The sequence below is a fragment of the Theropithecus gelada genome, chromosome 6 (assembly GCF_003255815.1).
Source record: "Theropithecus gelada isolate Dixy chromosome 6, Tgel_1.0, whole genome shotgun sequence".
Taxonomy (NCBI): Eukaryota; Metazoa; Chordata; class Mammalia; order Primates; family Cercopithecidae; genus Theropithecus; species Theropithecus gelada.
In genome coordinates, this window is record NC_037673.1 from 29,155,222 (window position 1) to 29,227,310 (window position 72,089).

The window sequence follows — 72,089 nt, forward strand, 5'->3', positions numbered from 1 at the left end:
TATCATACCTGGCCTGAATTTGAGTATCTGCAACATCTCTGTATCAGTTACAATTGTGTTGAGGTGTAGGGAACTGGTATCTGACAACAGTAGTGTAAAGTAATTAGGGGCTCATTTCCACCATGTGATTATAAGTTTGTTTTCCAAGATTGGTGTGGCCACTGAAAGAAGTATTCAAAGAATACAATCCAGTGATAGTGACACAAGATGCAAGAAAGAACCGTTTACCCTGTATCTTGAACTGTATGTCCCAGCATGTCCTCCATCACTGACCTTATAGAAAATAAATAAATAAATAAATAAATAAATAAATAAATAAATAAATAAAGTCTCTATTTACTAAGCCTTTTAATTTTTATGACATTTAACTTCCACCTTCTTGAATGTAGGTATCTTAGTAGGAAAACTATATTGTTTTGCTTTCCTATTAAATTGGTGCAATTAAAATCATGTCACCAGTTACAAATATAATTAACATGTGTATGAGCAGTATGTCAAAATAATAAAGGTCACTGGATTGTATGTTGTGACAGAGGACCAGAGAGTCAACACTGGGAAGAGTGAAGGCAATAAATTTGTGCTGTAATCTTTGCTAAGCAATTTGAAACTGCTTTTCAGCCTACCAACTAAGGTAGATAAAGAAGAACACGGACTAAATGGGTAGATGCTTACCAAAAGCCAGGACTAGTGTTGATCTGTTCCTGCAAAAGTACAAAAATGACACTTAGCTGTGATTGGGACTACCCCATGCTTGAGTTTGTGCTATTCCACTATCATCTGCCATGATCGCCCTGTTTGCGCATAGGACATACTGCTGACTGGAGATATGATCGTGGCCACACTGCTTGCTTCTTCAAATCTTTGTTGGGTGCAATAATTTCTGCAATTCCTCATTAAATAGGGCATTACACCTGATTACTGACTTGGCTGGAAGGAAAATTTAGGAGCTTTTGCTTGACCTTTCCTACCATAGGAGCCCTTAATCCCCAAGGTAGCAGAATCAACATAAATTTTATTTCAGGTTCTAAATACACCATTGCAGTTATATATTTGCGAACTAGGAAAATAACAAAGCAGTGGTTTCGGGAATCCATGAGACTCGTTAGGAAATGAATTTTAATCCCCGCTCTGTTTATCACCTGAACTTCATGAACCCTAATTCTAATGAGAGACTGCTGATGGCTCGTTGAGTTCCATGGTTTCAATTGCAGCTGAGATGTATAGTATGTATAGATGAAAGGCAACCTATAACACGCAAAGGTTCCCATCTCTTGATACATACATTTTGTGCAATCTCCTATCTTAAGTTTGCTTTCTTAAGGCTCTTAAATGAGCCTCTTTACTCATTTCTTACGAACAGAATATGGCAAAAGTGATGTGATTAACGTTTGTGATTAGGTAACAAATAATTTGTGACTTACATCTTAGATGCCTGCTCATACCCTCTTGCTTGGTCACTATAAAGTAATTAAATTACCATATTTTTCAGTTGCCCTGTGTAAAGGCCTGCATAAAAAGAACTTAGATAAGTTTCTGAAACAGTCAGTAAGGAACTGAATTCCACAGTACAAAAGCCCACACAACGTAAAATCCTGTCAACAACCACGGGAGAAATGGCTTTTGTATTTCTCTGACTGCTTGCATGGTGTTTCATTAAATATTTAACAACCAGAACTGTGCATATAGTTCCAGAATGAATCATAGTTGATATTTTTATTTATATTTTGGTTATACCAACAAATAAGACAAAAATAAAACAATAAGGATACATGTGAGATCTTCTTGCATTCATTACTATCATTTTTGCTAAATTTGACAATAGTTTTAAAATATTCAAATAGTTCCTCAAGTATTTTTGTGCTCCCTACAATTTAAAAAGTATCAAGATACTTTAAGCAAATCGAGAAGTGATTTGTACCATTTGTGGTGTTCTCTCACTGTGGCTGATTTCAAGCTACCAATTTCATTGATCACAGAGTTGAAAAGTTGTATTTAGTAGCACAATACTTTTTAGTATTTCTTCATCACCTGAACAATAGATATATCAATAATCTGTAAAGCTTAGATAAGATCAAAATGTAATAAATTGTTGGAAAATATGAGTTTTGGATATTTGGTTTTTTTGAGGTTAATATTATTTGGATGTAAGTTTATATAATTAAACTTTTAATAATGCTTTAGTTTTACAATTGTCTCACATAATTTCTGAAATTTTATATTGCTGTCAATCCACAGAGGCAAATGAACCTTCAGCCAAAATTTAGTTCTGATGTCAAGACTGATGATGTCATACATACCAAGAGGGTATGAAAAAGTTTATTACACACATAATGAGGCTTTCTGGGAAGAGTAGGGCAGGTTCCCAAGCAGGCATAAAACAGGCTTAAGAGAACAGGGAAAGTAGATTGGTTTGGCTGGCTTTTTTGTTGTTACGGGCTTGGGATGGGGTGAGAATTCCCTTACACAGTCCAAGGATTACGTTGCTTGAATTTCTTTCCAGTGCCAATGAAGACAGCATCCAAAAGTTTTTCTCAGCTTACCCAGATGTGGAACAGAAAAGGAAGGGTAGTTGGTGAGGCCTGAAAGCTGTCAGCAATGACACATCAAAATAATGTCAGACTCCTGAAAATCGGTTTTCATGGTCTATTATGAGCCAGCTCCAGGACACCATAGCTTGTGTATGAATTGGCAAGATTATGCAGATAGTCCAAAATGAAAGATATGTTTTGAATCTGTCCAATTATCATTAAAACTTTGGCTCTACAGGCTGAATTTCAAGCTAATTAATCAACTACTTAAGGTTCAATTAATTTTATTCCTTTTTTGCAACCAAATTTCACAATTTTTTTAAGAGTCTAAGTTTTCTATTCTGGGGTAAGAAAATTTTCTAGCAGTGTCAGGATAATGATTCAACAAAAGTTTTCAGATTCATATTCCCTAAGCTTAGATTAGCATTTAAAAAATAAAATAAAACAACTTCTTTGTTTGCCTTCAAAGCTATCGATTTATTTAATTGTTTTAAGCATGGAAATTGGCTCATGTATAGTAAATTAAAGTGTAAATTAAACTTGAACCTGAAAATGCAAATGTTCAACTTCTTATGTGAGAGAGATTTATTTTTAAATTTTATGTTGTTGACCCAGTTCAACTTACATACATATTATTCAGATATATTTTCCATTATATATTGATTATGCCCAACTTATTTTAACTTGATTTGCATGTTACAGAAATAATATATTTAGTCAACCAAATAGTTTATTAGAGTACAGGTTAGATTAATATTATTTTTTAAAGGGCAATATATCACATTAAATATAAAAGGTTTGAATTATGGTAATTAAATTATGACAACTACATTAATTGCAACTTATATTAATATGGCACTTATTATACAGAAAAATAAAGAACAAGGAGCCACAATAAATTAATTCACAGAAGGAGTTATCTTTTAATTAAGACAATATTTATTGAAATTCTAGAGAAACGATGAAAAAATAGAATTTAGAATAGTTAAAAACATGAAAGGATTTTTTTTCTTAGAGATCAATGTTTTAGCATGCGGTGTTTAATATCTATCTTCCCAAATTAAATTAATGCAATCTTTTTCTGTGTGTATAAGAAGGAGTCTCACTCTTGCACAGACTGGAGTGCAGTGGTGTGCTCTTGGCTCACTGCAACCTCTACCTCCCGGGTTCAAGTGATCCTCCTACCTCACCCACCCTAGTAGCTGTGACTACAAGCACTTGCCACCATATCTGGCTAATTATTGTATTTTTAGTAGAAACAGGTTTTCACCATGTTGGCCAGGCTGGTCTCGAACTGCTGATCTAAGATGATCTTCCCACTTCGGCCTCCCAAAGTATTGGGATTACAGAGGTGAGCCACCACGCCTGGGCCCAGTCATTGTCTTTTAAAATTAAACTCAGAAAAGAATTAGAGACATATGGGAGACAAGAGATTGGGGGATAAGTGAAAGCACATAAGCATTCCCAATATTTAATAAGTATTAAAAAATTCTTAATTTCAGAAATACATTTTATTGCCTTCTTCCCCTACCTCTAAAACATATGCTTATTTGACTGTTAGTAACAATATTTGCAAAAGTGTTAGCATATTCATTTATTTCTCTGTTAATAAATTATCTCAAACATTGCCTTCAAAATAATATCTATTTTCATAATCGACTGTATTCTAGGGTATCATCCACATGTACTTAAATCCACTTGCTAATTATAATCTTGTTTACTTTTCCTTTGTAAATTAGGTTAATTTTTTTTTCCTATCATTGTTAACTATGAACTAATAACATTCTGTTAGTTAATTAAAGTCATATTATTGGTTGAATGCCATTGCAGGCCATAAATTACCAGAAATGTAATTTTTATATAAATATATATGTGTATATATATCTCGCTCTCTTAAAACAGTAGTGTTCATTGATACTACCTACATTCACAACAGCAATAATGCATACTTATGATATATCTGCTGATCATTAGTACACAATTGGATTTATGATCAGAAAGCTGTCTAATAATTTACTTTACATATTACTTTTCAGTATAATGCCAGAAAAAAATTACCCAATATTAACTAAAGATATGCATCATTATGCATGAATTCCATACATAGATAATAAATACGTAAGATTTAAACCTTATCAAATTTGTCAACTTAAAGTTAATTTTCTTTTCTTTTTTTGCTTTTTATGCACATTAGAATACTTGAATGCTTTTATGAAAATGCATGAAACATATAAAAATATTACTTTAGCAAGTAGGCCCATAAAATATAATATATGGAACAATTTTGTGTAACATAACCTCAAGCATCTATAAACCAATGATATTTACTTGGAGGTAATTGGGAATTGTAACAATTTAAATAAATTCTGTCACTGTTCCAAGGCTTTATGCAAGAAGAGAAATTTTTACTTCTGTGGCAAATCATCTTCCTTGCTGCCAATAAAATTATCAAGTGTGAAGAGTAACTAGATTATATTTGAATATGTTAAAAATATTCAGATAGACAAAATTAAATTGTATGTTTGCATATGTCTAAATTATTGTTAAGAAATTCAGTATATAAATTCCAAAGAGTGAGAAAGTTTCTCCTGTGAGACAGAAAAAAAAAAAAAAACCTCTTGAAATTTACCTCATTTAAATTCCACTAGATTAAAGGATGGTTTAAAATCAAACATGTATAAATATGTAATCAACTCTCTTTTAACTCCCCATGTTCCTCACATATTTTCAAGTGATTTAATCAATACTTGGCTAGATGACAGATGTTAGCATCAATGAACCATATGATGTTATTAGTATCTGCAAATAGACAACAGAATAATAACAATTCCATACCGAGCACCAATTTCTTAAATTCTAACTTTATAGTTGCTGACTTTGAAGAGGAGTTATTAAAGGCAACATTTTGGTTAAAAACTCACTATACAAAATGATTTTTTAAAATACAGCATTCATATTTTTAAAAAGGAAAATGTTTATGAGCAGTCATGATACAAAATATGGAGGATTTAATTATTCCTGGGTATAATCATATTGGTACTAAAGTAATGTACCCCAATAATCTGAAATCTAATATAAATATGTCATGAATGCCTTGGCACTTCCTTAAAACACCTAGGAAAAAGTTTCAACATGACAAACATTTTTTAGAGCTGTGTGTCAGAAATAGAAGATCTGATGTTAGCATGGCAACTTGGTTAAGAAATCACAACCCTGAGTATATTATTAGGACATAAGTACATATAAGGAGTTTATTCTCTCACTTATTGTTCCTGCCGAAGCAGTAATCACTGGAGCCCAAATAGAAAAATTGTTTTTGGAAAAGATTTCCTCGTGTATGTGACCTAATTTGTAAGTATGAACTGTTCAATAAAGGACAGTATGTGATTTATTTTTCCCCGTAAGCAAACTGTCCCTTAAATTTTTCATAAATCTCACATTTCCACAAATGTAAGTTCATGTCCGAGAGCACAATCGTCATTCTAAACATTGTCACAAATCAAATTTAATAAATCACATTTTTCTTTTCTACCCAACTAGAAGAATTGAAGACACGAATAACTTGATTTTCTTTCCAGTGAACTTTGAAAGTGAAGTGGAGAGGAAAAAAAAATGTTCTTTACTCTTTTTTTGGAGTTGAAATATCTCCTAAGAAGAGCTTATACTCCATCTCTCCACATGAATCTTATATTTCATCTAAATTCTCTTGAAAAGTAATTTACAATTATTTTGTCTTTAAGACACTATAATAGGTATGGAATGTCTTAAGATTTATAGTCTCTACATGAAAGACTTAACATATCCAGAGAGTCAATATTGCCAGATGCCAAGAGTAGTTGAGACCCAAAGACCTGACCTAACCTAACATAATTCATGGGAAAGCTGAATTATGTAGTTAAAAGGGCAGATATAATCACTTTAACATTTGGAGATAGTAATTTCTAGTTTTTTTTTTTTTTTTAAACTATAATTTCACTTTTAAACAATAGAATCTGATTTATTAGATTTCTCAATATCCCTTGAAGAGAGATTTTTTGTTTTCCTCTATTCAAATACTAAGGAATGTACAATCACAATGAGCTTGTTCTTATCAAAATTTAATTCACTTGCTTTTATAAAAGGATAATCCCACCATGTCCCTTTCTTTTAATGTGGTTTAGGACATGCTAACCCCAAAATAACACTTTGGCTTTTAGGAAAACAGCAGAAGCAGGAAGGTCATGTTCTGACCTTCTCTTGCACTTCTCTCCTGAAGAAAGTCATAAAAGAATTCTAGGCCCTTCCTCCAAAGTAGGTCATTAAGACTTTCATTCTAGACGTACTCTTTCTATACATGGGGAGAAAGAACATCCTTATTCTCGAAGACACTATGATGTCTCTATGTCCTTCTATGCCCTCATTAAAATGACAGAACTAGGCCAGGTGTGGTGTCTCACGCCTGCAATCTCCGTACTTTGGGAGGCCGAGGCAGGTGGATCACGAGATCAGGAGATCGAGATCATCCTGGCCAACATGGTGAAATCCCGTCTCTATTAAAAATACCAAAATTAGCCAAGCATGGTGGTGCACTCCTGTAATCCCAGCTACCCAGGAGGCTGAGGCAGGAGAATCACTTGAACCCAGGAGGTGGAGGTTGTGTGAGCCGAGATTATGCCACTGCACTCCAGCCTGGGCGACAAGAGCAACCCTCCGTCTCAACAAAAAAAAAAAAAGAAAAAAAAAAATAGAATGAAATCCTTTAGTGGTTAAGAAGGTTTAACCCATTTCTTGGAGAGAGAAAGATAAAATGTCATCCTGTTGATGGTTAAATGAGAAGCAAGTCAGCAGCAGCAAAGAATATGTATGTGGGGTTTGCAACTTACAAAAAAGCGTGTTGGCAATCCAGGCGAATTCTAAACTCACAGGCAGGACTGATATGGGATCGGAACAGTGGAGCTAAATAAAAGGTCATATACACAGCAATTGCATCCCTCATTTTCCCAAATGCTCTCCCCTAACAAATCTTAACCCTAACTCAAAGTGAATTAGGGTACACGACTCCTATCGCCAGAATCAAAGAAAAAATTAAAATGAGACTATTCTCTAAAAAAAATAAAATAAATGACTCTTTGGAACTTAGAATTTTAGGGTACAATATATTATATCAACAGACTGTTATTTATTTCTTGGCATTCCCTCAAAATGGGTTTATTCCCTCAAAATGGGTATATTGGTCTTTCCTGAAAGGTTATAAACCTTTTCAAATTACAATTTTATATGGTTTGTTGTTTTTTTTCTAAGCTCAAAATCTTTTCTTCTGTTTTATTTTTTAATTTTCTTCCTTTTTTTTGTTGTTAATCTTGCTGATTTGCTTTCTGATGTATATATTAAGCATACATCATTTTCTAACATCAGTTCCAGAGTCTAAACATTTTATCTCTATATCCTTATTGTTTAAACGTAGAATTGCTTCTCAGATTTACCCTCTACATTACTACATTTTTTAGTGTTGCAAATTTTCTTCTATATTGTTTTTAACATTATTTTAATTTTGCTTTTTCTTTTGCTTTTATGCAATTTGTTGTCTTCTTATTCATTTCTACTGTATCTTCTTTTGTTTTCTTTTTATTTCAACATATCCTATATTCCTTAATTATTACTAATATTTCATGGAAATCTTCTTTACAAAGTTTCTTTCACCCTAGGTTTTACAAAGTACATTTTCGAGGTTCAAATCTTCTGAATTTTCTAATACTGTATTAAATTTATCTACAACATTCGAATTGTTTTTCCTCCTTTCTTCTATACCCCTTCATGCCTTCATTCCTTGCTTCCTTTTTTTTTTTTTTCCTCATTTTCTTCCTTCCTTCCCTCCTTCCTTTTTGCTTTAATTTGCCCTAACATGAAAATGCTCTGTCTTGATCAGAGTGTTAAGGAACAAGGGAGTGCAGGTTATTCTAGGTCCTTAGTAGTAGGTCAATTACTTCCTTGATTCCTGTAGCAAGAGATCAGTGATTGCACCACATTTTGTCAAATTTGTATGTGATATATTCACATATGATCACATCTTGAGATGTGCTTGAGATGAAGCACATACAAATTAGTGCCCCAACTGCCCTCTGCTAACAGGACCATTGATGTCAATATCCAGAGCTTATGGGCATTACATATCTCAAGATGTAGCCTCAATTATCAAAAACTTTTTACTCTCTGCCGGGTGGTTTTCTGAAAATTTTAATAATAGCATCACTTATTTGTTGGTAAAGACATTGGCTGAATGAAAAAGAAGTAAAGCATTGTATTACTCTTTTTTCACATTGCTATAAAGAATTACCTGAGACCGGAGAATTGATAAAGAAAAGAGGTTTAATCGGTTCACAGTTCCACACGCCCTACAGGAAGCATGGCTGGGGAGGCCTCAGGAAATTTTCAATCATGGAGGAAGGTGAAGGGGAAGCAAGAACATCTTAGATGGCAAGAGCAGGAGGAAGAGACAGAAGGGGAAGGTGCTACACGCTTTTAAACAACCAGATCTCATGGTAGCTCACGCACTCTCAGGAGAACAGTGAGGGGATCTCCCACCAGGTCCTTTCTCTAACTTTGGAGATGACAATTCAACCTGAGATTGGGGCGGGGACACAGATCCAAACTGTATCAAACATGATGAAGGATAAATGGTCTACTTCTCTACGGGCAGATGATTAAGAATAGACCGATAGTCGTGTTTATTAATTTCATCAATTTATGCAGGTCTTAAAATTTCATGTGAGTTTAAACATTTGCTGTTAGAATGTTTTAATAGTTTGCATGAGTATTTATTTGTAAGATGTAACCAAATCTATACCAGGAGTTTGTTGTTTAGTGCTATTTTAAAACATATTCTTTGAATATAATTTTAATTGGGAAATGCCTCTGCCAAAATGACCAAATACTTAAATGCTTTAGCTAACACATTATCTTCTTAAGCTATGTATGTTTCAGTCTAAGCAAAACTTTAGAACATTGCTTAATGGTGAGAGTTTTGGAACTCTTGGCATATTATTCCCTCCAAACCCATACAATAAGAGACTTGAACAAACTTTAGCACAGTTTCTAACAGCTTAAAGTCATGTACCCAGGATGACCTTAGTCCCCTTTTAAATGCTTGGCTAATACAGTGTTATGTTGCCAAGAAAATTTACTTTTCGTTTCAGCCAAAACCTGCTGATAGGCGGATAGGTCCCCAAACTCCTATTCAAAGTAGTTTCTTTAGTAACTTTGCAATTATAAGTCCTTTGCCTTTTAAGATGAAAATCTACCACCCAGAGCTGCTTCTTCCATGACTTGTGAACTTATTTCAAGTAAGTTTGCATTTCAAATAAATGCAAACATTTAGAGAGAAAACTCTCCTTCTCCAGTTCCTGTGGGAGAAGAGGGCCTAATTTCAGTGGGGTCCATGCTCACTCTTGCACCACTGCCTCATGGGATAAAAATATAGAAGTTTGTTTGTCCTCTGACAAGCACCATTTAGCAAACCCAAAGGACCTATTCACATGTCCACCAAACCCCCTTGGTATCCCCAGTTGTTTTCCCCTAGTACTCACACTCCAACCTTTAAAAATTATCCTGCCTATAGTTATGGTAAATTTGAATTCGTGTCACTCTGGATTCCCTTTCTTATTAGAATCGGTATTACTAAATACAATCTGTCCTTAAGGATTTCACTACTGTCCAGCTTTGTTTATCATTGACAGTGAACAAAAATTTAATTATAACCAAATAAGTTATCTTGGTAAAGTGACCCCCTTATGAGATATATCTGTATATATCTCATGAAAAAGGGTCAAGAGGCAGGAGGACTGATATTTTGTCTGTTTCTCCTTTACTTAAGAACTATATTAATGACTTTCCTTACCCAAAACTTTTCCTTAAATATGTTAATGTTTGCTTGTCTCAATTTCAGAAATGCAAATGAAGCTTAACTTCTATTTAGGGGACACAAACCAAAATATCTTCTTCATTCAAGAGCCATGAATTTATAATTTAGTACTTAGGTTGAAAAATTAAAGATAGATTGACTCATTTTCTTGTGATTTACTTAATTCAATTATCAGAGTTCTAAGGTATACCAGTATGTTCTTTTTGATTCACTGTTAGTGATTTGAACATCTGAATGATAGAAGTTGAAATATTAAGTATAATTTTCGTTGTTTCTTCTTCATCCTTAATACAGCCAAAAAAAAAAAAAAAATGTATTGCACAACTTTATACATTTGTCAACCTAAAGGAAGAAACTGAGGCAAAATTATCACAAGTATAGAGTTTATTTGGGTCATGCTTGAGGAATGTTACCTGGGAGAATAGATTCAAATTGCCCAGAATATAATGATACACTCCAATTAGTCAAGATTTTAGCAAAATAATAAAAACTCAAAAACAATGGTCAGGGCTAATAACAGATATACTATAATTTTCTTCTGAAACGTATTTTTTCTCTCTCCAGTTCCCCATTTCTACCAAAGATAAACCTTAGTAACACCAATTACTTGCAAAATAAGTTTTAGTAATATACTTGGCCTGATTATTCACATGACATTCAACAAGAATTGTCATTGACCACATAGACTCTTTTAAGTTGGCTTTGATGGAATTTTCATATGGAATTTTGGATTAGACTTTTAAAAGCCTCAAGGCTGGTAAGTGACAGTCACTATTAGACTGTTCCTATGATACTTGAACAAATCAGGTGAATTCTTTTCTCAATGTCCCCCAAATATCTTAGGTTCCTGGGCCTGTCCAAAAGTGACATTCTTTACTTCCTACAAGGTCACAAACCTTGAAAGGGATGTGTACAGGCAAGATACCAGGCCAGTCTTTCCAAGAGACTTTTTATTTGCTCTATAAAGTCAACCTCAATTCCTTAAAGCAGACTACTGCTATTGGAAATTTGTCATTCAAGTCAAAGCTTTGGTAAAACAGCCAGTGTTTTTAATTGCGTCTTGTTATAGAAAACTTATTCTTATAGAACTCATGTTTGCCATAAAATAAGATCCTCATGAATAGTTTCCAAACTTTGAAGAAATCAGAGAGAAAGGCAAGTATTTTAATTTTTCCTGCAAAGGTATATTTTACACAATTTCTATATGCTACAAACAGCTCAAAAAGTTTTCTTTAGAAAACAAAATGTTCAAAGAATCAGCAATGTGTCAAACAAAAAGTCAAAAAAAATATTTCAGTCGTCTATCATTTCAGTTTGATGTAATTAATTGTTGTTTTGCTTGATGTTAGGTTAGCAATCTTCATGAACACGTAAAGTTTAGTAGAGTTTGGAAAGTTTTGACTTAGTCCAGTAATAAAACCTCCCAAGTCATCAGAAACCTCTATTCAAGAGTACTTGTCAGCCGGGCGTGGTGGTTCATGCGTGTAATCCCAGCACTTTGGGAGGCCTTGGGTGGATCACCTGAGATCAGGAGTTTGAGACCAGCCTGATTAACATGGAGAACCTCGTCTCTACTAAAAATACAAAATTAGCTGGGCGTAGTGGCACATGCTTGTAATCTCAGCTCCTGGGGAGGCTGAGGCAGGTGAATCATTAGAACCCGGGAAGCGGAGGTTGCAGAGAGACGAGATCATGCCCTTGCACTCCAGCCTGGGTGATAGAGTAAGACACCATCAAAAAAGAAAGGAAGAAAGGAAGAAAGGAAGAAAGGAAGGAAGGAAGGAAGGAAGGAAGGAAGGAAGGAAGGATTACTTATTTCTCAGGATATTCCCTGAATGTTCTTGAAGTAAAAGCAAATTTTGCACTGTAGTCAATTATAAACCAATTTTTGATAAGTCTCAAAGTAAAAATAATAATTATCTGTGAAATAGAAGGCTTAGAGGGGCAATGTTAAAAATGCAAATGACATGAAAATTTGGTTATTTCTGTATACATACAACAGCCTAAAATAATAATCATAATTGTTACTGATAATTCATATTAAGACATATGAAAATTTTAGGAATCTGATGCTATTTTGGAATCCATATTAGTAACACATTTATAGAAACACAACTCAAAAAAGTTAAACACCATTTCTATTTGATGATAAGCTCCTCTATGATTTTAACATAACAAATGAGGAAAGTATCTCAAATATTTTATTAAAGTTTCTTTTTTTTCCTTTTTCCTGTTTCTTTTCTTTTTTTTTTTTTTTTTTTTTTTTTTTTTTTTTTTTTTTTTTTATAGAGATGAGTTTTCCCTCTGTTGCCCAGGCTAGTCTCAAATTCTTGAGCTCAAGCAATCATCCCACCTCCACCTCTTAAAGTATTGACAGGTGTGTGTCACTGTGCCCAAACCAAATTTTAAAGTTTTAAAACACTTAATCAATATAGTATCACATGTTACTGTAAAATAATCATCAATGATTTAGACAAAATGATAATGTAAAGATTTCAGATAGCAAATCTTTTACTCTTTGGTTGAGAGGAAAGTCAGCTGTCCACATAATCAAATAACCTAATAAAGACAGCATGAGACTAACATAATCTGTCTTCCCTCTTTTATTTTTATTTTTTTACAGATTACTCAAAAGATGAACTCAAGTCTTTTATTATGTCTTATTATCATGATACAAAAATCTTGTTTAAAAGAAAACCAAACTTAACCTTTTCATCACTATATTAATGATAAAGCTAATTCGAATGAATAAAAGCTTACAAACAAATCAATCTAATCTCAAACAGTGTTGACAACGGACAATAAGGTTTCCATAAGTTTTTCAGAATCTCTAACATTTTCTATTAAAGAGCAGATCAATGTTTTTAGAAAATTCTGTTATTCCTACACAGGGACCCAGACTGTGGCCTAGCATTAGTGTCCCTTGATATTGATGCTCAATTTTTAGAGAAACTAATCTCATTTTACCCAACTTGATCACACACAAGATTTCTTCCACATGATTAATCTTCTACAAACCATCTTCAAGTTACTCAGACCTTCAGTTTTGTCTGGTAATGCTTTTTTATATTGGCACTCTACCTTAGGGCAAAAATTTAGTTTCTTTTCCTCCTTATCCGTTTGACAACACAAAGTTCCTTGTCATGAAAAAGAAAAAAAAATACTGTCTCTTTTCAGCTTTGTTTAGATCTTACTTTCTTTATAGCTCTGCATATAACATTGTTTCTCTTATACAATTTTTATTACATACATTAACTGCAATTTTAACTCTTAGTAACCCTAATTTTCAGTGAAAAAAACTAGGAAGTAAGTGATTTTGAATGGTTTTATACCAGTATTTATAGGTAAAAACATTACCTATTTCCTAGAAATATGTTTTCTCAATTTTTGTTTATGAACAGATCTAAATTTTTATCTAACTTTTTTATACCATATACATCATGTCTCAATATATTTAAAAAATCACAATTTTATCAAGCATCTTCTTGGACTGCAGCAGAATAAAATTAGAAATAAATACTGACAGGAACTGGTGAAACTCCACAAGTACATGGAAACTAAACAACCTTATTTTAAATGATTCTTGGGTAAACAACAAAATTAAGGCAGAAATAAAAAGAAAAAAAAAACAATTTATTGTGAAATATAACATACCCAAATCTGGGGGATACAGCAAAAGCAATGCTAAGAGAGAAGTTATAGCATTAAATGCCTACATTAAAAAAAGAGAAAGATCACAAATTAACAATGTTACACCTCAAGGATATATAAACAAAATAATTAGAAAAAAAGAATAAACCACACCCAAAGCTAGCAGAAGAAAAGACATAGCAAAAATCAGAGCAGAATTAGATGAGGTTGAGACTAAAAAAAAGATACAAAGAATCTATGAAATAAAAAGGTGCTTTATTGAAAGGATAAACAAAATTGATAGACTCCTACCTAGTTTAACTGAGAAAAAAGAGAGACAATTCAAATAAGCACAATCAACAATGATAAAGGTGACATTATAGTTGATACCACAGAATTACAAAAGATCCTCATAAGTTATTATGACCATCTCTATGTGCACAAACCAGAAAATGTAGAGGAAATGGTTAAGTTCTTAGAAACATGCAACTTTCAAGATTGAAACAGGAAGAAATAGAAAATCCTGAACAGATCAATCATAAGTAATGAAATTGAATTAGTAACAGAAAATCTTTCAACAAAGTAAGTCCAAGACTAGAGAGATTCACAGTTGAATTGTATCAAACCTACAGATTAAAGCTGGTTTCAATCTTATTGAAATTATTGGAAGAAATTGAGAAGGACTGATTTCTAACTCATTCTATGAAACCAGTATCACCCTGATATCAAAATCAGGCAAGGACATAACAACAACAACAATTTGGGCCTGTATTGCTAATGAACTAAGATGCAAAAATCCTCAGCAAAATGCTAGCAAACCAAATCCAAATTTGCATCCAAAAGATAATTCGCCATGATCAATAGGCTTTATATTCTAAGCATGCAAAGAATGATTGAACATTTAAAATCAGTAAATATAATCCACTGCATAAGAAGAATTAAAAATGAAAAGCATATGATCATTTTAATAGACACAAAAAGCACTTGATAAAATCCAACATCCCTTTATGATAAAACTTTCAAAAAAATAGGCATCGAAGGACCATACCTGAAAGTAATGAGAACCATATAAGAAAAACCCATAGCCAATATTGTGCAGAAATGATAAAAAGTTGAAAGCATTTCCTCTAAGAACTAGGAAAAAACAGGGAAGTCTACTGTCACCACTCCTATTCAACATAATACTGGAAGTCCTAGGAGAGCAATCAGGCAAGAGAAATAAAAGGCATCCAAATAGAAAAAGAAGAAATCAAACTATCTATCTTTGCTGACAATCCTAAAAACTCTGACAAAAGGCTCCTAGAATTAATAAATGACTTCAGCAAAATTTTAGGACACAAAGTCAATGCACAGAAGTCAGTAGCATTTTCAGACATCAACAAATTCAGGCTGATAGTGAAATCAAGAACACAATCCCACTCACAATAGCCATTTTTTAAAAAAAAAAAAAAAACCTAGGAATACATTTAACCAAGGAGATGAAATGTCTTTAGGAGGAAAACTACAAAACACTGATGAAAGAAAGTATGGATGACAAAAACAAATAGAAAAAACTGTCCATGTTCATAGATTGGAAGAATGAATATCATTGAAATGACCATACTCCTGAAAGCAATCTCAAGACTCAACAAAATTCCTATGAAATTACTAGTATCCTTCATCACAGAATTAGAAAAAACACTACTAAAGATCACATGGAACCAAAAAAGAGCCCAAATAGCCAAAGCAATCCTAAGCAAAAAGACATAGCAGGAGGCATCACATTACCTGACTTCAAATTATACTACAAGACTACTGTGGCTAAAACAACATGGTGCTAATACAAAAATAGACACACAGAATAATGAAACAGAACAGAGAATCTAGAAATAAAGCCACATACCTACCACCAACTGATCATTAGCAAAGTCAACAAAATTTAACAATGGGAAAGAACACCCCAGTTAATAAACAGTGCTGGATAATTGGCTAGCCATAAGCAGAAGAATGAAACTGGACCCCTATCTCTCACCACATACAAAAATTAACTCAAGACAAATTAAATAAAACATAATACCTGAAACTATGAAGTCTTAGATAAAAACCTAGGAAAAGCTCTTCTGGACATTGGCTAAGGCAAGTAATTTATGAGTAAGACCCTCAAAACAAATACAACAAAACCAAAAATAGACAAAAGAGACTTAATTAAACTAAAAGACTCTACAGAGCTAAAGAAAAAAACAGAGTAAAGAGACAATCTATGGAGTGGGAGAAGATTATACCAATTATGTCTCCAAAAAAGACTAATATCCAGAATCTACAAATAACTGAAACAAAACTCAACAAGAAAAAAATGGATAACTCCATTAAAAAAAGGGCAAAGGGCATGAAAAGATATTTCTCAAAAGAAAACAAACAAATGACCAACAAACATGAAAAAATGCTCAAAATCACTAATCACCAGAGAAATGAAAATTAAAACCACAAGGATATATCATTTTATACCAGTTAGAATGACTATAATCAAAAAGTCAAAACAACAACGTTGGCATGAAATTAGAAAAAATTAAAGGAATCCTTATGCATTCTTCTTGGGACTATAAATTAGTAAAACCTCTGTGGAAAACAGTATGGAGATTTCTCAAAAAACTAAAAATAGAACTGCCATTCAACCTAGCAATCTCACTACTGGGCATCTTCCCAAAGGAAGGGATATCATTATATTGAAAAGATACCTGCGCTCGTATGTTTATTACAGCAATATTCACAACAGCAAAGTCATGCAATCAACCTAAGTGTTCATCACCTGTGGACTAAATAAAGAATACGTGGTATATAACCACCATGGAATAAAATGCACCCATAAAAAGAATGAAATTATGTCCTCTGCAGCAGCATGAAAGGAGCTGTAAGTCATTATCGTAGGTGAAATACATCAGACAGGAAGTCAAATACCACATGTTTTTACCACTCAATGAAAGATAAAAAATGGGTATACATGGACTTAAGGATGGAAATAATAGACACTGGGGACTTGAAAATGAAGCAGGTTGGGAGGGAGGGTGAGAGTATAAAAGTTACCCATTGGGTACAATGTTCACTATTTGGATGATGGGTATAGTAGAAGCTCTAATCTCACCATTACACAATTTATCTATATGAGATACCTGCACATGTACCTCCTAAGTCTAAAATTTTAAAACAAAGGAAAAGAAAATAAAACAAGGGAAGAGCTGCCCACCTCATATCCCTCTAAAAAAAAAAGACCTGTAAAAGTGACCTAGGGTATGGGGGAGGCAGTGTTGGCTGAGAAACACTTCCTGCAATGTCAAATAAGGAAAATTAGAAACCCGAAAGAAAGGTCCTGGAAGCAGCATCTGCCATAAATAGGAAACCCCACCCTTTGCCTTTTCAATTTTCTGAGTTCTTTTCAAGTGATTGCTAATTCATCGATTATTAGAACATTGTGCAAGCTCAGAGAAACATCTTTGTGAAGAACTTCTAATGGTGTCAAAAAATAGTAAATGTAATATGAAGCAAAAAAAGAAAGATCAGAAGAGGGCTTTTCTAAGTTCTTTACCAAGAATTTACATTAAAGTAACAAATTATTAATTTACTAAACATCTGTTTTTTTAAATCATAAAGTCTAGGAACATGGAGATAATTGATGAGGCTACTGGTCAGGAACAAAATGACGTTAAACAATTGCCCTTAGGCATGAAGTGGGATGAATGAGGTCTCATACTCATGTCTCTCTGGGCCTGCATACCTCACAGAGCTCAGACTTCTCTGAGTTATTTTTCTTTTCAACAAAAACAACGGAATAGCTGTCTGCCTCAAAATCAATTGATCAGACACATATATACACATGAACAAACATATACACACGACTTCTCTTTTCCTCCTTTTTCTTTATTGTATGTCAAGTTTATTAAAATGTTATTGTTTGAAATGCATTTCCTTAGTTATTACAGGTATTCATCTTAAAAATATAATGCTTGTATTAAAAATAACTCATCTAATAAAGATATAAATGTGGGAAACGTATTTGGGAAATAGAAAGCTAATCAGAAATAGAAAAAGGTATATAATAAAATGTGATGAAAACAAGGTTTCACTTTTTCTTAGGGTGGGATATGGGGATAGAGGATGGGAAGAAATTGTATCTTCTTATATAAGTCTTAACTATTATTAAAATAATAGTTATGTCACTATAACAAGACATGTTACATAGCCTAAAATGTATTAAACAAAGAAATGGACAAGTTCTCTATTGATTCTATATCTTAAATTGCAATAAAAAAGTTCAAAGAAACTATCTTTTAAGTCACAATTTTAATTTATATTTACATGTAAGTCACAATTTATAGTTACTTTTTTTAATATAAAAATTTATATTTTTTATATTTAAATTTTTATATTTATATTTTATATTTATATTTTTAAATATAAAAATTATCTTCTGTTACGAGTAAATGGGAAACATTTTATCACCATTTTTAGGAAATGGCTTTTTTGAATTGTATATGAACTACATTTGCATCTAGTACCAGGTATATGAGAAAAGGATATGGATAAAAATTATTACTATACATGTTTAGATGTTTCTTTATTAGATGAGTTTATAGAAATGTACTTGGGAATTATCTAACTTACCCAGTTGTTAGAGTAGCTGAAAATTCTAATTTTTGAAGTTTTATAAGGCATTAAATAAAGAAACCAGATATAATACTAGAGTAATAATTCAAACAAATCACAGCTTCATTTAGAATTTTATTCCTTTTAGTATTTTAATGGTTTTATTACAATGTTTTGAAAATGTACAGGTGATAATTTTCCTTCTATTCCTTATAATGAATAGTAAATAATGGAGAAACTCACAATCTTTAATCTTTACTCACTTTGGTCAACTTTATTAGCATATTTGATATTTTCATCATTTTTATTGTGTTATGAAAATGTATTAATAAATTATATGAATTGGTTTCCAATAAGAAATATGTATATTAATAGCAATAGCAAAGAAGTGTATAACAACAACAAAGATAAATGAAAATAACATACATTTGTATTTTAAAAATGTATACCTACGCTAAAACAACTCTTTTTTTCATTCTTTCTAACACACACTCCAACAAAATAACCTGAGTGCTTACTGCTATATGTAGTCATGAAATACTTTTTTAAAGTTACCTTCAAGAATATCTTTTGCCCGCCATGTTTTTCAACCATCTTAAGTTACTATTCAGCAAATAGAGACTGCTTGGAAAAAGATACACATGATGGGTAACAGTTATGATTGGAGTCTTGTTATTGTAGGAATGATAAGGCTGTGGAAGAAAGCTATACCTAGGGGCTAAAGCTATAAACAAAGACCATATATTATTTTGATCTTTAGAGGTGAGTTTCTATTCTAGCACAACCTGTGGAAAAGTAGTATTAGGAGTTAAAACTGAGCTCTGAAAAATGTTGGCTCCACCCATAAAAGTTATTTTAGCATAGCTTATGTAGTTAGGTCTCAGTTTAAATTAATTTCAATGCAGAAAAAGAAAAAAAAATAGTTACATTTATTTCAGCCTCACCTAAATGATTCAGAGGAATTTAACCTTCAAAATGATTGACTGTGACCTAGTTTTAAAGAAGAGTGGATAGCTGAAGATGCTTTTGAAGTAAAATTATCTAGTCTAAAGTTCTCCAATGTAGCTGCAATGGACAGAGCTAGGTAAATCTCTGGAGAGGATGGATTAAAATGTTGTTGCACTTGCATTTTAAGAATATTACCAAAAGGAGCTGTCATTTGTGGGGACAGGTTGGTGAGTGTCGTGACTCAGTTTAATGTTCGGCACCTAGAGAAGATTTTAAGCATGTTGACATGTCTTCTACTGGAGGAAACCACACTGGAAATAAAAATATCACTTAGTATAGTCAATCTGCCTAGATCCTCTCTGGATGGCTCCTGAATTGTTTTTTAGGACAAAGCCCCTTGACATCCTTTTGACCTTTCCATTTTAGACAGTGAAGAATACATGGGATTTAGAATTTAACTTTTTATCGTTGCCTAGTATGACATTTTTTCTTTCTCAGAGAACACGTCAGTCCCTTGAAAAAGGTGAGTGAAATAAGAACTGCTATGGTTTTTATATGGTCCATTTGTTCCCAGCGTAAGCCATGTTGAAATCTCATCCCCCATGTGGCAGTGTTGGGAGGTGAGGCCTGGAGGAAGTCGTTTTGGTCATGGAGGTGGATCCCTCATGAATAGCTTGGTACTGATCCTGTGGAGTAGGAGAGTCCGAAATCTCACAAGAAAAGAGTGGTTCTCACAAAAATTGATGATTTCATTTGACAGCAGGTTGTTATAAAGTGAGGGTTCCCTCTGTTCTGTTTGGTTATCTCACTTCACACTGGTCAGCTTCCCCTTTGACCTTCCTTGTTATGCTATGACACAGCAGGAGAGCCCTCCCCAGAAGCCACAGCCATGCTCTTGATCTTTTCAACCAGCAGAACGATAGGCTAAAAATCATGTTTACTCTATAAATTACCCAGTTTCAGGTTTTCTGCTATAGCAACACAAAACACACTAAGACAATAAGAAAACATACTCTTTTTTTTCTCTCTCTCTCTTTGCTTTAGAAAATAGCACAACATTTGGGCCAGGCTCGGTGGCTCACACCTATAATCCCAGCACTTTGGGAGGCTGAGGAGGGTGGATCACCAGGTCAAGAGATCGAGACCACCCTGGCCAACGTGGCGAAACTTCGTCTCTACTAAAAATAAAAAAAATAAAAAAATTAGCTAGGCGTGGTGGCTTGTACCTGTAGTCCCAGCTACTCAGGAGGCTGAGGCAGGAGAATCGCTTCAACCCAGAAGGTGGAGGTTGCAGTGAGCCGAAATCCCACCATTGCACTCCAACCTGGGCAACAGAGTGAGACTCTGTCTCAAAAAAAAAAGAAAAGAAAAGGAAAGGAAAATAATACAATATTTTTACCATCTTCCTGAAAACAGAAAACCATCGAAGGTATTGCAAAGAGGATAGCAGGCGTGTTGCATGTGAAATAAAGAATTGGGTGAGGTGGCTAGATTGGACTAGAACTCCAAAGAGGCTAAGTCTTTTCTCTTGCCTGACTCCCAGGATTTAAATCCAAGATTCAGAAGAAAGAGTGTTACTCAGGAAGCATATGCTTTCAGGAAAGTTTGAGACCTGCTGCTGTCTATCTTGATGCCTTTTCTACAGGGCCAGCCTCGGCCACAATATATCCGCCAGTTGTCATTCGTCTTACTCAGTGCACACCATCCTCCATCACCAAAGGATCTGATTCAGAACAGATCCCCTGTCTATGCTTTGCAAATTAAAAGAACACAGTGTTTGTTCCAACATTTTCAAAGCTCTTGGTTAGCCGATATTGTCTGTGACCTTTTAAGACTTTGATATTCCTCTCAGAAGTTTAAATCTATTTTCTCTGAGCTGTAAATTTATTTTCAGATGTTGCACAACAACAACAATATATCAAAACAATACCAGTCTGTAAAATAAAACAAAATAGGACAGACCGAAGTGAACAAAATAAAACAAACCAAACATATTAAAAATCTCCACAAAATCCACTAGTTCTTGAAGACAGATCCATTGTCTACATACAATTGATCATAGACTGAAGTCATTTGCCTGATAATTGGAACAGATATACCAATGATCAGTCTAAAAGGAGGGTCAGAAAGACCTGGAACAAGAGGTACAGGATCTACGAGTGCAATTCTATTATCATCCCTCCTCTCTTGTGCCACCTTCACATTTTATCAAATTTTCTTCCAGTTTTGTGATTGCCCTTCTGTTAATTAACCTTGAAATAGATTTTAGCCTTTATAGGTATTTAAAATTCATCTGGATTTTATTTCGGATAAGTTAAGGTTAAGGTATACCTTAAAATGGAAATCAATAATGACAGCAATAGTAAGATTTTAAATAAAGGTCACACATAACTGTACAGTTAAAATTACGAAAATATCAACTGGTTTTGAGTATGCATAAATCATTAATACCACAGAATTAACCACGCATGTATGGAACAGCATGTTTTATTAAAACACTTAATTATTTAATGTTTTAAATAAAACACTGTTTCATTGTCACATTCTGCAAATCCTAAATCCGATTGCCATTATTGCAGTTTGCAGATAATAGCAGTAACTGACAAAGCTAAAAATCAGAAGTCTCAAAAATCAGAAGTTAACTGTCATAGACTAATTTGATGACAATGAAGAGAAAAATATGCTCAGATGGAATTTAGATCAATGTACATAAATATGATTTTGTACACAGACTTTTAAAATAAAGTGTTTTGAAGATCATCTTTGTGTACATATTAGTGTACCTATATGTTCAAACATATTTAGTGTACTAGAAGGTACATACAGCAAGTCTTAAGTCTTAAGGATTAGTAGAGAAAAAGAAAAGTACACCTTGGTATTAATTTTTTTTTCTCTTGAGACAGAGTCTCACTCTGTTGCCTAGGCTGGAGTGCAGTGGCGTGCTCTTGGCTCACTGCATCCTCCGCCTCCTGGGTTCAAGTGACTCTCCTGCCTCCCCTCCCAAGTAGCTGGCAATACAGGTGTGCACCACTGCACTTGGCTAATTTTTGTATTTTTGGTAGACATGGGGTTTCACTATATTGGCCAGGCTGGTCTCAAACTCCTGGCCTCAAGTGATCCACCTGCCTCAGCCTATCAAAGTGTTGGGATTACAGGCGTGAGCCACTGAGCCCAGCCAGTATTAATTCTTAATGGGACAATAATAATCAACTTAAAAATTAATGTTACATTACCACAGCAAGAGTACACATCTTGGGAGTATCTTGCTATTTTTAGATTTAGATCATGATAACTGAAAGTCCTGACTTGATCACTATGCAATTTGTACATGTAACAAAATTACACTTGTACCCCATAAATTTATACAAATAGAAAATAACACATATTAACATCATTATATCTTATTTATATTCTTAATTATTTTATTAATTTAATAAAATGAGAACTCTTCATCTCTTGATGCAAATGTATTAGATTTTATTTTTTGTTGTACTTTCTTTTTTTCTTTATACTGGTAGGATTGTGTAATAAGTTTAACTAGTCAGATTTCTCTCTCCAACAATTGCCTATACACATCTTGTGCCAAACTTTTACTGTATTTACATGTTCTTTTTTTTTGACTTGAAGTCTTTATTATCCAGTAGGTATTGTTTAAAAATATTATTTATAAGATTTGTTAAAGGTAGTAATACAGACTTTTTTAAATTGGGTCCTTGTGATGAGTATATGGACCACTGGAATCATGTCTTCCAGTGGACCAGTGGATGACAGAAACATAACTGCAACTCCAACAAGGACAAGTGGAGATTTGAAAACAAGGAACAGGGTTGTGGGGGTGTGGTCAGTGGATGGAAAATTACTAAGAGTAAACATCAAGGACAAGAGGTCCTGGCTAAACTGACTTGACAAGATTATTGCCCAAGGTAGATTAGGGTGAGTAGATATGGAAGGTGGTCAGATACCAACGAGTACTTCCCTAAACTGACTTAGCAGAACTCTTACTCAAACTGGAATCTCCAAGGACAAGTAGGAAGCTCAAGCTCAGATCAACTTAAGCAGAGGACTCAGAGCAGGTTGCCTAAAGTTTTGGTCAAAAAAGAGGGTCTTTCTCAGTATCCGTCTCTCGCAGATCTTAGACATCACTAATAGAGTCTCTCAGTCTGTGACAAGTATGTTTAATTTCTCTATACGTATTTATACAATTTGAAACAATTAATCCTCTTTTACTGATTTATAATGCCATTTTGGTGATAGAACAGTATTAAAACAATAATAAAAATGATGAAATTTAAATGTACACGCAGTTTTTTGGTAACATTTAAAAATGGTATCCAACTAAGTATATTGATGTGCATAAGAGAAAATTGGAATGATTTCCATTTAGTGTGGGACTATAAACTTGATCAGCCATTCTAGATACCATTCTAGTAGTTTTTATTGAAATTAACTATGTAAATATTCTATATCCAGGAAATGGACTCAAGTACTTATTTCTGAATTTATAATGAAAAGTTTCATAAGGGAACAGACAGGTGGATATTTATTGCAACACATTAGTTGTAGCATTTGAGGTATTTATCAATAAGAAAATAAATAAGGATGATATGTACATATGATGGATTACTATAGACCATTCAAAATTAATATACTACATTTAAATACAGGAAAAAAAATATACGTTTGAAAACACAGACTTAAATCAAAAGGAAAGTATGACCTACAGCATAATGTTATTACACCTGATTAAATAATGTGTGGATAATTTTATGTACTTTTTCTAGGATTCAAACATGTCTAAAGATATGTATTAAAAATAAAAAAATAGTAATTGTGGAAATGTTAGAATGTGAATGAGGGTTAGGTGGAACTAGCAAACTACAATTTTAAAAAGAGGAAAACTTGTAAATGGCATCATATTAACTAACACATTAGTTAATGTGATACCAATGTACCAAGAAATCTTTGCACCAGGATTTATTTATAACTACATCCCTTCTTCACTCTTGCAAAAATATAATAATAATAAAGATTGGAAAAACCTAAATAGAATCTGGAACAGTATGAATAGAATAGAAAAAAATAGTTATAATAAATAATAAAACTATATTTAGTATTACTAATGAGATATAAATGTGTGATTAATCCAGGAGAGAGAGAGAAGATAAAATATATTTTTGGTAAAAATTAAAAGTCTCAAAAACATTTTTGGCAATATTAATATTTATAATAAATCACTACACAAAGCTACTTCACTTGAACACACTAATTTAATTCAAATACCTGCAAAACTCTAGTGGTTAGCTAAAAAATACAATAGTCTTCCAATTATTATTATTATTATTTTGACTATATTACCTGAGATAATTCTACTTCTTTGTGGAAAAAGAACAAAACAATAGCAACAACAAAACCCAGAAGAACAAATTCATCTCCTTGGGGATATTGTTTTTCCTTCTACCTTTCAATGTTTTCTGAAAAATTGGAAATAATAATGAGTAAACAAGCGTCTATTCAGAATAAAATTTTCTTTCCTCTGTTCATACTATTGTTCAAATAAAATCACTTATTCTTAGTAAATAAGAAATTACTGCCCTTGACATCATTCTCATTATTATTACAGGATAATCATTTTTTTAAATTTTTGAAAAACATGTAATTTATATATATGCATTGCATTAGTCAACATTCTCCAAAGAACAAAACCAATAGGACTTACATCAATATATGAGGGGATTTATTATGGGAATTGGCTCTTGTGATTATGGAGACTTGACAAATCCAGTGATAAGTTGTCTGAAAACTGAAGAACCAGTAAAAGTGGAAGTATAATTCAGTTTTAGTTCAAAGACCTGGGAACAAGGACCCTGATGATGTCAGTCCTGATCGAAGAGTAAAGGCCTAAGAATAAGGAGCAATAATGGTGTACATTCCAGAGTCCAAAGAGCTGAGAATGTGGAGCTCTGAGGTCTGAGGATTAAAGAAAATGGATGTTCTAGCTACAGAAGTGATAGTAATTTTTTTCCATCTTTTGTTGCATTTGGACCCTCAGCTGGTTGAATGATGCCACCCATATTGGTAAGGGCTATCTGCTTTGCTCAGTCTGCCAATTTAAATGCTTATTTCTTCCAGGAACACCCTCAAAGCCATCCCAAGCGATAACGTTTTACCAGCTGTGTGGGCATCGCTTAGTCCACTCAAGTTGACAGGTAAAATTAGTCATGACATACAGTAAAATCATTCAGCAAATAGAAACTGTTCTTGTTATGAGTAATACAGTGTTTCTGTCTTCCAATGATAATTCTGAAATAATTAACTATTTGAATACCTACCATAATTATTTCTAATGAAAATATATCACCTCAATCTTGCTCCATACTAAGGATAGAAATCGTCTTACTCAGTTTGGGCTGCTAGAAATGAATACTATACACTTAACAACTTATAAGCAATGGAAATTTATGGTTCATAGTTCTGGAGGCTGGGAAATCCAAGATCAAGGTACCTACACATTCAGTATCTGGTGAGGGCTCGCTTCCTGGTTGATAGACTGCCCCCATCTTGTCTCTGGCCTCACATGGCCATGTGGGCAGAAGAACTCTCTGGAGTATCTGTTCAAATGACATTAATGTCATTCACAAGGGCTCCATTCTCCTAACCTAATCACCTACCAAAAGTGTCACCGTTATAAAAACAGTATGTGGTTTTGATATATGAGTTTTTGGGGGTGTATAAACATTATGTCTACAGCACATGTTGTATTGCTTTTTGAAGGAGAAGAACTTCCTTCAACCACTGTTATAAAATAGTATTTGATTTTAAAAATTAGCTCTTGCTGTGTACTTAGCCATGTTAATTAATTAATTTAACAAAACAATGCTTTTATAAGAAACATAAATATGCTGAAATGATTTTTGAAAACAACACAGAATTACGCTTTTACGCTGTCTGTACTATCAAAATAAGAAGCAAAATCTACACTTGCACACAATTTTTTAGTATATAAATTTTGTGGGTTCAAATTACCATTTTAACAGTGTTTTCAAGACTTCAGTGAAAATTGAAAGAAAAATGTTTATATTTCAAGATGAATTTAATTATAAAATCGAGTTACTTCCTACAACCTTTAATTGGAAGTGATTTCCAATGTAACGACATGATAAAAAGCAAATATTAGAACAACAACCTAATAGAAGTCTATAAACATGCTCAATTAAAAGCATATACTTCTTGATCGATACCAACATTTCACAGTAGTTATCTCCATGAGGACAGATTTTCATAGAAAAAATAAGAAAAATCTAATCACAGATCAACATTAATAAATGAATACTTGCAATAGAGTTTTATGATATGGAACACAAATTTTCAGTTTCAAGGAAGCAAAAAGAAAGAATGTACTAGGCCTTTCTTTCATTGCTATAAGTATATATCTGAGACTGGGTAATTTATAAAGAAAACATATGTAATTGGCTCCCAGTTCTGCAGGCTGTCTAGGAAGCATGATGCTGGCATCTTTTTGGCTTCTAGGGAGGCCTCAGGGAACTTACATACATGGCAGAAGGCAATCCTGTGGGGACAGGCATTTTACTTGGTGAAAGCAGGAGGAAGAGAGACAGAGAAGGTGCCAAACCCTTTTAAACAACCAGATATCGCAAGAACTCACTCACTATCATGAGGACAGCACCAAAAGAATGGTATTAAATTATTCATGAGAAATCTACCCCCATGATCCAGTCACCTCCCACCAGACTCCACCTTCAACATTTGGAATTACATTTTAACATGAGATTTGGGCAGAGACACACAGCCAAACTATATCTGAAAGGAAAAAAGAAAGGAAGGAAGAAGGAAGAAAAGAATCTCGTTATTCTCATTAGTAGATATGTATTACAAAAAAAAGTTTATTCAATAGTTCATAGGAACTCATTTTCTCTCTTATATAAACGGGTATACATGAAATCTTCAAATTTTTTCTCTTGGTCTTCAATATCTAAACTATCTACTATCTCATCTTTTGTAGAAAGAAGTTCTGATTCTAATTTCTGTAAAATTAGAATATAATTTATACTTTTTCTGAATAATTGAAATATCACAGTTCACAATTATAACAATTTATTTTTCTGGAAACTAATAAAGATACTATTTTGCAGTCCAGATAAATATTCTAAAAAACCTGTCAGGAACATTAACAACTTTGTCGTATATCAAGTTCTAATATGTGCTTGTCTGTCTCTCTTCTCCCTAATCTGTCTCCATTTTTATGTCTTTATATACATATATATAATATGTATAATATTATAAATATTACATAATTTCTTAGATATAAAGTAGTCATATGTATATGTACATAGACATGAATATATATGCTTATATATGTATATATATTATACACACTAATAAACATAGGCAGGTGAGAAGTAAGCATATGAGTACAAATGAATGTATATCTCTGTGTATATATACATAAATATATGAAGAGAAAGAGAGATTACTTTTCATTCTGGTTTTAATTTTCTAATTTTTATTTTTAAGATAGATTTTGGCATCCATGTATTATGCTTATTTGTGATGTTGACATAAAATTTTATTTCCTTTGCCTATCTATAATGTTGATATACAAGTAAAATTATATTTTTAATATATTCTTGTGAGTATTCTATCTTTATTTTCTGAAAGAGATTGTTTGATATAGGAATGAACAATTTCATAAATATTGTGTAGGAATCCTATTTAAAATTCTCTAAGCGTGGTATTCTTTTTGTAAGTAAGGATATAAGAAAATAGACTTCTATTAAAGATTGACATTCACATCAGATATTCTCTTTATGCTTTTAAAATGTTTTCTATAAATAAAAATTGCACAAATCATTAATGTATACCGAGTGAATTTGTCAGAAGTGAATATTCATAAAACAGCCATACCCAAGTCATGAATCAGTTCCTTTGAAACTCTTTGTACTCCCTCTCAGTCATTACACTTATTATTTCCAAAGGTCTTAGTCCATTTGTGCTGCTGTCACAAAACACTTGAAACCTGGTAATTTATAAACAACAGAAAATTATTTCTCACAGTTCTTGGGACTAGAATGTCCCAGATGAAGGTGCTGGATGGTGAGGAGCCAGTCTCTCTGCTTCCGGAAGACACCTTGTTGCTGCATCCTGCACAGGGCAGGAAAGCTGTGTCCTCACATAGTGGAAGGGTTTGAAGGGCAAGAGACAGTTTCCTTGAATCTCAAGCACTTCCATAAGAGTTTTAATCCCATTCATGAGAGCAGAGCCCTCAAGATTTAGTCACCTCCCAAGGGTCACATCTCTTAATATAGCATTGAGGATTAAGTTTCAATTATCATTTTGGAGGGGACATAATTATTCACACTATACCAGTACCACATTGACTGCTAATATATAGTTAAGTTTTGCCTGTCTTTAAATACATAGATAAATGGAACAAATTAGTGTATATCACTTTGTGTCTTGTTCCTTTCATCTAATGTTATGCTCATAAGATTCATCTAGGTTGTCAATGTTGTTGTCATTCATTTTCTTTTTTCTTTTCTTTTTTTTTTTTTTTTTTTTTTTTTGAGACGGAGTCTTGCTGTGTCGCCCCGGCTGGAGTGCAGTGGCCGGATCTCGGCTCACTGCAAGCTCCGCCTCCCGGGTTCACGCCATTCTCCTGCCTCAGCCTCCCGAGTAGCTGGGACTACAGGCGCCCGCCACCTCACCTGGCTACTTTTTTGTATTTTTTAGTAGAGACGGGGTTTTACCGTGTTAGCCAGGATGGTCTTGATCTCCTGACCTCGTGATCCGCCCGTCTCGGCCTCCCAAAGTGCTGGGATTACAGGCTTGAGCCACCGCGCCCGGCCCTCATTTTCTTTATTTTTTGATAGCCTAATTGCGAGTATGTCACAATGTATTAATCCATTCTGGTAATAGAGGGTAAAAATTTAAGCATCAGGTTTGTGATCTGTTCTGTTCTTTTCCCCGCAATCAAAGATGACAGCTGTCCCGGTCTAATCACCTTGTAAGCATAATAATGTCAGACCTCCTGGCAAAAAAGAATTTTTGTTGTTGTTGTTGTTTGTTTTTCCTGTCAAGAGATTACTTATCTATGAAACACTTTTAGTCAATTGTGGCTGGTTGTCTAGGGTTCCTTATTGTTAACACATCTGGGATCTATGGATTTATAGGACATGGCTCCCTTAAAATGTGACATAAGCAATGCAATTATCTGAGTATAAACCGTGGATATTTCATTACCTAAATTACTACTTTTGCATAGGTGAGCTGACCTTATACTTCACCTAGAAACTACATCTGTTACCCAAAGCCTGAGTATGTCCAATGACACAAAAAAGGACCTAGGAAACCTTGCAAGAGTTCCTGGACCTCTGCCTTCTTTTCATGTGAATTTTAAACATATAATTTGAAATTATTGTATAATTACAAAGTGTATAAGAACTCTAATTCAAGGGAGGCTACCTTCACAATCTGATGCTCTGTGTTATTCGATTGTTCTTAATTTTAAGCATACTATGAGTTGGATAGTGTAGAAATTGCCTCTAAACTGAGGATCTGCACATAGATTTATACTGTGGGCATAACAACACCTATAAAAGCATGAGGATGTAGGACTGGGCAGGGGTGGAATTTTATCTGCAAGAAAACCACAACAGAGGTTTCAGGAGATTTTGTACAGAGCTCAGAGGCTGAAATAGGCTTCCAGAAGTCTTTCAAATCGAGGCAAGAGAGCTGGAAAATTGTACCACCCTGTTGACCAGTCAATGCAGGAAAGATTTTCCCAGGATAGGGCTTACACTTGATGAATTATTGCCTCTTCTTGAGACAACATTAAGAGAAGAGAGGACGGTCTAGCCCGCATCTGTTTTATCTACAGCCATTGCTTTTTAATTATTAGATGGAAACCCTGGGCTAGAACTTCTCATTTTTACCATAACTATAAATCAACTGAACCATGGTATTTTTGATGTAAACTCTTAAATGCAACTGTAAGATACCTACCAAGATTCAGATCTATGTTTCTTTGAGGAATAATGAATGAATGAGATAGCATAAATGCACAACAAAAATATCAGAACTAATTTTTCTTTATCTGTACCACTGGGAGAAAAACTATATTTTCTTAAGTCTATCCAAGGGACAACATCAAGCACCATTCTTATTCTCAATTTTTAGGATAATTATGATCATCCAAGGGTCTATGTCTATACTTTTAAAAGTTTGTCCCAACTATTTTAGTACCTTGAGGAAAAGTTATAATTAAATAGATGTAATGTACAAGAATTTATCACTTTCTACTGATGACAAAATTACTCTTCGAGTAATAAAATATTATTTGAAGAAACTAACAGTGTAACTGCGATAATTAACTCACAGTGATTCTTTGTTAAGCCTACTCTGTTTAAGTAGCATAACCAGCAACCAATCAACATATAGGTTCTTTTTTTCAAAGGTCAGTTATTCAGGTTATACCGAATAACTCTAGCATACTTCAAGCAATATTTTAAGAAAGCTATGAACCAAGAATTTCATGTGAACCACCAGGGATTAGATAACATTAATTAAATTCATTCTATGAAATAAGCCATACATACTTTAGAACTGGATTTTAAACATATATTCTTAAATCCAACAGTTAAAACCATGCTAGTCTAAGTAGAAACTTGTTCTGTATTGAACTTATAATCCTTGTTAATAGGCCTTTGGGGAAGACCTTAACCACGAACCCTCTCTTCTTTTTGGTTGTCATGTTTTTTGGTCTCATAAATAAATTTTATTTATAACTCTAAATTGTTGTCTTCATCTTGTGGTAGATCATTTGTGGCTATAATAGATTAATGTTTTCATTCCATTTTAAAACTTTTCTCCCTGACCTTTTGGAACCCATTAAGTGAATATATTTAGGTTTTATTTTGTTTTTGTTTTTTACTGCTTCACCTTTCATAACACAAATACTTATTCAAGGATTCTATTTTAGCAGATTGCTAAGTTCTTTGGAGAAGCCCTTCTTCGTGAAAACAATTACTTTGCATTGCTGAGTAACAATAATAGATCTTGGAGATTCCAGAGGGCTGTGCAGAGCTTAGCAATCTGCTCTTTTGCTATTAACCAATGTACACGCTTGCACACTGTTAGACATTGCATATAATATATATGCCTCCACAGCAAGTAGCTTCTTGCTTTTAATATGTTATAGTTTTTTTCTTTCTGCAGAATTAGTAAAATAACCAAGTTTAGATATTTACTAATTTTTTTTTCTCTATTCTGAAAGCTAAGCTATTTATACACTAGTAAGGAAAATATAATGGGCCAATTTTTCTTCTTTGTCTCCTGATTCATATATATATAGACACACACACATACACATATAAAGTAACTATAAAGGTATCATATATATGTCATATATATAAAAAGTAACTATAAAGGTGTCATATATATGATATGTATATGACATATATATGACATACATATGACACCTTTATAGTTACTTTATATATATATCTATATATATCTATATATATATCTATATATATATCTCACCTTTATAGTGTGGCTCATGCAGGGTTCTGTGGTACTCTGGGTTCTATGGTACTCTGGGTTATAGAAAGCCAGAGCATTAAAGGTTCCATGTAAGAAGAAATGTGTAGTGTACAACTGGGGACAAGGAGGAGGAGACTTCAAAGATAAGATGAGAGTTGAATATGATCTTTGGGGAAAAAAGTCAATTAGACTCTGGTTTCGTCAGGGTGAGTGAAAAATTTCTGGGCATAAGTATTTTTCAGGAGGCTTGACAATGGTTTGATGATTTGTCCTCATGATTTTCTATTCCACTAATTAAAAAGAATATTTGAAACTGAAAGCATGTTAATGTGAATAGGCATTAAATTTTATTACTTTGCTCACATTTCATGAAATCTAGCAATGTGATCTCTCAAACCACATTAAGTTTGTTACATGATGTTTTAATAAAAGTAACCATATAATTTGATCATTAAAATACTTTTAATCCTTTTTTAGTATTTGTAGTGATAAACACTATAATCTGTTTTACAATTAATACATATTCTCATTTCAGTTAGATTTCATATAAAGGATCATTTCACAAAGAAGATGAAACTAGTTTGTATAAAATATATTTTGTAGTATATATTTCTTCATCATAGCTGTGAAAGTATATCTGTTTAAAGTGGTTAAATACAAATTATAGAATACAATACAAAACAAGTATTTGTTAGTCATTCAATTGTTTTGATGACCAAGAAGAATCAGTGGCTTAGTCAAGGTTAAAAAATGGTATTTGGTCTCCATCATTTCACTTTTCTGTTAAGATGAGGTTTTATTGGGCTAGAGTGGGCCCCAAATTCAATGATTTATATCCTCGTACGAAGGCCATATAAAGACACAGGCACAGAAAGGGGAGCCTCAGAATATGAAAGCAGAGATCGAAGTGATGAATTTACAAGCCAAGGAATGTGAAAACACTAGGAGAAATGCTTGGAATAGATCATCCCTAGATCCTTTGGAGGGAATGAGACCCTGTCAGCATGTCAATGCTAGACTCCTAGTCTCCAGAACTGTGACAGGATATGTTTTTGCTTGTTTGTTTGTTTTACACTTTTGTGATATTTTGTATGTTACCCTAAGAAACTAATACATAGGCACTATGTTAGTTGTCACTGGAAATTTATAGAAATAAGATTTGCATTCTTAAATTTATTAGGAGAGACAGACAAGTAAGCAGATGATTATAATACAATGTGGTATGTGTTACAATAAGGCATTTTAGAGTATCAAATGAGACATCGAACTTAGAGTATCAAAAGTCAAATAAGGTTTCCTGAAGAGAAGTGGCTCTAAACAGAGGCTTTGAAGATAAATAGGTATTAGGATGGGAGTGGAGAAGAATTCCTGTGCAGTAAAGAGCAAAGGCATAGTGGTGGCTGGGGCAAGAATGATTTTAGCACATTTGGAGTGCAAGTGAAGTGGTAGAGGAAGTAAAGAAATTTTCATAGGAGATTTAAACAGCAGGGAAGATAACTAAGGTTGTATCAGCCATTTAAAACATTCACATACATACTGAGGGCAAGACTGCTTTGTTCTACAGCTGAAAAATATACAGAGGAATACTACCAACTTTATTGCTAGTGAAATACATTGGAATATCTAATATGCAAATGAACTTAAAGTGGGTTTTTAGTCCTTGTGTAATGGATTTAATTTGTCCACCCAGTGTAAGCCAGAAGTGTTTACTAATTTCAAGCTACCACCTGCAGAAGCAGTCCTTTCATCGGTAGGTTTGTTTGGCTAGTATTGATAAAATGCATTATTTTCTCTTCTTCCTGATCAATAAGTTGGAATATATTTTCCAACTCTTACAGTTGGAAACGGCCACATAACTGGATATTGGCCTTCAATGAAATGTGAATTGAAGTAAAATGCAACCCATTAGGCTTAGGCCATTTAAACTTTCCAAACGTATTCTTCCATACTTGATCCCCTATTTTGGTGATCTTAGCTGCCATGTATTGAAGGTAGCAGCACCATAAAATAGAATGATCTGCTTCCTTGATCTATGGACAATCATCTCAATTAGAACATAAGTTTAAGTCTATATAGCATTTTTTATTTATCTGTTACAGCGAATATTAGAATTACTCTAAAAAATATATAGGCAGAACCACAGACAAAAATGCAGGTAATAATGGGGGAAGCATTTGAGAAAGGGATAGGGAGAACAAGAAGGAGAAGGAGAAGAACAAGGAGAAGGAGAAGAGGAGGAGAAGGACAAAAGAGGGACAAGGAGGAAGAGGAAAATTATATGGATAGTTGATGTTAGAAAAGCATTAGAAAGATAGTAATAATCAAGTTAAACCTGTGATGTTTATAGTGCAGATGGAGAGAACATGTGTTAATTCAAAATATATTTAGAAGGTGGGATTCCAAGCAAATGGTAACTGTATTTTTATAAATATTGGACTGATAGAGTCATTCACAAATATTAAATGTATGAAAACAGTATATGGGGGTGTATTTGGAGTTTTGTAAGTGGTTTCATCAGTTTGAATGATGTTGTGCCTTAGTTGTTTATGAGACTTCGAAAAGAAAATGCCTTGTAGAATTTGTATGTGAGAGTATGTGTGTGTCTATAGTGGAAGCACTTGTTTTGAGAGACAGAGAGTATATACAAAGAAAAGAAAAAAAAAACAAAACCAAAATCCTAGGTAAATTTGAGATGCGGAAGAATTACTTCTGGATAGTAGAAGATCTCAGAGCTTTTAGGCTGATCTATCTGACTGGAATAAACATAACCCTCTCTCCTAATCTTTTTTCCTATCATTTCAACATGACTTTTATACATACATTAGAAATTAGCTTAAAAGTTCTTTCACAACATATATTTTCCACCTAACCTATCTCAGCCTCCTCCAGGCTGTGATAGTATATTGCACATGTAATTGAAGGAGAAAGTCATTTTGGAGAAACAGGGCATATGTAAATTTGTTTCCTTCATTTGAGTTTAGCTCAGTAGAATTTGTTTTACTTGAAGAAACTTAAATGTTAAGATACTGTATTTGATCTGTTGCAAACATATCTAAAGTTTGACATTAGGCTACTAAACAGTCTCTACCCTTTTCCACATAGGTCACTGGGACTCTGTACTTATCAGGTAATAAGTACTATCAGGTAATAGGTACTTATCAGGTAATAAGACGAATGCCAGAAGCAAGATTACATTGCATAACCCTGATAAGGGTATAGTCAGTCCAAATTGAAGACAGTGTACCTATCACTACAATGTGCCCTTGAAGTCTAACATTCTAGGAATAATTCACATTTTAGCAGAAAAATTCAGTCTGCAATACAGAATATATCAACTTAGGAAGGAAATATTCTGTAAAGATCATTGTGTGTAAACATGTCTTAATGTGGAAAGTAGGTTTAATGTTTCTTTCCAGTTGTATTAAAAGTTGTTTTAGGCCGGGCGCGGTGGCTCAAGCCTGTAATCCCAGCACTTTGGGAGGCCAAGACGGGCGGATCACGAGGTCAGGAGATCGAGACCATCCTGGCTAACACGGTGAAACCCCGTCTCTACTAAAAAATACAAAAAACTAGCCGGGCGAGGTGGTGGCGCCTGTAGTCCCAGCTACTCGGGAGGCTGAGGCAGGAGAATGGTGTGAACCCGGGAGGCAGAGCTTGCAGTGAGCTGAGATCTGGCCACTGCACTCCAGCCTGGGCCACAGAGCGAGACTCCGTCTCAAAAAAAAAAAAAAAAAAAAAAAGTTGTTTTATATTAGTTGAAGAAAAAGGCCAGATCCCTAACTCTATTGTGAGAGTCTGTTTCTTGCTGTATGCCACCTTTTACACCAACATGCTTTCCAGTTCCACCTTGCTACAGAGGTGATATCTACTAAAGTCGAGGGGTTGACGGTGATTTACCTATTATGACACAACACAGTGTAGCTTAGAATAAGCTGCATTCTATAACATATTCCCAGACGATAAAGATATATTCAAGAGCCAAATTAATAGAATGAGCTTTTATATGCTGCTTTCTTTTGTCTTTCAGCTTTAGTGAATATGCCGCATTGTATTTTTATGCTTTCAACCTTTTTATATTATCCTGAATGGCATCACATGAGAGGGCATAAACAAGGCAATGTTTCTGGAATATTATAAATGTGATGAAGTGAACCGAAATGGGCATTTCAAATTACACTGTCTAGAGATAAGTGAAAGTCCCTTTCCACATAGCTCTAATGGTAATTGGATCACTAACCCTTGGGAAAATGCATGTTCTAAATCTCCCTCTGGTATTATTTTCTATTCTTCATATGGTTTGAGTCTAAATCACCACTCACACATCTGTGTTTTTAAGAGTCTGTTGAGAGGTCATTAAGCCTTTCTGTACCATGTAGTAGTCCTCAGAGCTTTGTTTTCTTTGTGTGTATTATTTAGAGTTTGTATGAGTGCCGAACAACCTAAATAAGTTGAATTTGAAGTAAATATATTTTTTCGTGACCACCTAGATATGGGGCAATCCCTTGACCTCTCCTCTCTTTCACTGAAGCAAATCAAAGTGTATTTCAAATAGTATTGCCTTGAATCATTCTCAAGGTCAAGTTACATCATAAAAGTAGTTCACCCTGAATGTCTTATGCTAGTACTTCTACTCTTGACTGGAAAGATTAAATTAAAGAAAAAAAGAAGAAGAAAGAAATGCTGTGGATGACAGTATTCTTTAATAATGTCTAAAGTCTTTGCTGAGATAGCTTGTCTCATTTCATGTACATGGAGTGACAACTTGCAAGAAGTGAAATTGAGACAAAGCAAAATAACTACAGAAGATATCATACTCTGAGATTTGGAAAACTTAGTGTTATTTCTGGACGTGGCTACTGAGGAATTGCTCAAGTACAGAAAGTATCAGATCTGAAAAAACATTATCTAGCAAACGCATGAGAGACCGAATTTTCCCTCAGGCCATTTTGTTCTATCTGTAGTTTCACCAGGGGATCTTTGATATAAACTCACTTTGCTATATATTTCAATTGAAATAAGGACCGAACTTAATGATTTCCCTGGTCATATTGATAATAAAAACCATAACGAAGCTGACTGAAAATGAGTTAAGTTCCTAAGATCCAGCAAAAGATTGGCGTGTAGGGTACAGATACTGTCTTTGTTACTTGCTTTACTAAAGCCTTAATACTTATCATGTAAATGCAATTTTAAGTTCTGTTAAAATACAAGTTTATTTGTTAGTGATTTAAATAAAGTATTAATTTTAATTCAGAGCAGAAATACTATATTTGTCAAATTATACTATAATTATTACTAAGTTTTTAATCTTTCATTCATAATTTCTAATATTTACTTCAGTACATTATACATTTCTAAAAAAACTATGAAATGTAAGGTTTAAAATAGAAATTCCTACACAGTATGTCCAGTTAAAATTATCCATCTACAAATCAAATACTAAAACTTTCCAATCATATTCCCGAAAACTAAAATTTACCCACTTATGTCACTGTCAACATTTTAGAGAATCTAGTTAATAACATGTTAAAAATATTGTTCTTTATATTTAAAAAGAAATTTCAATATATTTACAATACAGATTGCCAGAGACTAATGTTGTCATTGGGCACCCTAGTGACCCTGATTGCTCAGTCTTCCCTGGGTTCATGCCATTGGCATGTAACTTTGCAGTTCCTTCCACTAAAGTGTGGGAGTATGGAAGGACTACATATTTCCCACTCCTTGGATTTGTGTTTTGCCCTGTAATTTGCTTAGGTCAATTAAATAACATGAATGTGTGTGTTAACAGTCTGCTTCTGAGCCAAGTATAGGAGGTAGTGTATTTTTTCTGTTTGTTATCTTTTACCTCTGCTGCCACCATGAAAGGAATATCTCCATATTATCTCTCTGATCCGATTGAGAAGATTTAGAGACAAATGAAGCAGAGTCACACCAGAACAGCTGAATTACAGAGGCCAGCCTAGGTCAGTCAAGCATCTGCCAACTCATAGATGATGAGTGAGTCCATCCCATGTGAAGCAGTCCTGTGTGAATCTAGACCAGGTATAAAGATGACCTAAAGAAATCCTAATTGTTGTATGTCAATAAGGTTTTGGCATGGCTTGGTATGTTGTACTACTGTGATTAAAGCTATATAATACATATAGCCTACATTTCAGAAATTTGAGAAAGATAGACGCAGGATGGAAACAATAAATACAGTCTTGAAAAAATATTTCAATATAATAATTCAACAATAAGTAATATTTTATTTGATTTTTGTAGATCACAAATGCTATTGAATATTATGAAAAGATCACCTCTGAAAAATATAAGCACCTTCAACACAAATTTAACATACACAGCATCCATGAAGTTTTATTACTGACCACTTCAGAATCATTGAAAAATCTACATTTATAACAAATTATGAAGTATCAGTATATTTTTATCTTGGGTATATTCTAGCAATGTCATTTATCTTTGCTTTAATTTCTTTCAAGGGCAGTCATCTACATGGAACCTTATCAAGTACAAGAATAAGCTCTAAAAATAAAGTAAACCTTATAGGATACCCTCTACAGATGTACTTTCAAGTTTACATATCATTTTAAAGAAACTGTGAAAGGAAATACAAGAATTTCATGTTATACCTTTAGAAGCAGTACAAAAATCTATGGCAATTTCAGGCATAATGCCTAACTCTGAAGAAATTCAGATGTTATAACTGACAATAATAGGAGTGAAATGTAAGATGAAAATACTATACAGAAGAAAATTGAACAATAATATCATCAAAAATTGATGACTTAGAAAATAAGCATGATTCATCTAATATACATTATTGGAATCCAAGAAAGAAGAGGTTTCATACAAGGTTAAACTTTTTTTTGAGTTACTTCTGCGTAATATTTGATGAATAGTCTCCTCATTATTTCTCAGTAGCAAGACTATTTAAAAAATTGCCAAGCTACTTCAGTGCAGGTATAGATTCATCTGCTGCATACTGGAGATAAATGTTGAGACTCAGGAGAAGAAAAAATGTTTTAAAATTCTATTTAATTGATTTAATGGAAGTGTTCCAAATAGAAGTTTTCAAGTAATACACAGTTGTCCTTTTGGTGTTTGTAGGGGATTGGTTTCAGGATCTCCTCCTGATAGAAAAATCTGAGGATGCACAAGTCCATTATATTAAAGGGTGTTTCATAATCCACCTTTTGTATCCACAGGATCTACATCTGCGGATTCCACCAACCACAGATGGAAAATATGTACAGTGGCCCTCCCTATCCATTGGTTTCCATCCTTGGTTGTTTGAATCAACAAATGTGAAACTCATAGATACGGAACGCCAACTGTATCTATACCTGCGGGTCTTAGTCCTTCTGGGGATACTATAATGAAATACCTCAGACTGGGCTGCTTATACACAATAGAAATTTCTTACTTACCAGTTATAGTGGCTCAAAATTCCAACATCGAGGCACCAGCAAATTTGGTGTTTGGTGAATGTTCACGTTCTGTTTCATAGATGGCATCTTCTTGCTGTGTCCTTGGGTGGTAAAAAGGGCAAACAAACTTCCTCAGGCATCTTTTATAAGGACATTAATACTCTTCACCAAAGCTCTGCCCTCATGATGTAACCACCTCGCATAGGCTCCATCACCTAACTACATAATGGTGATTAGGTTTCAACACATGAATTTGGGAGGGACATACCATAGCACTGACCAATAATTTATTTGCATTTCTAGGTGTTTAATATTTTAGTATGTATAAACAACATGGAAACTGAATTTCAGCTAAACATATTTATGAAAATTATATTTAAACAAACGATGCACATTCATCTACAGAATATTTTTAAAGTTATCTCATATCACGTATTCTCAATATTATATACATACTTTTCAGATTCAATCACCTCTATGAAACTTTTCAGAAACAACCTAATTGTATTATGTGTTCACTTTTTCCATTACAGACATCTTGAGAATAGTTCATGTATCTTTTAAATTTTTGCATCTTTAATGTCTGCCAAGTATACAGCTATTCCCAATGCATATTTATGAAAATTGATAATAATGAAATTTTAGGTACAGCAAAAACTCAATAATATTTGAGATCTTAAATTCCAAATCAAAAAGCAAGTAATATTCCATAGTATTTAAAATGTGTTGGGAAAATTCTGTGGGTTTCTTTTTAATTGCTTTAAAATTATTTCATTTATTATTTATACTATCTTCCAGAACACCAGTGTTTCTTACTACATGCTTCTTCACCTTTCCCCAATAGTATTCACGGTTTCCAAAAGATACCAAATAACACTTCCTATCTGTATTAGTCCATTCTCACACTGCTAATAAAGATATAAAAGAGACTGGGTAATTTATAAAGAAAAGAGGTTAAATGAACTCACAGTTCCACGTGGCCAGGGAGGCCTCACAATCATGGCAGAAGGCAAAGCAGAAGCAAAGGCACGTATTACATGGCAACAGGCGAGAGAGAGTGTGCAGGGAAACTCCCATTTATAAAACCATCAGAACTCTTAAGACTTATTCCCTACCACAGGAACAGTATGAGGGAAGCTGTCCCCACGATTTAATTATCTACACCTGGAACCACCCTTGACACATGGGGATTATTCCGATTCAAGATAAGATTTGAGTTCACAGCCAAACCATATTACTATTCAAATATAACCCCTCAATGAACCACAGCTCCTGGCATTCATACTATTATGTGATTCCCACTTCATTTAATCTTAGATGGACTCCTGTAACCAAAATAATATGGAGAAAATTGATGCTAAAATAATTTCCAGCTGTTTTGTACTAATGGAAAGTTGATAACATTGCCACCTGCACTAGTATTAAAAAAAAAGAAGAAGGTAAAAATGAATCGATGGATTTTGATACAGATATTTTTAGGCAGAATGCCAAAAGTACCAACTACATATAACAGTAATGTAAGATATGTAATGTGTAATGCATAAACAATACTAAAAATATAAAACATGTCACACTTTATTGTATCATATATTCATATATATGCATTCAAACATGTGTATACATATGTATATACTTAAAAGAAATTTGTATATACAAACCCAGAAAGTAATAATATAGTTTTGAACATCTAGTTATCAGAAATATGTGTTCATTTGCATAACCTTTTGTTAGGTTTTCTATTATATGCAGCTAAGTTCATTTCTACATGTTAAAATTGCAAAAGGATATAACCAAATTCCTTGATGTGATAAGTGAGAGCTTTCATAAGTTTACTACTCCCTATATCTCCAGCCTTGGGTTTCACAATTATCCAACTGACTCCCTTTGCTGTAGCCAATTCACTCTCCAGTTGTATAACAGTGGGAAATCAGAATGCTTTTTGAAATATCATCCCTTGAAACAAACATCTATTCCTTTTGAAAGTCAGAATAGATAATTGTTTGTAGGGTCTGTGAAGTCCTCAGTAAAGACATCTGATTGAATGCTTGGAGCTTAATGTTTCCCAAATGATTCTGATCACATACCTATTCAACTAGCACCTTTTAACAGTACTCAGTCTAAGCATTCTATGAGAAATGCACTGTGAAATGCTTTCTAGGTACATTAAATTCTCATAGTGTCCCAAACATGCCTCTTTACTTCCAGGCTTTGTTGAAGGTGTTGCTGTGGATCTATCCAAATGACAATTTTTACTTTTCTTTACCTGGAGTGCTGCTCCTCATGGCATATAACTCCTGACTTGTATGGGAAACACAAAGAACTGATTCTGTTCTCAAAAGCCAAGCCTAATTTTACAAATAATCTTGGAATTGTCTCAGTAATGGATCCTTTTTCAGGAAATTGCATGAAGTACATAAATGCTGTTTGCAATTCAAAATCTCCAAACCACCTAAGACTAAGGGAAAAATTAAATTTTTACCCAAATGATATTACTTACATTATAAATCTCCCATGAGAAAAAGGCATATATGTGTGTGTGTGTGTATGTGTGTGTGTGCGTTTTATACCTATAAAACATTTAAATCAATCATTTAATTTAAATGTTTTTCCTTCAATCAATGCATTCCCAATCAAATAGACAGATATTTTCTAATGCAGTAGTCTGGGCACCCTTGTTAGTGGACCAATTAGAGCACAGAAATTCCACCTTAGGCTAAACAGTGACCTCAGATTAAGTAGTAATGCCTTCAGTACTCCTTGGTAATAAAATGGTCTCTCTTATTTTTTTTTATCATAGAAAACATATATTATTTTCACATTCTTGATTTTCCACTTAGACACTTAGACAGGCTGTTCCTATAATTAAAAACACTACAGGCTTTTTAAGCAGAAAACTTCTTATTGAAATGCAGTTACCAATACAGAAAACATTGTACAGTCTTCACACTACATTACATTAGTGCTAAGTGTGAGGAATAAGATAAATCTCGTAATTAAAGAACAGAAATTACAGACTTACTTTAGATGAGGAATCAGGGGATAAAGTGGAAGTTACTTCTTTGAACACCCCAGAGGATTGACATTGCCAGACCCTCAACCTTCTGGCCCTTCCTGCTTTAGGTTTTGACTTTTTCATCCTATGATTCTTGATGTCACAGAAGTGAAAGATTTACTGATTTTTCAGTTACTTCATTAAATTTCCTATACGTTTCCTTGCATTTTCATATTTATGCAACAAATACACTTGGAGAGTTTTGCTCATTTGCTTTATAGACAATCCTCTGACATATATTGGTCAAAGTTCACTTAATAATTTCTTTCTTTCTTTCTTTTTTTTTTTTTTTTTTTGAGACAGAGTCTTGCTCTGTTACCCAGGCTGGAGTGCGGTGGTGTTACCTCTGCTCACTGCCAAGCTCCTCCTCCCAGATTCATGCCATTCTCCTGCTGTAGCTTCCTGAGTAGCTGGGACTACAGGTGCCCACCATCACACCCAGCTAATTTTTTTTGTATTTTTAGTAGAGAAGGAGTTTCGCTGTCCTAGCCAGGATGGTCGTCATCTCCTGACCTTGTGATCCACCTGCCTCGGCCTCTCAAAGTGCTGGGATTACAGGCGTGAGCCACTGAGCCCAGCTCACTTAATAATTTCTTTTCATCTGTTGGGCATATGTTCGTCTTGCACAGTAAGTTCACAGCATGAAACACACACACAGATACACAGACACACACACACACACACACTCACGAGCAGGGGGGTTTCTGGGCCAGATGGCTGAATAGGAACAGCTCCTGTCTGCAGCTCCCAGAAAGACCAACACAGAAGGCAAATGATTTCTGCATTTCCAGCTGAGGTATGTGGTTCATCTCATTGAGACTGGTTAGACAGCGAATCCAGCCCACAGAGGGCTAGCAGAAGCAAGGTGGGGTGTCACCTCACCAGGAAGCACAAGGCTGTCAGGAAATTCCCTCCTTTAGCCAAGGGAAGCCGTGAGTGAGGGACGGTGCTATCCAGCCCAGATACTATGCTTTTCCCACTGTCTTTGCAACCTACAGACCAGGAGATTCCCTTAGGTGCTTACATCACCAGGGCCCTGGGTTGCAAGCGCAATACTGGGCAGCTGTTTGGGTAGACACCAAGCTAGCTGCAGGAGTTTTTTTCGTACCCCAGTGGCACCTGGAATGCCAATGAAACAGAACTGTTCACTCTCCTGGAAAGGGGGTTGAAGCTAGGGAGCCAAGTGGTCTAGCTCAGTGGATCCCAGCCCCACAGAGCCCAACAAGCTAAGATTCACTGGCGAAATTCTCGCTGCCAGCACAACAGTCTGAAGTGGACCTGGGATGTTCCAGCTTGGTGGAGGGAGGTGCATCCACCATTACTGAGGGAGGTTTGAGTAGGTGGTTTTCCCCTAACAGTGTAAACAAAGCCACAGGGAAGTTTGGAATGGGTGGAGCCCACCGCAGTGCTGCAAAGTCTCTGTAGCCAGACTGCATCTCTCAATTCCACCTCTCTGGGCAGGGCATCTCTGAAAGAAAGACAGCAGCCCCAGTCAGAGGCTTATAGATAAAACTCCCATCTCCCTGGGACAGAACACCGGAGGGAAGGGGCAGCTGTGGGTGCAGCTTCAGCAGACTTAAACGTTTCTGCCTGCGGACTCTGAAGAGAGCAGCAGTTCTCCCAGCACAGTGCTTGAGCTCTGCTAAGGGACAGACTGCCTCCTCAACTGGATCCCTGACCCCCGTGCCTCTGGATGGGGAGATACTTCCCAGCAGGGGTCGACAGACACCTCATACAGGAGAGCTCCAGCTGGCATCTGGCGGGTGCCCCTCTGTGATGAAGCTTCCAGAAGGAGGAACAGACAGCAATCTTTGCTGTTCTGCAGCCTCCACTGGTGATACCCAGGCAAATAGGGCTTGGAGTGGACCTCCAGCAAACTCCAGTAGACCTGTAAAAGAGGCATCTGATAGAAGGAAAACTAACAAACAGAAAGTGATAACATCACCGTCAACAAAAAGGATGACTACTCAAAAACCGCATCTGAAGGTCACCAACATCAAAGATCAAAGATAGATAAATCCAAGAAGACAAGAAAAAACAGCACAAAAAGGCTGAAAATTACTAAAACTACAATGCCTTTTCTCCTCCAAAGGATCACAACTCCATGACAGCAAGGGAACAAAACTGGACAGAGAATGAGTTTGATGAATTGACAGAAGTAGGCTTCAGAAGGTGGGTAATAACGAACTCCTCCAGCTGAAGGAACATGTTCGAACCCAATGCAAGGAAGCTAAGAACCCTGGTAAAAAGTTACAAGTACTGCTAACTAGAATAACTAGTTTAGAGAAGAATATAAATGACCTGATGGAGCTGAAAAACACAACAGGAGAACTTCATGAAGCATATAAGTTTTATCAATAGTAGGATTGATCAAGCAGAGGAAAGGATACCAGAGAATGAAGATCAACTTAGTGAAATCAAGTGTGAAGACAAGGTTAGAGAAAAAAGAATAAAAAGTAATGAACAAAGCCTCCAAGAAATATGGGACTATGTGGAAAGACCAAACCTACGTTTGATTGGTGTACCTGAAAGTGATGGAGACAATGGAACCAACTTGGAAAACACAGTTCAGGATATTATCCAGGAAAACTTCCACAACCTAGCAAGACAGGTCAATGTTCAAATTCAGGAAATACAGAGAACACCACAAAGATACTCCTTGAGAAGAGCAACTCCAAGACATATAATCGTCAGATTCACCAAGGTCGAAATGAAGCCAAAAATATTAAGGGAATCCAGAGAGAAAGATTGGGTTACTCACAAAGGGAAGCCCACCAGACTAACAGAAGATTTCTCTACAGAAACCCCACAAGCCAGAAGGGAGTGGGGGCCAACATTCAACATTCTTAAAGAAAAGAATTTTCAACCTAGAATTTCACATCTAGCCAAACTGTGCTTCATAACTAGAGGAGAAACAAACTCCTTTACAGACAAGCAAATGCTGAGAAATTTTATCACCACCATGCCTGCCTTACAAGAGCCCCTGAAGGAAGCACTAAATATGTAAAGGAAAAACTGGTACCAGCCACTACAAAAACATATCAAAATGTAAAGACCATCAATGCTATGAATAAAGTGCATCAACTAATGGGTAAAATAACCAGTTAGAACCATAATGACAGGATCAAATTCACATGTAACAATATTAACCTTAAATGTAAATGAGCTAAATGCCCCAATTAAAAGGCACAGACTGGCAAATTGGACAAAGAATCAAGACTCATTGATGTGCTGTATTCAGGAGACCCATCTCACATGCAATGACTCACATGGGCTCAAAATAAAGGGATGGAGGAAGATTTACCAAGCAAATGGAAAGTAAACAAAAGCAGGGATTGCAATCTTAGTCTCTGATAAAACAGACTTTAAACAAAAAACGTTTAAAAAAGACAAAGAAGGGTATTACATAATGGTAAAGGGATCAATGCAACAAGAAGAGCTAAGTATCCTAAATGTATATGCACCCAATACAGGAGCACCCAGATTCATAAAGCAACTTCTTGGATACCTACAAAGAGACTTAGACTCCCATACAAAAACAGTGGGAGATTTTAACACCTCACTGTCAGTATTAGACAGATCAATGAGACAGAAAATTAACAAGGATAGTCAGGACTTGAACTCAGTTGTGGACCAAGCAGTCCTAATAGACATCTACAGAACTCCCCACCCCAAATCAACAGATTATACATTCTTCTCAGCACCACATCGCACTTATTCTAAGATTGACCACATAATTGGAAGTAAAACACTGCTCAGCAAATGCAAGAGAAAGGAAATCAAAACGGTTTCTCAGACCACAGTGCAATCAAATTAGAACTCAGGATTAAGAAACGCACTCAAAACCGCACAACTACATGTAAATGAAACAACCCGCTCCAGAATGACTACCGGGTAAATAATGAAATCAAGGCAGAAATAAATAAGTTATTTGACACCAATGAGAACAAAGATACAACATACCAGAATCTCTGGCACACAGCTAAAGCAATGATTAGAGGGAGATTTATGACACTAAATGGCAAAGGAGAAAGCAGGAAAGATTGAAAATCAACACCCTAACATCACAATTAAAAAAACTAGAGATGCAAGAGCAAACAAATTTAAAAACTAGCAGAAGATGAGAAATAACTAAGATCAGAGCAGAACTGAAGGAGAGAGAGACATGAAAAACCCTTCAAAAAATTAGTGAATCCAGGAGCTGTTTTTTTGAAAAGATTAACAAAATAGACCACTAGCCAGATTAATAAAGAAGAAAAGAGAGAGGAATCAAAGAGACACAATAAAAAACGATAAAAGGATATCACCACTGATCCCACAGAAATACAAACTACCATCAGAGAATACTATAAATACCTCTATGCAAATTAACTAGAAAATATGTAAGAAATGGATAAATTCCTGGAAACATACACCCTCCCAAGACTAAACCAGGTAGAAGTTGAAACCCTGAATAGACCAATGACAAGTTCTGAATTTGAGGCAGCAATTAATTGCCTACCAAGCAAAAAAAGCCCAGGACCATATGGATTCACAGTCTACTTCTACCAGAGGTAAAATAGGAGTTGGTACCATTCTTTCTGAAATTATTCCAAGCAATAGAAAAAGAGGGACTCTTCCCAAACTCATTTTATAAAATCAGCACCATCCTAATACCAAAGTCTGGCAGAGCCACAACAACAACAACAACAACAACAACAAAATTTTAGGTCAATATCCTTGATGAATATTGATGTGAAAATCCTTAATAAGATACTGGCAAACTGAATCCAATAGCACATCAAAAAGCTTATCCACCACAATCAAGTTAGTTTCATCCCTGGGATGCAAGACTGTTTCAACATATGCAAAGCAATAAATGTAACCTATTCACCTAAACAGAACCAAGGACAAAAATCACATGATTACCTCAATAGATGCAGAAAAGGCCTTCAATAAAATTCAACACCCTTCATGCTAAAAATACTCACTAAACTAGGTATTAATAGTAATAGTAAGAGCTATTTATGACAAACCCGCAGCCAATATTATACTGAATGGGCAAAAGCTGGAAGCATTCCCTTTGAAAACTGGCACAAGACAAGGATGCCCTTTCTCACAACTCCTATTCAACATAGTATTGGAAGTTCTGCCCAGGACAATCAGACAAGTGAAAGAAATAAAGGACATTCAAATAGAAAGAGAGAAAATTATATTATCTCTGTTTACAGATAGCATGATTGTATATTTAGAAAGTCCTATCATCAGCCCCAAAACTCCTTAAGCTGATAAGCAACTTCAGCAATGTCTCAGAATACAAAATCAATTTGTGAAAATCAAAGGCATCCTTATACACCAATAATAGACAAACAGAGAGCCAAATCATGAGTGAGCTCCCATTTGTAATTGCTACAAAGAGAATAAAATACTTAGGAATGCAGCTTACAGGACTGTGAAGGGCCTCTGCAAGGTGAACTACAAATCATTGCCCAACAAAATAAGAGAGGACACAAACAAATGGAAAAACATTCCATTCTAATGGATAGGAACCATCAATATTGTAAAAATGGCTATATTGCCCAAAATAATTTATAGACTCAATGTATCCCCACAAAGCTACCATTGACTTTCCTCAAAGTATTAGAAAATATTACTTTAAATTTTATATGGAGCCAAAAAAGAACCCATATAGCCAAGATATTCCCAAGCAAAAGAACAAAGCTGGAGGCATCACACTATCTGACTTCAAACTATACTACAAGGCTACAGTAATCAAAACAGCATGGTACTGGTACCAAAGCAGATTTATACACCAATGGAACAGAACAGAGGCCTCAGAAATAATGCTACACATCTACAACCATCTGATCTTTGACAAAACTGACAAAAACAAGCAAAGGGGAAAGGATTCCATATTTAATACATGGTGTGGGGGAAAACTGGCTAGTCATATGTAGAAAACTGAAACTGGATGCCTTAGTTACACCTTATTTGAAAATTAACTCAAGTTGGATTAAAGACTTAAATGTAAGACCTAAAACCATAAAAACCCTAGAAGAAAACCTAGGCAATACTATTGAGGACACAGGCATGGACAAAGACTTCATGACTAAAACACCAAAAGCAATGGCAATGAAAGCCAAAATTGACCAATGTGATCTAATTAACTAAAGAGCTTCTGCACAGCAAAAGTAACTATCATCAGGGTGAACAGTGAACAGGCAACCTACAGAATGAGAGAAAATTTTTGCAATTTATGCACCTGACAAAGGGCTAATATCCAAATTCTACAAGGAACTCAAACAAATTTACTAAAAAATAACAACCCCAACAAAAGTGGGCAAAGGATGTGAACAGACACTTCTCAAAAGAAGATATTTATGTGGCCAATAAACATATGAAAAAAAGCTCATCATCACTGGTCATTAGAGAAATGCAAATCAAAACCACAATGAGGTACCATCTCATGCCAGTTAGAATGGTAATCACTAAAAAGTCGGGAAACAACAGATACTGGAGAGAATGTGGAGAAATGGGAATGCTTTTACACTGTTGGTGGGAGTGTAAATTAGTTCAACCATTGTGGAAGACCATGTGGCAATTCCTCAAGAATCTAGAACCAGAAATACCATTTGACCCAGCAATCCCACTACTGGGTATATTCCCAAAGAATTATAAATCATTCTACTATGAAGACACATGTACATGTATGTTTATTGCAGCACTATTCACAATAGCAAAGACCTTGAATGGACCCAAATGCCAATCAATGATAGACTGGATAAAGAAAATGTGGCACATATATACACTATGGAATATTATGCAGCCACAAAAAAGAATGAGTTCATGTCATTTGCAGGGACATGGATGAATGTGGAAACCATCATTCTCAGCAAACTAATACAGATACAGAAAACCAAACACCGCATGTTCTCATTCATACATGGGAGTTGAACAATGGGCACAGAGAGGGTAACATCATACACTGAGGCCTGTTGGAAAGTGGAGAACAGGGGGAGGGATAGCATTAGGAGAAATACCTAATGTAGATGATGGGTTGATGGGTGCAGCCAAGCATCATGGCACATGTATACCTATGTAACAAACATGCACATTCTGTACATGTATCCTGAACTTAAGGTGTAATTAAAAAATAAATAAATAAAATAAAAGCAGGGGGGTCATATGAGACCTGATCAGTTAAAAATGTTTTATTCAATTATAAACAAAGAACAATGTGAACTTAGAATCAGGTATGAGACATTGCTACTTGTCTTACCTGATCTTTGCTTATCTGATCTTGTCTTATCTGATTTGATCTGATCTTTATGCTGAATGTACTTTCCAATCCCTAAGTGGGGGAGCTTTTTGATTCCTGATACTAAACCTCATTTATTAATGACATTGCATCTACTTGTGATTTTTATAGAAAACTGATTAGTAAATTATCCATATAACTGATAAACTTGTGTTACTTCGCTTTGGAATCAACTGATTGTATCATTCAATATTCTACTGTCAGTAGGTATTTGTTTATATTTTCATGCTTTGAGAGTACTATCATTGCTATTTTACAGAGGAATTATCTGGATCCCAGAAATATTATATATCTAATTAGAAATTATGTAGTTAATAACTCTGGATTTCATATTGGACTACACTTTTGCCATAAATTTCATCTAGTATAATCTTCTAAAAGTAATTGAATTTTTTATTAATACACAATAGCTGTATATAATTTTGTGGTATGTGTGATATTTGATACATTCATATAAAAAAGCAGGATAACTGTGGTATCTATCCTCTTTCACATTTATTTTCTTTTTACACTAGGAGCATTTAAATTAATATCTTCTAGCTGTTTTGAAATGAATAATTGATTAATGTTAACTATAGTCACCCTAATGATCTATCCAACAGCAGATCTTATTTCTTCTAAGTGTGTACTTGTACCTATTCATCAATCTTTCATCATGGTCCCCTCTCTCCTGTTCTTTCTGGTGTGTGGTAACCGCCAATCTGCTATAATCTTAACACATGTCTTCTATTCTTTTTCAATGTACTTAGTCACAAAAATATAATATATTGGAATTAATACCATAGTATTAAAATTATAACAATTATGATTGAGTCTTAATCATTTGACTACATTGAAATGAGTAATATATCTGCAATTAATATATTCATCCTGATATGAGATTTTCACAGATGAGGAGACCAGTGCTAAGCGTTCAGAAGGCCAAGAGCCCATATGAGGTAGAATTGGATTGAACTCCTGCATCTATGACCTTTGTTCTATTTCAAATTAATTTTCATCTTGTGGTATTTTAAAAAAAATTGCTGTAGAAAAGAGAAATGTTTTTCAGTCCTACTGACATGGTCGAAATGAATTTCTTTTAATATTATTTATTACTTTTTTTTTTTTTTGGAGACGGAGTCTCGCTCTGTCGCCCAGGCTGGAGTGCAGTGGCCGGATCTCAGCTCACTGCAAGCTCCGCCTCCTGGGTTTACGCCATTCTCCTGCCTCAGCCTCCCGAGTAGCTGGGACTACAGGCGCCCGCCACCTCGCCCGGCTAGTTTTTTTGTATTTTTTTTTTTAGTAGAGACGGGGTTTCACCGTGTTAGCCAGGATGGTCTCGATCTCCTGACCTCGTGATCCGCCCGTCTCCTCGGCCTCCCAAAGTGCTGGGATTACAGGCTTGAGCCACCGCGCCCGGCTAATGTTGCTATTAATAATTCAGTTCCCATTTTTCTGATATGAATTTTATATCTGGCACAAAAGTCAATTTTCTTGTGGGTTTGTGTGTTCCTAGTTTTCTAACCTTTTCCAATCACTTTGTCTTTCCAATTTACTTGCTGCTCTTTTTATTTCTCTTTCAGTTTAACTCTTGTTGTCATTTTCCTATTTTTGTTCCTTCATCTTCTGCTCCTTTCCTTCCTATTCTTTGTTTTTCTTGGATTTACAGTTTAACACTTACAGTTTCATATGAATATCTACTTCTCAACGTGGACAATTTAATGTATACTCTGGACACCACTGTAACCAGTCATGACATACAGAAGCACAACATGACCTAGAGATTGTGTTTTTGTGTCTCACTTCTCACATCAACATATGCACCTAGCAAAGCAGGTTATGTAACTAATAGTAAAAGCAGAATTGTAGATCTTTCCTCTAGTCCAAAATCCAGAAAATTCCTGGGGAACATAAAGCTTAGAGGTGAACACAAATGTAAAACTCAACAAACTGAAGCAGGGAAGGGGAGGTAGAGAATCAGCAAGAAAGGAAAAGAGACTTTACTCCTCAGAAAATCTGAGTACTGGTGAATTAATGGCCAGTGCAGACACAAACTCAACGTGGGGCATCTAATGTGCGGATCATTTCTATTCAATAGGCAAATTCTTCAAGGTTTCCAAATACATTACAGCCCACTCCAAATGCTGGACAAACCACTTATCACCATTGATCAAAGCTGACTTTGAGGGCGTCCTTCAGATGCTTCTGAGAGCAATTTGAAACAACAGCCACTTCCTGTTCCCTTGTGTTCCTTATGGCTGCTAGTGAACATCAATAATATGAATTCCATTTTAATTTTTCTGTAAGGGATCTTATTTATAGGGCAATTTCCAGTGCAGTGTCTTGTCTCTATGAAATGATTGCCAACTCAGGCAGCCGTTAAAGTTTACTGCTTAGGCTTTCCTTCAAGGTACAATATGGATATTACTTTCAAAAGTAATTTGGAATACAGAGTGAGAAGAGGATGTTAACTCTTTGCAAACATCCTAACTCAGACAAGGAAATTCTTGCCTTTTGAATTGGTGCTGTGCTTCTCTAAGGTAACATAAGATGCAGTATTAAGACTTACTTTTTTACTGCCCTTATTTATAAATTAATGATGTCTCACTTTCAAGTGAGCATTACTTCACAGAATTTCAGTTATTAATTGAAGGAAATGATCATTTTATTTTATTTCAGCTTTCATGCCAGTACCGTCACCCTCACCCATGCACTGTGATAAACTCCACAAGCTGTCACATTTTTATGTGCTCTTTCTTCTTGGGCAGAGGCTTATATCCACTCAGCAGCCTGTCTCCAACTCCTACGCAACATTAAATAATGAGATTCCTTAGCTGTAACCTAGTTAGCAAAAGGTTCTACTCAGAATGGAAGCCAATCCTTCAAAGTTCATACCTGTTCATCTAATAGCTGCAGGGAGTATCTGACCATATAAAAATATTTTGTAAACCACAAACACAATTTTCCACTGCTAGTTACATTGCCGCCTACCCATTTCTCTTTGTTCTTATTGCAGACATGTGACTGACAGAAATACAATTGTTTGTTAGAGTGGCTGAAGAAGTCTAGCTTGACCCATTTCTAGATGCAGAAAGGACTTCTCTCATTATTCTGAAAAGGGAGGGCGCTTCACTTGGAGACCAATTTCACTATGGGCTCATAATGATAGTTTTCCAATCATTGCTATATTAAACTGAATCCCTGCTCCTGCTGACTTTGCATTCTGCAGTGCTGCTTATGACCTTTCAAGGTGCAGAGACTATATGCAATTTTCATTTCATATCGTAGTCCTTAAAAATATGCCTAAGCTATAACGAAATCTCTTAATTGTCTCTGGACCAGGTGTCTCATTTGCGCATCCATTTCTCATGTGGCATTCGGGCTACTCTCAATGTGTTTGCTCTCCTTTATATATTTTATTTAGTTAAATATTTATTCTGAAACACATTGCCCTTATTCTGGGGTCTAATCATAGCTATTTCAGATTATGCTAATATCAACAGCTTACACAAAAGTTTTTAAAGCAAATACTCTATTTACCCTTTAAAATATTTTTTACTCAACATTATAGGTTTAAGTTGAACCTGTAATATTCTGAAACTGCATTTCTTTTTTACTCACCTCTGTTAAATTTAATCTTGTCAAAGTCAAGAGAATCTTCTTTCTCTTTGATGCCAATTTGACTATTTTGTATTATTTATTATATTTAAATTAATTCTAGTTAGCTGTCATCTACATGTTTGGTGTTATTTTTTTAAATCTATTTTCAAGGAATTGAAAGTAATTTAGCAAATGGTAACACAAAATCTTCGCAAGTCAGCCAGAACCACTTAAGATGCTAACAGTGAGTACAGGCTGAAACTTCAAATAACTTCTTAGTTATTCAGGACTCAGTTCTTCATCTTATCTACAAGCATAATGTATTTAATTCAAATTATTGGTGAATCATTTGGAAATTCTATATATCAATGTTAATATATAGAAAAAATTTACGAAATTGTGAATATTTGTATTATTTTCAGAATTCTATATACCATTTTTATTTTCCCAAAGCACAAACATTGGTATAACTTCATATGGAGCTGTGAGAAATTAGCTTCTCTGACTGTACTAACAGGAATTTTTATCAGTGTTTTGGGGGCATGAGGAGAACAGACACTATTGTCATTAAAACTTGGTGTCTAGACTTACTGAGTTAGTCAAATAATTTTATTGACGATCTACTCTGTATCAGATACTATACAGTAAAGGTGGCTAAATCAATAAGCATGAGAGAGACTTGCTTCTTCACTGGCACTTTGAAAAGCATAAAATAAGGTAGAATTGACCATTGATATTCTTTTTAGCAAGAGTAAGTGAGAAAGGCATGGCTCTGCAATGAATGTGTAGTCTTGCATTGATTGATATTACAAGAAGGAAGAAGTCAAGGAAAGGACTCTGAGGAATGAATGTTCCAGAAAAAAAGAAGGTCCTCTGATAAATTTTTCTCTTCTAAAAGATGAAGAATTACAAAGGATCATATAAACCAATAATGTAGAAGAGCACAGAGTTGGAAGTAAATCAGAGCAGAGAACAAAACAGGGAGTAGATCATGTAAGAATTTGCAGACATGGTAAGAAGTTAGGTTTTCTGCTTGCAATGGAGGACTTTAAACATGACAACAACTTGATGTTATTTGAGTCATGAAAGATTATTCTGGCTGCTGTGGAGTAGACAGACTGTAGGGTAGCAAGAATGGAGGCATGGAGACCTAACAGGAGATTGTATCTGGATTCCAAATGTCAGTGACTCAAAGATGGTTTCTATTGGTACAAGTAATAAGGTTTATATCTCTTTTGAGATATAATCAATAAGCTCTTCTGATCAATTGAATGTGAAATGCAATGGTAGGATGCATCACAAAGTCTAAGATATTTGGTGTCGGTAAGTGGATAGATTGTGATTCTACTTACTGATAAGCAGATTTTTGTGAGACAGATAGTTTATTCATAATAACAAGATGTGCATGACATTATTATTATTCTGGCTATTGGACTTTAAAAACATTTGTAAGTTTGGGTCTTAGGCAATGCAATATATACTTCCTATTATAAAATATAAAAATGACTATCAATACACTTCCTTAGTTTTCTTTAACCAATAGCATGAGTACTGAGCTGATGTTGTTGCAATTAGGGCCACATACTATGTTTTTTTATTCAAAAGTATTGGCAATAATGGCAGATTATCCTTTTTAGCAACAGTGGCAGCTGTACTGAGTTTAAGCATTTTTATGCAACAGAAAGTGTTAGTGGTAGCTTTCAGGGTCAAGGGTTAATTCATCAGTAAGACATTTGCAGTAAAACCGGCTGCAATATCTAGAGCTCTGAAAAGGTAGTGGTTTCCTTACTAACACAATTTTGTGAAAAGATTTTGGTCATAGACCCAAGCTATGTATCTTTCTAGAATAATTCTCTAGCTATCCCATTAATTCTGTAAGCCAATCAGTATTCTTTTTTTTTTTTTTTTTTTTTTTTAATCCTTCTAATTAGGAGAGGTAATTTCTGTGCTTACAACCAAGAACAACTTACATAAAATGGGAATCAGTGGTAAAATGACTCAAGACAAGTGACAGGAATTTACAATTGGTTATCTGCTCATACTTATACTGAAGACAGTGATAATCAGCTACTGTATAAAGGGATATTCGTGCATAGTATACTAGAACATTAACTTCTTCAGCAGACCTTTAATGAATCTACATATTGAATTGGTCCAGCTATTAATACAACTGCAGAATTAAGAATTTTTAAGGTTGTTTTTAGCCCTATAACTGTGACAGATAAGGACTTTTTAGTGAAGTGATAGGAAGTATCTGATTTTAGTTTGTACCTTGGTGCAAAGAGAAAGATAATAGATAGATGATAGGTAACAGATAGATAAATAGACAGACAGATGATAGATAATAGAGATACACAGATATAGATATATAGATGATATATATCATATGTAGATGGTATATCTATGTAAATAATATATGTCTGTACATAGATATCAGAATCATTACAGATCCAGGTTCTCATCCTTTAATTACTTATCTCACTACATTTCGTGAGTGGCCACTTACTTCCAAGATTATGCTTCACAGGATATTTCATTTGTGATGTTTACATTTGAAAGTTGAATACACACTGAAGAAAAAGTGGGACTTGAGAAATGAAATAAGAATCTCTGTAAGCAGAGCAGTTTTAGTGCTTAATACATAATGAGCCTTAGGTGTTTTATCTAAAGTCATTGCCAAACTCAGGGACATTTTTTAGATTTTCTAGATTTTGTTTCATGAATTTTCTATATTATCTTCTAAGTGTTTTTAGTTTTGTAATTTACATTTGGGTCTGTGATGAATTTTGAGTTAATTTTCATGAAAGATGTAAGATCTTTGTAAATATTATTTGTGTGTGTGTTTTATTTTGTATGTCAATATCTAACTGTTGTGGCACACCCCCTTTTAATATACTTGTTTGGCCAGCGCAAAAGGCAGTTGGATTTTGGTTAAGGGTAATGTAATATTCTGAGTCAAACAGCAAACTGTGGCCAGTGGCTCAAATCCAGTCTTCTGATTTTCATTTCTAAATAAGGAGTATTGAAATACAGCAATTATTATTAGTTTATATATTGTTTCTGACTGCTTTCACACTACAGTAGTAGAGATGTATCATTGTGATAAATTTTTGTATGACTTGCAAAGTCGAAATTACTATCTGATCTCGTGTGGAAAAAGCTAGCCATACTCTTAAGATAAATAAAGTGAGGCCTCTAATTCCAAAGATATTTATTAATAACAATATTTATTATGTTGATTTATGGCTTTTCATGATGATCAGGACTTGTGGGGAATGTCTGGACAAATTAAGATGAAAATATTTGAGAATGTGATGAAGATGATCTCTTTAAAGTGGGTGAAAAATATAAGAATATGCCCATCCTATGATACACTAAAAGCTCAGCGAAAGTTCCCACTTGATTATTGGAATAGAACCCAAGTAATTAAGTAGATGATATCAATTGCATTGTAAATATCAGACAGGCTCATTCTAGCTATCTAGCACTTGTTCTGTGGTTGTTCTTTTTTCAAGAAATAACAGTACGATCTTCTTTATTGAAGTTGACATAGCTACTATAAGGGCCATCTAACCTCCCAAAAGTACTTTTCTCTGTCGATAATCTGAAAAAGTGCTATACTCTGAAGGGATCCAGTCAACTATGCATTAGTAGATTACATTAAACTTATTAAGTAAATTACATTAAACTTCTCTTATGGTTTTGGCAATACACACTAATTCATGGTTTGTATTTGATTTCGCTGTAGTTATTGCTTTTCTCAGTTCTCTCTTCATTTGATTTATTGAATTATTTTATCACTGCTATTTTATAAAACACACTGTTGTATCTGACCAAAAAATTGACTTCATATCAAATACAGGAGGCAATGGGCTAATTTTTATATTTATGTGTATTCCATAACTCAGAAGTAACTAGAATGGTACACAATTGAACCTAGTTATGACAAGAGATAAGACATTCTGAGTCTGCAGTTTCATCCATATTAATCTCTTTTTTTATTGACAGAATATATGGTTTGAGAACCTAAGCAAGAAAGAGGAATGGTGTCTACTCAACATTGCACCAAATTAATTTCTTGTAAATTTTATTTTTGAAAATCACATTGCCCTAAGGGGAAATATACCATCTGCTGACTTATCAAGGGTTATATTGAACTAGAAGCTGAAGCTGAATTACTGGCTAGTTTTTTTGTTTCTTTCTTTCTTTCTTTTTTTTTTTTTTTGGCAAATAAGCAAGGGCAAGGAAAAAAGGAGGATAATCTTGGCAGAAATAACCTATTCTCACTTTCAAGAAAAAATGTATTTTTTACCACAGAAGAAAAAGAATAGTATAGAGTTAAAGACATAGCCTCTTTATATCTTAGTACTGCCTGTCTAGTAATAAAAGTTAATGAAAAAGGGAAGTGCATCTTTATAGGAAAATTGAAACAGAAGGTTTAGAGCCCTCAAAAGCAAAGTTTCAATCATATTATTTGATAAAGAATAATGATTAGTTAATGATAAAACTAAAGTTTATGGATACTATGAAATAAAAAGTTGAGGAAGGCAGTCATAGACTATAACTTCCTTATCAGGTGATGACGTTAAGATTAATAGGTCTTATTTTTTCTTTGCTGGGTTAAAAAATATTGTTTATATTAGAGAATGCTTTTCCCATTTATCATCTATCAATTTTATACATAGTATATTAGAGATAATTACATAATAATGTAATCCATAAATTACAGAATATTAAGATGGGCTTTGACAAGCCTGGAGAAACAATAGTCATCTTTAGTATAGCCTACATTTTGAGTTTAGTTCAATAAATGAATTATGTCTTTGCACATTCTTCCTTTCGGAGAGCTAGAGAAAATGTAACCAATGTTATGAATCACATATGAATTATTCTAGATATGAACCATTTTTATATGAAATATTAGAAAATATGTTTCCTTTTTTGTTGGAAAGTGGTGGTTACAGTATTTTTTCCCCTTTTACTTTCTTTCTTTGTTCTTTTTAACACCCAATGGCAGTGCCTGGAAAATCTATCATCTAATTAAAGTAACTGATCACAACTACCTCTATGAAGTAGAGGCTTCTTCCTACAATGGAACAGATAAGTCCAGATATACACGTTTCCAGAACTACTTGAAGCATGGGTATGGACACCTGGCCTATAAAGTTGACAAGCGACAAGCAGGTGATCTTAGTTTGGGCTTCAAATAAACTTGTGACACAAAGATTTCAGAACAACATAAATTCCATTCTCGAAACAATGGCAGTTCCAGCAAGATTCTATTCTTAGGTTGCAGTGTCAGTGATGCTACAGTGGCAACAAGAAGTGTTTTCCCATTATTGTCTCTGGCCAGGGTGCAGCATTAATGCTATGGTTAGTAAAAGCAATTTCTTCAAGGAGATATTCTGATGAGACATTTTGATTATTGTTTGAAGTCATATGTCAAGACCCCTTGTTATTATCAGATGTTATTATCTGAACTATCAAAGACTTCTCTTTTTTTTTTTTTCCGAACCCGAGTCTCTCTCTGTTGTCCAGGCTGGAGTGCGGTGTCATGATCTCAGCTCACTGCAACTACCGCCTTCCAGGTTCAAGCGATTCTCTTTCCTCAGCCTCCTGAGTAGCCAGGATTACAGGTACCCACCACCATGCCCGGTTAAGTTTTGTATTTTTAGTAGAGATGGGGTTTCACCATGTTGGCCAAGCTGGTCTTGAACTGCTGACCTCATGATCCGCCCACCTCAGCCTCCCAAAGTGCTTGGATTACAAGCGTGAGTCACCACTCCCAGCCCCAAAGACTTCTTAATAAAATATTTGTCTCCTCTTTTTAGCCAGATGTGGTTTCTTTCATTTTCAGGAAACAATTTTTACTGATACATAGAAATGTAGACAGAAATTAGATTTTTAGCATTAGTCATGTTTATAACAATAATCTAGGTAGTCTCTGTGAAGATGAGAGACATTTGGAATGAATGAAGAAAAGAATGAGAATTATGGAAATAGAAATGATAACTGTAGACAAATATTTCAGTTACTATGAAAGGGAGCATAAACATGAAGCAAAACTGGAATGAAATCAATAGAGGATGATATTTTGTCATCTTTGTCTAGGAAAATAATGGAAATAAAGTTGGGCAAAGTATTGATGGAATAAAAAGGACTGCTTGCAGTTGCAAAGTGTTTTAAATGGTTAAAAGAGAGAAGATGCAGAGCAAAACTGAACATAGTAACTGCAGAAAGAAGTACAGGCAATTTTTACTGTAATGTAAGAAAGAAGATATAGTAATAGGATTGAAGAAATTAGTGAGAATTACGGGGAAGTGAGATAGTTTTCTTCTGATTTCATGCATTTTTCTCTGTGAAGTATTTAACATGGTTGTTTGCTAAAATGGAAGAACTCGAATATTAGTGGTCAGATTAGTGATATAAGAAAAGTTGGAATATATCTTAAACAACAGAAAATTAGTTTAAGGAAGCGAACTGGAATTCATTTTTATGTTTATTCTTTCATTCTAAGTCCCGTTTTGATTTTTCTTCAAATAAATGAATGCACTCTTTTATACAGTTGTACTCAATTATCTTAAGAAAATTCCCTGGAATGGAATTATCTTTTCCTTCTGACTTAAAAAGTGAGTAAATTTGTATCAAATTATTATTGCTATATTATCCCACACTTAATGAAATATTTATTGAACGAATGTGGAACCACTGTGCAAAGCAACACAGGAGATATAAAAATAAAGAAACAGATTAGGTATATTGGAGAGATACACAACATTTAGAACCATGAGGTTACCTATATTTATTAGTCTGTTCTCGTACTGCTGATAAGACTGGGTAATTTATACAGAAAAAGAGATTTAATGGACCAGCAGTTCCACATAGGTGGGATGGCCTCACAGTCATGTTGGAAGGTAAAGGGGGAGAAAAGGCACATCTTAAATGGTGGCAAAGAAGAGACAGTGTGTACAGGGCAACTGCCCTTTGTAAAACCATCAGATCACGAGACTCATTGACTATCAGAACAGAGTGGGAAAAATCTGCCCCCATGAGTCAATTACTTCCCACCAGTTCCCTCCCAGGACACATGGGGATTATGGGAGCTACAATTCAAGATGAGATTTGGGTGGGGACACAGCCAAACCATACCACTATATGATACTGAAACTTCACTTCTTGGAAGCAATATGTTTTGAATAAGAGAGCACAGGGAAATGGAGTGGCTGTAAATGATTTTTGATTGTCTTGAATGGTGTCCTCTTCCTATCTTTTCCCACCATTTGTCAAGGCCTAATAAATTTTTACTATAATTTTTACAACAAACAGTTAAAAAAAATTGAATGTATGCAGGTACCTTAACTGCAAAAATGAACTAATATATTGATTAATATAGTAAGTCAGCAGCTCTCTTACTAATAATCATCGTGGCCATATCAATCCCTAAAAGATAATCCTTACATTTCATTATTTTTATAAAACTCACTTTCCTCAAGTTTTAGAAATACATATAAAAGTGTTCAGCATATTCTGGGTGAGTGATTTACTGTAAAGGACTGTTTCCTAGCAGTACATTTTTGTGCCAAAATTGTTTTCCATGTGCTAAGGTGTAGAATACATCAGCAAACCCTCATTCTCACTCCCTTAGTGATGATATGAGGAGAAAAAAGGACCATCTTATATCAAATCATCATGATTGTATAGAATAGCTTCTGAAAATTGTTGATTGGCCAGAGTAAAGCACTTTCACCTTTTTCAAAAGTTGTGCTGTTTCCCTCTTTGGGAAATGAAACAGCATAGAATTGAATAGTATATGCACAACCTAACTTGATGAGGCACTTGAAACTTCTGAAGATCTTATCATCCGCAAATTATTTCTAACAGTTCTGTTCAGTTCTGAACAGTTCTGTCCAGGTTTTTGATCAATGTATGAGTACAACAAATTTGGATAATTTCTGATACAAACATTTTTTTTTTTAGAATCAGAATAAGTTAGAATAAAAAGATGAAAACATATTGCAAAGGAAACTTGACCTGGGTACACTAAAGATATCTTCAATTACATTGATTTTGATCAAAAAATGAACAAGATACAGTAACATATACTAAAAAATATACAAAAACAATAGGTCACCATTTAAGCAATGATCCCTGCTATGTTCAAAGTCTGCATAATAATACAGATGTATTTTGAAAAAAGCAAAGGATAAAGCAGTAAACCCAGTCGCTGTGTGGTTAGAGTAAACAAATTATTTTCATAAAGAGGGAGTTTTAATTAACTTAGAGTAGCAAATATAATTAGCTAGGTTAGACAGACAAGAAACAAAACAATGGAATATCCTCAAAGTTTCAACTTTTAAAATCCAAGGCTATGTCAGTATGACAATCTTGAGAAGTAGTAGGTGACAATAAATTAAATAAGGAAAATAACATGTGTATATATACATATTTGAATATATCTTTTAACAACATAGCCACATATTTCCTGGAAATAAAATTATTATGCTTTATTATAATTTGATTGAAAAATATATGTGTGATATGCATTACACAGAATTTTTAATTCAATAATGTATTTAATAAATATTTATGCTATTATTAAACTGTCTTCAAAATAGAAATGTGTAGCCGTATTCTTATTTAATCTATTGATAATTTCTAACATATTTTTAAATTTTGGAATTCTTTTAATTTTGTTTTCACATCTTAGTATTTTGTTAGTTATTACATGCACAAAACAGATTTTATTCCACATTTTAAAAAGTAAAACAGAGTAAAACAGAGTTTTTAACTCTCATTTGTTTCTGTTAATATCTCATTCCCTGGTTTCATCTTAAATTAGAAAGAATTATTTCTATTTTTCTGTCTTTCTTCTGGAAAATCTCTCCTATTTGCTTCGAATGCCCATTTTGAACCTCACCATTTTTTTTTTTTTCAAAATGTTAAATCAGCTTCATCAAGTAAGTGTCCTGTTCATGACATCCAACATAGTTCTTACTTCTCTTAAAGCTGTTTTCCACCTGACTTCACGACTTCACACTCCTCTGGATTTCTGACCACCTCAATCACTGTTTCTCATTAGGTCTCCTTGCTGATCCTTGGACAGAAATATGGTAATTATTTATATTTTTCATAGTTTAAATGTTAAATAGCTTTGTTGCACATTTTATCTAACTTTGCTTTTTGTTGTCTCCCTAATAATTAATTATTCAGATAATTATCTGAAGCTAGTAAATTATTTTTTTAAACTTTTGCCCACACCACCTGAACCCTAACCTGATTATGTTTTTGTTTTCTTTTATGTATTTAACTGAAATATTAATTGGTGGAATTTCCAGTCTACATAAATAATATCATGATACTAATACTTTTGTAACGTGACTTTTTCTTGATCATTTTAAGTAAATAATATTGTGTCAATTTAGTATTTTAAAAAATTTTAATAATATTAATACTTTAGTGTAATGATAACCTATATTTCCCTAAATATTATTTGGGCAAAGAAAACATATCTAAATTCAATACTGGTGTTAAAAAAGAATCAATGCGATTTTAACCCTCAAATCTCCCTATTTTTTCTAGTGGATATTTGTATCAATGCATTTCAAACCATTGTTGCTCTTCAATTTTATGTTAGAGGGCTTTTTATTTTTTACAAGATAGCAATAGTTTGGAAGGGTTTTTCTGTTTGTTTTTTTGTTTTATTTTCTTTAAGAAATTTCACATCATCATATTTTTATAATTACACTGAATTAAATATATTTTTGGCAACTTCTCAGAGGTAGTATAAAGTTTAATTAATTAATTAATTAATGTATTTTAAGAAAGCCATTTTTTCCCCAAAGGCTCTGAAAAAAAAAACTTGGAACTTGCATGGTGCCATATAGTCCCAGGTAATTACAGATGATCATGTCTATCTTTATTGTGATTCTATCTGTTAGGAGCAAGACAAAACAAACAGCAATATCAACAACAACACTGTATTGAGCTTTGAAGGTGTAAAAATGTCTTCTCCATTATTTGTAGTCTCAATTAAGCAATACTCTTCAATGATCTTAAGTCCATGAACACACTAACCAAAAAAGAAAAAAAAAAAAAGGAAAAGAAAAGAAAAGAAAAAAGAAAAAAATGTATGGCCTCCATATTTGGAAATCTACTGTCTTAGGGAAACTTCTCTGCAGCTACTCTTCTGTTCAGAGGTAGTTTGCAAATATAACCCCTAAGGACTCATGTTCCTTGTATTTATTCCCTCATGTAATCTCTTCCAATTGACCCTGGTCTGGTCAAATGACTCACTTTTGATCAATAGAATGGAATACAGGTGATTCAGTCTGATATCTGAGGTTGGGTTATATAGATGGAGGACTTAAATGTTCTCATTTAAACATTTTCTACGAAGCTTCAGCAATCAAGATTATGTGGTACTGGCATAAGAATAGACATATAGATCAATAACATAGAATTGAGAGCTCATGAATAAGCCCATATTTATGCTCAGCTGTGGTTTGAAAAGGGTGTCAAGAAAACTCAGTGGGAAAAGAATAGTTGTTCTAACATATGGTGCTGGGGAAACAGGGTATCTACATGCTAAAGTATGAAGTTAAACCTCTACCTCACGCCATATACAAAAGTTAAACCCAAATGGATCACAGACCCAAATGTAAGCTTTAAAACTATAAAACTATTAGAAAAAAATGTAAATATTTATAATCATTAATTTGGCAGTGATTTGTCAGATATGATATTTAGCCTGAGCAACAAAAAGAAAAAATTGGCTTCATCAAAACAAGCAAACAAAAAAACTTGGGCTTCAAAGGACTACCAAGAAGGTGAAAAGACAAGCTACAGAATGGGTGAAAATACCTTCAAATTATATATTTAATGAAAGTCTAGTATCCAGAATATTTGAAGAATTCTTACAGTTCAACAGTAAAAAGGTAACCCAATTTAAATGAACACATATTTCAAGTATTTATTTCCACTATTTGGAGAAATATCCACTTGAATCCTATGTATGCATGTGTATGTGTGTGTATATATATGTGTGTATATATATATGGGTGTGTGTGTGTATATATATATATATTATATGTAATAATGTATAATATATTCAAAGTAATATATATACAAAGTAATATATAATATATACAAAGTAATATATATAATATATAAGTATATACATACACACCCATATATATGTGTATATATGTGGACTGTCCCATAAATACATGAAAAGATACTCAACATCATTCATTATGAGGAAAAAGCAAATCAAAGCCACATTGAGATATTGCCACCAGAGTAACTATAATCATAAAGCTAGAAAATAATGTGGTGAAGAAATTGGAACCCTCATAACGTCACCAATGAAAATGTAAAAAATGGTGCAGCCACTTTGAAATACAGTTTAGATGTTTCTCAAAAAGTTAAACACAGAATTGTGCCTGTGACCCAGCAGGGTAATTCAAAACAAACATTTTCACAAAAACTTTCACATTAATATTCATAGTAGCATTATTTATAATTGTCAGAAATTGAAAACAGCCCAAATGTCCATCATCTGTTGAACACATAAACAAGATTTGAAATATGTATACAATGCAACATTATTTAGTTGTAAAAGATAATGAAGTGTAGTTACATGCTACAAGGTACAACACAGATGAACCTATGCTCAGAGGAAGACTCCAGATGCAAAAGGCCACATATTGTATATTTTCATTTTTAGAAAATTTCCTGATAGAAAAATCCATACAAAAGATAGACTAGTGGTTTCCAAAGGATAAAAAATGACGGAGGAAACAGTTACTGCTAGTGGGCAAGGGGTTTATTTCTGGGTTATGGAAAATGATATGGTATTAGATAGTGATGATTGCACAACCTTGTGAATATGACTATTTCCTTGTACATTGAAAAAAACCCTAATTCCCTACTGATAAATTATATACTCCTCAAAAAAAGCGTCAGATAAAACAATAAAATATATGAAAATATGATTATCCAAAAATATATAGGTTATAACACTTAAGAAAGAAATAAGAAAAAAATAAATATAAAAGCACCAAAAATAATAAAGTTTTGCTTAAGTTACACCTGTGTTTCTTAGAGAAATAACTTTATCATTACTTTTCTATATCCTACAGCATGGATGTAAAAATATGTAAAACGATTATGCCTGTTGCATCAAATCTGCATCTCTATAGAGTAATGACTAATAAAATTTTCAAAAATCACTCTTGTTCCTTTTGTTAGGGTAATTATAATAAAATATTCTGCAATAATTATTTTTCAGCAGGAGGTAAATCATATCTATTCATTTATTAGGCTCCACTTTCTCCCTTTCCTTTATATGTTTTACCATTTTTACAAAATATTCACTCAATTAAGTTTAAATAAAGCATGAACTATAGTTATGAGTAAAATAAAAATAAATTCCTGCAGCATCTGCCTAGACCTTTCATCTTGGTATGCATATTTTTGTGATGCAACCTCCCAGAACACAGCTACTGTGCTCAGATAAGCTCAAAGTAAAGGCAGAGGTCAAATGTGGGTGCCCTAGCAGACATCCCAACTGAGGTCCCAGGTAACAGTTAGCCCCTACCAGCCATGTATGTGAGTTAATTATGTGAGAAACTCTAGGCAGGAACGGTTCAGTGGAGTTCAGCCAACCCTAAGGACAACGAAGATGGTAATACATTTACTTTTAAGCCACTTAGCTTTTGCAAAATTTTGTTACAAAACAATAGGTAACTACAACAACTATTTTTCAACTCAAAATTCTATCCTTCTCAAATTCTCACTTACATATCTTACTTTATTCCCATTAGTAATCCTGAAATCCCTAAAATCCGATCCTTTCCCTCAAGGATAAAGGCATATTAGGAACATAATTATATGTTAAAATTACAAAATAAGTTTATTCTTACTGGAATTATAGTAGAGAAATAAGTTTTATTATGCACTTACTGTTGTCTCATGTAGAACTAAACAAGATAACAAGGTTTTTAAAAATTTTATTACTAGCAATATATTTACAGAATATATTAAGATTCTGTTCAAGAATGAGCTTATTTTGGTTCTCACAAGTAGCCTATTCATGAGTATTTTTATTTTAAGTTTGGATAAATCATTTATACAGCTAGAATGTGTATTTGCCATTTCATATCTGATATTGTATCTTATATTACATTCACACACAAATAACATATTTGTGGCATATAGAATTTAGTCATAATATTGTCTCCTCAAATATCCATTGATAAAGTTCTATTATGCCTAAACAATGAAGCTCTAGTTCATCCTAGTGTTTACCCATAAATAATACAATTGGATTTATTTTATTTTCTTTCTACTCTCCATCTGATTACTGTTGGGTTTCTATTTATTTATTTGATGAGTAGAAATTGTATATGTTTATGCTGTAGAACGTGATGTTTGATGTATGGGTTTTTTTTATAGGTACATACACAGAGACTAATTGTCGTAAGAAGCCATAGTCAACAACAAACTGTTTTGCAGTGTCAAAGCAAAAATTGTATCAGATAAAACCAAACAAATCAGGGAGAATTTGTTCAAGGATATTGCAATAGGCATAGATACCACCATGCATTCTCAATTCAATTCTGTTTAAATAAAGGGCAGGAGATTTGAGAAGATAGAGTGGAAGGTATTACAAGCCATCTGTGTTTGCTAATTGGCTTTACCCAAAAGAAACATCAAATTTCTTATAACTTCATGACAGCAGGTAGTTTTGTGATTTGGAACAATGCACCTCCCACAGTCAGTCTCATATCCTTTCCCAGAGGTGATTCTAACTCATTTGATGATTATTTTTCAGAGGAATGGATCCCAGGTTCTCAAGAAAGGCAGCCTTGACTTGTAAAGCATGAACATGATTATAAAAATATGTACATCTCAAAGGAGCAGAGAAAGAATGTGCAATTACAAGTTTTCTAAAGGAAATGCTGTAAGAGGGAGAAGAGGGACTGCTGTGGTCATTTGGATTCTGTCTAGACCAGGTAAAAGGGAGGTCAGGTGACTAGAAGGAGGAAGAAGTCCATATAAAGTTTAGTCAAATCAAGGGAAGTGTGAAGTCCTCCTTGGTCAGAAGTCTTTGATTAGGCTGGATTTAATGTTCTGAAGAGAACATCGCTGAGACTATGGTACTCAGAATGAGTAATCAAGTGCATGACTGGAGACTTGGAGGAAAACCCAGTATGCTTTTTGTCAGAAGCAAAGAATGGAATGATCTTACCTTCATTAAGTCACTCTGTCACTACTCTTCAAGTCTCAGCATATTTCCACTGAAAATTTTCATTCTTGAATTTAAAATAGTGCTTTCATAAGAATGTTTATTTCTATCATCTTGTATTTTATGCATTGAAGTCCCAGAAATTTGGGTTTCTTTTGTATTTATAATTGGTGAATTATTCTAGTCAGCTGAAATTTTACTAGGGTGACATATTTCCCCTATCCCCATGAGCATACGAAAGCTTCTATCTCTGACAAAGGAGTGCATAGCAAAAATGAATGGACATATTTAAGTGACACTACTGTGATTTTCAGGGATATCTTCCATCCTATGGAGTTATACATTCTTCATTTGTCTTGCAAGTCATTGATAAGTAATTTGTAATTTCAAGGCTTTGTGTTTGGGTTTACTTAAATCTTGCATTGAGAACATGGGAAGAGTCAAATGGAGAATTACTACATTTGTATCATTGTGATGTGTAACTTGGTGGTTAAACCTTAAGAGTAATTACTCGGGATAAGATAGCTCCTAAGTATGCAACACTTCATTGTAACTTATCAAGATATATATATATATATGAAATGAAGATGAAGACTAGCTAAGAACCACGGAAAAAATGAAAGGTACAGAATCTAAATTTAAGAATGCCAATATTGCCCAATCAACAATTTTTCAACATTGTTGTGCATTTACAAGACTAGAGTATGTGCAGAGACAAGAGCAAGGGAATGGACTTAAAGATTAAAATATATAAGAGACATTAGTAAGAACATCTCTATTGTGTAGATCTGGGAAAATTAACAAACTTCAAGTTTTTCAATTCTAAGAATAGCGCTTTCCTTGAAGAACTAGTTTGAAAAGGAGGCTGACACAATTGCTCAAATCGATGTTAAAAAGTACCATTGGAGCAAGATATCATATAGGTATAGTTGTGGTATGGTATAGTTCAAACAAGATAGATGCAAATCACATTATATAGTAATTGATCTATCTCTTCAATTATAACAGTGAATCACAGGAAAACGTATGTCTTTGTTTCAGTTTTCCATGTAGGCCCTCCAAACAATACAGGAATTTATGATAGTTACATATTCGATTCTACATTTGTCAATTGATATGTGCTGTAGAAGTCACAATGTCTTGAGGCACCAATAAGAGATGATTGCATAGCTCATGTAATAGATCATGGTAAATTTTCCAAAATAACAAATGTCTCCAAACAATACCGTTATAGATCATCTGCCTATTCTAGGAGACAGGCACAAACTCCTGCATATCCATATTTATAATCACAAAGATTTTCACAATCACACTCTTTTACTTCTACTATATGGCTTCTTATGAAATGTTAGAAGCATATGCCATGATTCATGACCCCATTACATCGCTTCTGTGTAAATTCTCTTTTATTGAAATTTGTACAATATAAATATTAATATAATTATCCTGAGATAAAGAATATTGGTAATATAAGTGACAATTATGAATAAGGCATATCATTTTAAAAGTAACACTTGAGGTTACCTGAATATAAATGATCATATAAAACAAATGCAGAAATTAAGCTTTCTGTGTATTTTAAACAAGACATTGGTGATATAGATGGGATCATAAGGAGGTGCATTTATTATCCTTTTATTGCATTTCAGACAGTGCATTTTAAAAATTCGCTTAGATTAGTTTTAGCTTTAATTAAAATGGTTCTCATACATTTTCAACAGAGTAAAACATAAAATGAATGTATTAGTACCTGATTTTGAAGAATGCCTTTAAGATCATCAAGGTGAAACAAACAACAGAAAGAAGCAACATAATTAACAGTAAAAGAGGGCAGATAACCATTTAAGCTGAAATAGGTTAATTGTAATACATCAATTTAATTAATTTTAATTTGAATAAATTAATATATTTAGGATCTAGGCTTATTCATCTCTTTACATGTTTTTATTCAAAAGGAGACATTGAACTTACCTTTCCATTATTTATCCTTAGTCCATATTCAAACGGCCTAGTAAAGTTTATCCATGACCATTTTGCATGGATGTAGTATGTCTATAATGATAAAACTTAACAAATAAGAGGTATCCCTATCCAAATTGTCCATAATTAGAATTTCTGAAACATTGAGAAAAAGTAGGAGAACTAATGCTCCAGAATCTTCCAGTGTTTGCTGACAAGTTTTAGTGATCTCACTAGCGTTTTCCCCACAGTAGTGTGTTCTTATTATCTGTTTTATTTATTTATTCATTTATTTATATATTTTTGAGACAGAGTCTCACTCTGTTGCCCAGGCTGGAGTGCAGTGGTGCAATCTTGGCTCATTGTAAGCTCCGCCTCCTGGGTTCACGCCATTCTCCTGCCTCAGCCTCCAGAGTAAGAGTAGCTGGGACTACAGGCACCCGCCACCACGCCCGGCTAATTTTCTGTATTTTTTTTTTTTTTTTTTTTTTTTTTAGTAGAGACGGAGTTTCACCGTGTTAGCCACGATGGTCTCGATCTCGTGACCTCCTGATCCACCCGGCTTGGACTCCCAAAGTACTGGGATTACAGGCGTGAGCCACTGCGCCCGACCCTGTTCTTATTTTTTAACGTCATTGGTATAAGGCATTCAACATTGTTTAAAAATACATAACCTTCATAGTTTGAATTGGATTATAATTCTCATATGTTTGAAACTGCGTTTTGCATTAGAATTCCACTGTTATATTTCTGTCTTAGTCATGAGAGAAACACAAACGTGTAGATAAGTTTGTGTTTATAATAGTATCAGATTTCTACTACTAAATAACAAATCATCTCAAACATGAGGGCTTAAAACTAGAACAATTTATTATTTCTTAAAGTTCTTATGTTAGACTGATTATTGTGTTGCTGTAAAGAAATACTTGTGGCTAATTTATAAGAAAAGGCTTTTAATGAGCTCACGGTTCTCCAGTCTGTACAAGAAGCAGAGTGCCAGCATCTGCTTCTGGTGAGAGCCTCAGAAAGCTTACAGTCATGGCAGAAGGCAAAGTGAGAGCAGGTGCCTCACATGGAAAGAGTAGGAGCAAGAGAGAGTGAGGGGGAAGATGCCACACACTTTTCAACAGTGCAGATCCTGCAAGAACTCACTATGGTGAGGACAGCACTACAGGGATGGCCCTAAACTATTAATGACAAATATGCCTCCATGATCCCATTACCTCCTACCGGCCCCACATCCAGTGTTGGAGGTTACAATTCAACATGAAATTTGGTGAGGTATTTAAACTACATTGGTTCTACTGTTTGACCTCTGCTGATTTAGCTTGACTAGCTCAAATAGTAGGATTAAGCAGAATGTTGGATGTACTGCAATATATAAGGTGGCCTAACTTACATACCTGGCAGTCACTTGGGATACCTTGGGTATCCTGTCCTTTCAGTGGGCTAGAATGGCTTTCTTGTTATGGCAATATCAAAATTGCACTTCAAAAGGCAAATGTCTTCTAAAGTCTAGACTGTAGAAATTAGACAGCATCACTTACACCACTTTTTATCAGCCTAGCATAGTGGTAAAGTCAGCCCAGATACATAAAGTGTGAAACAAGATTCCATATCTTAATGGGCTGACCTGCCAAGCCATATTACAAAGAGTTGTAAGTAGACGAGCACAAGAAAATGATGTAACTTTGCAAATTTATCACAATAGACTTGTCATGTAAAGGCTACAAAATCCCTCAAAAATTCAAATGAATCAGCAAATCGCCTCTAGAATTTTAATTATGTATTTTTCATTTCATTAGATTTTTTCCATTTCAGAACTTAAACAAACTTACAATTAGTCCTCTTTATGATTTAACATTTGATAATTATTTATGAAAAACTAGCATATTCTTACTCATGATCCTCTTACAGTACGCTAATTTTCTTTACAGTTTAGAGTGTGATGTTTCATTTTCCAAGAATCTCACAATATTTAGACTAATGAGTATTATTTCACAGTGGGTCTGTTCTTCACTTGCCTTTCTAGAGAAACACTTTAATGGAAGTCATCTTAGTTCATTTGTACTGCTGTAATGAAATACTACACTGGGTATAGTATATACAGACTGGGTAATTTATTAGAAAAATAAAAAAAAATTATTGGCACCCAGTTCTGGGGACTGGGAAGTCCAAGAATAATGCATCTATATTTGGTAAGGGCCTCCTTCTGTGTCATCACATGACTGGAAGGTCAAAGACAGCCCATTCCTGAAAGCCTTTTCTGGCTTCCATTCATGAAGACAGAGCCCTGAAGACCTAAACACCTCTCAACGAACCTCATCTCCCAACACTGTCACA